General features: G+C 41.0%; 1 protein-coding gene across 2 annotated transcripts; it reads left to right on the forward strand.

The window, feature by feature from the left end:
* Positions 1-15,361: 15,361 nt before the first annotated feature.
* Positions 15,362-53,929, forward strand: CCDC81 (coiled-coil domain containing 81). 2 transcript variants are annotated; one of them, XM_061158528.1, is made up of 15 exons: positions 15,362-15,440; positions 21,214-21,275; positions 23,947-24,103; positions 25,403-25,659; positions 31,100-31,179; positions 34,289-34,410; positions 36,546-36,669; positions 39,439-39,532; positions 39,952-40,098; positions 40,760-40,864; positions 43,624-43,796; positions 45,418-45,496; positions 46,190-46,410; positions 51,251-51,376; positions 53,680-53,929. In XM_061158528.1, exons 1-15 carry the CDS (start codon positions 15,362-15,364, stop codon positions 53,819-53,821), a joined length of 1,968 nt encoding a protein of 655 aa, XP_061014511.1. In that variant the 3' UTR covers positions 53,822-53,929. The 2 variants fall into 2 exon arrangements, with proteins under 2 accessions (XP_061014511.1, XP_061014512.1); XM_061158529.1 differs by lacking the exon at positions 25,403-25,659 and having other exon boundaries at positions 23,947-24,088; positions 31,098-31,179.
* The last annotated feature ends 9,706 nt before the right edge of the window (positions 53,930-63,635 follow it).

Here is a 63,635-nt window from a genome sequence, read left to right on the forward strand (position 1 = left end):
TCCTATGTTAGTAACTATGTTACTATGTATGCTAGTACTATGTACTATAATACATAGTAACTATGTATTACAAATTAAATTATTGAAAATCTATCAAAGAGCAATCAAATTGTTATACATCTTTAGGACTTCCTATGAATGATGAAATGAGCAATAACTATTTGAATACTAGGTATGTATTGTGTTTTTAAAGGACAAATGCATAATAATAGGACTGCATCAACATGTGTTTCTTTTTGGAATTTTATTTTCTTAATTATTATTTTCTTGTGGTCTATGTACTTGCGTACTTTTTAGTGAGATTTGAGAAAAATGGAAAAGATAGTTATAGACAAAAGTCCTTCAAAGCCTGGGGACCACTAGGGAGAAATAAAAGGAGGTATATACAGTCTGAATAGGTCTACATCTACTAAAGAAATTGAATCAGTAATTAAAAGCCATCCAAAACTGAAAACACCAGGAACTAGATGAGTTCACTTGGTGAATTCTACCAAACATTTAAAGAAGAAATTACACCAATTATCTATAGTCTCTTCCAGAAGATAGAAGCAGAAGAAATACTTCCTAACCCATTCTAAAACTAGACAAAGACATTACAAGAAAAAAAACTACAGATCTCTTGTGAACACAGAAGCAAAAATCAACAAAATATTAGAAAATCAAACCCAACAATGTATAAAATGAACTGTGCGCCATGACCAAGTTTTATGCAAGGCTGTTTCAACATGTGAAAATCAATTAATATAATCTATCATGTCTATAGGCTAGAGAAGAAAAATCCAATGATATCGATAGATGTACTAAAACACTGGACAAAGTCCAATACCCATTCATGATTAAAAACTCTCAGCAATGTAAAGTAATTAGCCTCCAACTAATTAAAAAAATAAATGAAAAAAAAAAAACTCAGCAAGCAAGGAATAGAGGGCAATATCCTTAACTCGATAAAGAACATCCACAAAAAAACATACAGCTAACATCATACTTATGGGTAAGAAGTTAGAAGCTTTCTTGCAAAGATCAGAAACAGTCCAAGGATGTCCCCTCTTTCCACTCCTTTTCAGTATCATACTGGAAGTCCTGGTTGATGCAACAAGACAGGAAAAGGAAGTGAAAGACAAACTCATTGGGAAAGAAGAAATAAAACTGTCTCTGCAGATGACGTGTTTGTCTACATAGAAGATCTGAAAGAGCTGACAGAGTCCTAGAAGTACTAAGTGATGATATCACGGTTTCAGTTTACAAAGTTAGTAAATAAAACTAGTCCCTTTCCTGCATATGAGCAATGAGGTTGTGAAATTTGAAATTAGAAATATATTACCATTTACATTAGCACCCCCAAAATGAAATACCTAGATATAAATCCAGCAGAATACATACAATACCTATGTAAGAAAAACTACAAAACTCTGAGGGAAGAAATTAGAGCTAAGTAACTGGAGTGATAACTCTGTGCTCATGGGCAGAAAGGCTCTATTCTCAGCATGACAGCTCTTCCTGACTTGATCTATGTATTTAGTGCAATCCCATTAACACCCCAGCAAATTATTTTGTGGATATCAACAAACTGATTCTGAAGTTCACATGGAGAGGCAAAAGACCCAGAAAAGCCAATTTAGTACCGAAAGGAAAGAATAAAATTGGAGGAGTGACAATGCCAAACTTCAAGACTTACTGTAAAGCTACAGTCAAAAAGACAGTGTGGTATTGGCAAAAGAATAGACAAATCAGTGAAACAGAATAGGGGCCACATAAATATACTCAGCTGATCTTTGACAAGGAGAAAAGGCAATGCAATGGAGCAAAGATAATTTGTTCAAGAAATGGTTCTGGTTCGATGCTGTTCCCTCGAAACATCCCACCCTCGCCTTCTCCCACAGATTCCAAAATTCTGTTCTGTACATCTGTGTCTCTTTTTCTGTTTTGCATATAGGGTTATCATTACCATCTTTCTAAATTCCATATATATGCGTTAGTATGCTGTATTGGTCTTTATCAGGTATATTATCTAGGGTGAAACAGATCACCAGCCCAGGCTGGATGCATGAGACAAGTGCTCGGGCCTGGTGCACTGGGAAGACCCAGGGGAATCGGGTGGAGAGGGAGGTGGGAGGGGGATCGGGATGGGGAACACATGTAAATCCATGGCTGATTCATGTCAATGTATGACAAAAACCACTACAATATTGTAAAGTAAATAGCCTCCAACTAATAAAAATAAATGAAAAAAAAAAAAAAAGAGAGAAATGGTTTTGGAACAAATGGACATCCACATGCAAAAATCAGTTTCAGTCAATCAGTCTAGACACAGACCTTATACTCTTCACAAGACAAACTTAAGATGGAGCATAGACCTAAATACAAAATACAGAACTATAAAACTTCTAGAAGATAATATAAGAGAAAATCTTGATGGCCTTAGGTATGGTGATGACGTTTTATATACACCAAAGGCATGATCTAGGAAAGAAAGACCTGACAAACTCTGAGCAGCCGTGGAGCAGCGCTCTATTTCCCTTTTCCTAACAGGTTCTTTGAGTACACAGTAGACCACTATAGAATGTTAAACTGCTCTTTACTAGCAGGTCAAATGCGTCTTCCAAAATCACACGGAGTCCATAGGCAGGGAGCAGGCACCCAGCTTTTGGTCTAGCTAACTGCTTCCTGCCCTGTGTAAGACCAGAGAAGGACCTCATTGCGTAAGTCATCAGGTGACAAAATAACTCAGGAGACACTCATCATGTTTTTTGTTCTTTCTGGCAAGCCACTCTTCAGTCCACAGAATAAAGATATTTTAGCCCCTAGTTGCTTTTGCATATCATAAATTCTCTTGCATAATACACTCACTGAATGTGTACACGTGTTTTTTCCCTCCATCCATCTTTGCCGGGAGAGTGGTTCTGTTAAGAGGGGGATTATGGGGGGAGGCCACTGAGTACCTCACAGCTGCAGCTCATTTTCTCCTAAAATACCTTGCATTAGTGTGCCATTACGAGAATTAATTTTCATTTCAGGACTATCTGGTCTAATCTGCATTAGAAGCCTCTAATCTTCCTATTGACATTTGCCCCTTTCTTTTTCTGGTTTTCATTTCAAAGGACTGTCACATTACCTGCACATGGCTCAGTTTAAGCCCCTCTGACTAGTTAAAGCTAGGATTTAAGTGTTTCTCTTTAATCCTCAAGTTTCTTCTCTGAAAGTGGGATGAGAGGATGGATAGCCTGTTTTACTACACACTCCAGTCTGATATTTAGCTGTTTTACAAACTTGTAAGCAGACAGTGGGCTTCCCATGTGACTCAGTGGTAAAGAATCTGTCTGCCAGTGTAGGAGACGAGTTCAATCCTTCGGTCAGGAAGATCCCCTGGAGGAGGGCATGGTAACCCACTCCAGGATTCTTGCCTGAGAAATCCCACGGATAGAGGAGCCTGGTGGGCTACAGTCCATGGGGTTGCTATAGAATTGGACACGACTTAGCGACTAAACCGCAACAACAAGCAGACAAGACCACAGATACTAACTTGAACTAATTTAAAGAGAAGGCAGTTACTGGAAGACTATTAGGAAGCTCACAGAGTAATGGGAACTGGGAGGATCACACTGGAAATGGGCAGGAATCATGGGGACTGCAGAGGGGCTAGGAATCAGGAACCCTGGCAATCTTTGTAAAGCAAAAGAATGAGGAGAGCATGCCCCTGCTGCAGTGTGTATGTTACAGACCTTTCTGTTGCCTCTCTGTCATTGGCTCAACTGTCTAAGAAAGAGCATCTGATAACTGAGCTTGGGTCATGTGCCTGGTCTGCTGAGTCAAGCATCTGTTTCAGTAATGGAATGTGCTCACCAGGAATTACTGCCGCATCAAGATTACCCACAGTCTTGATGGATGAGTTCCAAAAGGAAATCTGATGCTCTTGAGGCAGTCAAAACAAAAACAAATGCCAACCGAAACTATGTTTCAAGGAACCAGTTGAAATGCAGGAGAAAGGGATGAGGAGTAAGGATGGGAGGAAATGGGGGAAAGGTAAAATCAGCAGGAAACATTCACTCAAGGAAAATTAATTTTTGACAGTAGGTACGTCTGTATATGAGTAATGGTGACTTTTTGTCTAACATGATGTTAAAGCTCTCTGAAAGCTCGGAGGATGGAAAGTATGTCTTGGTGACTTAGAAATATTGTCACCCTCTTTTACCACCAGATGGCACTTTACATATAAAGAGTGAAACATGGATCCTGGGGAAGTTACCAAACGCTGGCTGTTTGCAAAATGCTTTTGTGTAGCAATCATTAAAGAAATCTGCCTTGCAATGCAAGAAATTAATCCACCTGCAATGCAAGAGACCCCAGTTCGATTCCGGGGTTGGGAAGATCTGCTGGAGAAGGGATAGGCTATCCATTCCAGTACAGTATTCTTGGGCTTCCCTGATGGTTCAGTTGGTAAAGAATCTGCCTGCAATGTGGGAGACCTGGGTTTCATCCCTGGGTTGGGAAGATCCCCTGAAGAAGGGAAAGGCTACCCATTACAGTAGTCTGGCCTGGAGAATTCCATGGACTGTATAGTCCACGAGGTCGCAAAGAGTCAGACACGACTTTCACTTTACTCACTCATTCAAAAAATATTGAGCTGCTATTGGAAATGAGAAACATAAGCCCAGATGAGGGATCCTGAACCTACCTATGCAGACAGGGATGGCAAGTTTTCCGATTAACAGCTAAGACTGGGGCACCAGGACAAGATAGACATTTGGAGGGATGTCTCTCTAACATAAGTGAGAACCACCAAAGAGGTAGGCAGGCTTGAGAAAGCCTAGAGGTATGAAATATGTACACATACATTTAGATTCAACTATGGATGGCTATTTAATTGTTTAGTTTGTTGTCTGGTGGTTTAGGCACTAAGTCGTATCTGACTCTTGAGACCCCATGGACTGTAGCCCACCAGGCTCCTCTGTCCTTAGAATTCTCCAGGCAAGAATACTGTAGTGGGTTGCCATTTCCTTCTCCAGGGGGCCTTACTGACCCAGGAATCAAACATGGGTCTCCTGAGTTGCAGGCAGATTCTTTACCAACTAAGCTACGAGGGAAGCTCAAAGTGAAAGTCACTCAGTCGTGTCCAACTCTTAGAGACCCCATGGACTATACAGTCCATGGAATTCTCCAGGCCAGAATACTGGAGTGGGTAGCCTTTCCATTCTCCAGGATCGAACCCATGTCTCCCTCATTGCATGTGAATTCTTTACCAGCTGAGTCTGACTCATCTCAATTCTGTATCCTGTGATCTGAACTTGGAAAAGTGAGCTGTCTGTTTGAAATAACTATTCTACTTCTATCCCCTGCTTTCCTTAGCCATAATTGTTCTTCAGCTTCCCAATTTTTCTCATCCTCTCATTTTCTGTGCTAGAGCTGTGTTGGAACAGACACGTTGCAAAACAGGTGTTACATTAAAATACACCAGATCCCAAATGTTTATGCAACATCTACACTATATATATAGAAGACTAAGAAAAAGCCCCTGCTATATTACTGATGCATTCATTCTGTTTGTAACTTATTACCTGTTTTGTACATCATGCTCAGTCACTCAGTCCTGTCTGACTCTTTGTGAACCCCCGGACTGCAGCCTCCCAAGCTCCTCTGTGCATGGGATTCTCCAGGCAAGAATACCTAAGTGGGTTGCCATTTCCTCCTCCAGGGGATCTTCCAGACTAGGGATCAGACCTGCCTCTCTTGCATCTCCTGCATTGACAGGCAGATTCTTTACCACTGTGCCACCCGGGAAGGCCATTCCATGATTTAAGCAATTATAATTTTTTGTGTGCTTATGATAATAACTCTTTATGTTATCTCATTAAATCCTTAATACAGCTTAGAATGATTATGATCCCATTTTACTGACGATGAAGCTAAGACTCAGAGAAATTGAGTAGCATGACCAGGTTTTCCAGAACAGAAAATTAAAGGCCCAGGCTTAGTGTTCCATTAAATATTCTCATAGCTGGGGATATTTACATCTTTCAGGTCTCTGTTTAAATGTAGCAAATAATAAGAAGCTCAACAAATTTTTTATGTTTAAGGATTGACTCGCGGTCCCAAACTCTTAACTTGTGTTCCTAGGCAAAATTAAGAAGACTTAATTTTTAAATCTCCTGATACCAAAGAATATGCCGTGCAAAGGTTGTGCATGCCATGTGCTAAATAATATGTGCCTCGCTGGTCCGTACTCTTTTTAAAATAGAGTTTAATGTACATATAGTAAAATAAATATTAAGCATGTATGTGTTTTCACAGGTCTATATACTAGGTAATCACCACCCAGATCAAGATACAGAACATTTTCAGGCCCCGAGGAAACTTTCTGTGCTGTCTTCAGGCTGATACCCTATTTCTCAGAGGCAGGTTTTCTTTTTTCTTTTTAAATTATTTATTGTTTATTTGGCTGCACTGGGTCTTTGCTGTGGCACATGGGGTCTTTGATCTTTGTTGTGACATGGGAGATATAGCTTCCTGATCAGAGATAGAACCTTGTTGCCCTGCGTTGAAAGCATGGAGTCTTGGCCACCGGACCACCAAGCGAGTCCCAGGAGTAGGTTTTCTGAATTCTATCACATAAACTAGTTTGCTGATTTTTCAGGTTCAGGTACATGTAATCTATAGTTGGTACTCTTGACTTTTTCTTTTTTTGCTCATCATAATATTTTGAAGATTTACCTGTGTTCTGCATGTCAGTAGTTTCTTATTTTTTTGGTTGTCACAGTCCTTTATATGAACACACCACTGTTTATTTATTCACCCACTAAAGGGTGTTTAGGTTGTTACCAGTGTTTGGCTATTAGGAGTAAAGCTGGTGAAAATATTCTTATACAAGTTTTTATAGACATATGTTACTTGATATGTTATTTAGGGGAAGACATACTTAGGAGTGAAATTGATGCATCATGAGGTATGTCTGTTTCGCTTCCTTTTGTAAGAAGTCCATGTTCAAGTATTTTGTCAATTTTAAAAGCTTTCTTATTGATCTATGAAGTTCTTTATATAATATGGATATAATCTTTTATCAGGTATGTCAGATATATGTATTACAAATATACTCTCCCAGTTTGTAATTTGCCTATCCAGTTTCCTGCTAATGTGTTCTGAGGATAGAAGTTCTCAGTTTTAATTAAGTCACATTCAAGAATTTTGTCTTTTAAAGTCAGTGCCTTTTCTGTTATGTGTAAGAAATCTTTGCCTACTTGAAACCTGTGAAGTTCCTCTCCTACGTTTTCTTCTAGAGCTTTATTTTCTAGCTTTCATGTTTAGATCTATGATCCACCTTGAATTAGTTTTGGAGCTTGATGTGAGGTAGGGTTTATTGCTTTTCCCATATGAATATGAAGTTGTTAAAGTGCCTTTTAATGAGGAAAACTATCAGTTCCCTGCTGAATTGCAATGACACTTTTGTCATAAACCAAGTGACTATAAATATAGGGTATTTCTGATCTCTGTTTTGTTATATTGGTCTATCCTTGAACTGATGCCCCACTGTCTTAATTGTTTTTGTTGTTATTTAGTTGCTAAGTCATGTCCGACTCTTTGTGACCCCATGGACTGTAGCCCACCAGGCTCCTCCATCCATGGAATTTTCCAGACATGAATACTGGAGTGGATTGCCATTTCCTCCTCCAGTGGATCTCACTGGCCCAGAGATTGAACTCACATCTCCTCCTTGGCAGCTGGATTCTTTACCACTTCTCTCCCCAAGAAGCCTGCTGGGTCTTAATTACTGCAGCTTTATAATAAATCTTGAACTCTGATAGCATAAGTTCGGTGATTTTATTTATCTTTAAGATAGTCTTGGTATTTTATTTTAGGTTCTTTGTATTTCCAGATAAATTTAAGATTTAGCCTGTCAGGAGCCACCAGATACTCATGCTGGGCTTTTGACTGCATTTATGTCAAATCTATACATCAAGTTGGGGAAAACTGACATCAATATTCAGTCTTTTGAGTCATAAACATGATTTTGCTCTCCACTTATTTAGGTCATTTTAAATTTCTTCCTATAGTACAAGCTTGCAATATTTTGCAGTTTTCAACATTAGCTTTATGAAACTTTTCTTAAACTTGTTCCTAGATGTTTGATTTTTTCATTCTAATAAAAGTGGTATTTTTAAACATTTCATTTTCTGATCATTTTTTGATAATACATAGAAATACAGTTGTTTTTTATACGTTGGGCTTCACTTATGGCTCAACTGGTAAAGAACCTGCCTGCAATGCGGGAGACCTGGACTCGATCCCTGGGTTGGGAAGATCCCCAGGAGAACGGAATAGCTACCCACTCCAGTATTCTGACCTGGAGAATTCCATGGACTGTACAGTCCATGGGGTCGCAAAGACTTGGACACATCTGAGTGGCTTTCATTTTCATTTCTATTCCTTAAGCTTATATCTAAAAAGCTTGTTGGTAAACTTACTATTGATTTTAATAGTTGATATATTTTCAGATTTTTTTTTACAGTCATGTAAAATGTGAGTGAAAATCATTGTACTTTTTTGCCAATAGAGTATTTTTTATTTATTTCTAGTCTTATAGCACCATGTAGGGCCTCCAGCACAATGATAATAAAAGCTGTGGCGCTCATCTTGTTGGGAGAAAGCTTTGCCTGTTGCACCACTGAAAATGATGTTAAAAAAAATAAATTTCTTTTAAATTTATCTGGCTGCACTGGGTCTTAGTCACAGCACACAAGATCTTCATTGGTGCATGTGGCATCTAGTTCTCTGACCAGGGATTGAACCTGGGCCCCCTGCACTATGAACAGAGTCTTATCCAGGGGACCACCAGGTAAGTCCTTACCTATAGGGTTTTATTACTAGATAATTTTTCAAAAACCCTATTTCCTTCCATTTCTACTTTGTTGAGGATTCTTCCTTCTGAAATTGTGAATGCATGTTTAGTTTTATCAAATGTGCTTTCTCTATCTATTGACATGACTGCACTTTCTCCCTATTTTAAAAAATTCTGTTAATGTTGTGAATTACACTGATGGAATTTTAAAATGTTAAACTGTCCTTTTATTCCTGGAATAAACCCCTCTTGGCTGTGATGCGTCACATTTTTTTTTTTTTAATATCCCTGGAATCCTGTTTACTGATATTTTGTCAGGATTTTTACATCTACATTCAAAAGAGAAATTGGCCTGTAAATTTTCTTTTTTGTAATGTCTTTTTTAGGTTTGGTATGAATGTTTTATTGAACTTAAAAAACTGAGATCAGAAGTCTTCTCTCTTTTTCTATTCTTTGAGTATTTGTAAATTCAGTATTATTTTTTCCTTAAATATTTTGAAGAATTCACCATTAAAGCCATATGGGTCTGCTGTTTTTTGTGGGAAAATTTGGAAGTAATTTGTGTCAGCACATCAAATTTTAGTCATTCTCTATAGGTAATGTCCTTGTTCAATAGAAATATTATTATAGCTTGAGATGAGTTTAAAGTTTATATAAAATAATAAATTATAGGAATGTCTTTGTACTGGGCTTACCTGGTGGCTCAGATGGTAAAGAATCTGCCTACAATGTAGGAGATCCAAGTTTGATCCCTGGGTCAGGAAGATCCCCCTGGAGAAAGAAAGCAGTACTCATTATAGTATTCTTGCCTGGAGAATTCCATGGATAGAGGAGCCTGGCAGGCTACAGTCCATGGGGTCATAAAGAGACTAACAAACACAAAAATCATGTCTTTGTACTAAGAAAATAAAAAAAAACCTGCCGGGGTCCAGCCCCAGCAGGATCCAGGGGTACCCTCAGGATGAATGGCGTCAGTGAGAGAGAGAGAGAGAGAGAGAGAGAGAAAGAAAGAAAGAGAGAGACCAGACTGGGGGTGTGCAGCAGGGTCTGGCAATGCTTTATTTTTTACCATAGCTTTTATACCCTAAGTTAGTACATTTCTGAGGGGAAGATAGTTTAACATTACATCAGCTTGTCCTTCACAAAACCAGGGTGTTTTCTGCATACTTCTTTGTTTATGAGGGTCTTGTACATTATCTTCTGGCCTTGGGACCTATTGACATTTTATGCAAGTCAGGTGAATGTAAACCTATTTTTCGTTTCTGTGGTGATCTTAACAGAAAAGTCACAGTCTCATAGGGCAACAGTACAGCATGTCACAACATAGTAGAAGTATAACCTTGTTAACACAAAAGTTAGTTCTTCTGCAGAAGTTGTCAGTTGAATTTATCTAAGAGGTTTACCCCACACAGACTCTGTGGCTTCAGTGAGGCAGCCTCTGCCTAGCACTCCTGGCTGACAATTAACAACCATCTCATTGTTACCACACTAGGGCTAAGCTCTTATTTTTCTAGATCTTTAACTATATTAACAATGGTTTCCGTAACACAACCTTAGCACATTAAGAGCAAAAACACAGCAAGCAAATGTTAACCCAATAGCCACTTTTAGAATAATTTTTCTGGGGTTTTCTAATAGGGCTTCCTCACCCCCTGAAGAGCTCTATGTCTATTAGGGCCTTTATATGATCAGGTTCTTTATGCTATTTTATGATTAGGGTATTATGAGTGGTCATGCGTATTAGTACCAAGGGCATAAACGCATTTGCTAAACAAACTAGAATGCCAGCAAAGGAGTTTAAATTGAAACACTCCTTTCATCCTGGATAATCTCATAAGGTACCACCACCTGGGAGACATACTGATTAAAGTTCTAAGTTAATTCTTATTTGGAAAGAGATCGGGGAAGGCCTTCTGCCTGTGTCACAGAAATTAGGGAGTAGTCTATTAAAGCAAGCATCAGAAAGACAGATATCATCTTTAAGGTGAGTGCCGGGGGCAGCTTTTTGGAATCCCTGAAAATCTGATCCGCCTTGCCTGTCAGGTTTTCTCCCTCATGACCTTGTCATGGGTGGGATCTTGTGTGCCGGCTCCTGGCAAAAAAATAGTAACCTTCAAATTATTGGTTTTTGCTTCATATATTTTGAAGCTCTGTTATTAAGACCATAAATATAATAGGATAATTAGGATGTAAAAATTAGGATTTTTATGTCTTGTTCATAAATTGACCCCTTTATCATTATGAAATGGTACTCTATCTCTGGTAACATCCTTTGCTCTGAAATCTAACTTGTCTGATGGTAATATAACCACTCTAGTTTTTACTGATTAGTGTTAGTGTGGTATACTTTTTGCCACCCATTTATCTTTTGCCTATTTGTTTATATTCTGAATGTGTTTCTGATAGGCAACCTATAGTGGGGTCTTGCTTTTTAACTAATCTAATGTTATCTGCCTTTTAACTGTGTTTGGACCACTCAGATTATGTTTAATATGATTGTTGCTATGGTTGGATTTGAATCTGTGTGCATGCGTGCTAAGTCACTTCAGTCGTGTCTGACTGTGCGACCCTGTGGTCTGTAGCCCCCAAGCTCCTCTGTCCATGGGATTCTCCAGGCAAGACTGCTGGAGTGGGTTGCCATACTCCCCTCCAGGGGACCTTCCCGACCAGGGACTGAACCTGTGTCTCTTGCACCTTCCTGCACTGGCAGGCGGGTTCTTTACTGCTAGTGCCACCTGGGAAGCCCTGGATTTGAGGCTACCATCTTGCTATTTGTTTTCTATTTGTCTTGTCTCGCTTTTGTTCTTTTTCTGCCTTCTTTTGGATTAACTGATTTTTAAATTCCATGTTGAGGGGGCTTACTTATTACAATTCTGTTGTATTTATAGTATACATGTTTAACCTGTCCCAATCTATCTTCAAGTGATAATACTTTACATATAAGAACCCAACAAGTGTATACTTCCATTTTCTCTCTTCTTGCCTCTGTGCTATTGTTGACATACATTTTACTTTCATATATTTTATAAACCCTAAAATATATTATTATCTTTGCTGTAGACAGTCAATTTCCTTTCTAAAAAAAGTATGAGTCTCTTAAATCATGTAGAAAACTAAAAACCGAAATCACAAACCATTGTTACAATAGTAATGCATGACTGCCTGTGTGCTAAGTTGTTCAGTCCTGTCTGACTCTTTGAGACCCTATGGACTATAGCCTACAAGGCTCCTCTGTCCATAGGATTCTCCAGGCAGGAATACTGGAGTGGGTTGCCATGCCTTCCTCCAGGGGATCTTAACTCAGGAATCAAACCCACATCTCTTAAGTCTCTTTCATTGGCAGGTAAGTTCTTTACCACTAGCTCCACAAGGGAATTTCCACTCCCTCATTTTTTAAAAGCCCTTTTATTGGAGTAGAGTTGATTTACAGTGTTGGGTTGGTCTCAGGTATACAGCAGAGTGAACCAGTTATACACACTTTCTTACTTTTGTTTTTAAATTCTTTTCCATGCAGGCCTACAGAGTATAGAGTTCCCTGTGCTACCCACCAGGTTCCTGTTAGGTATCCCTTCTACATATGGTGTGTATATGTCAGTCCCCATCTCCCAGTTTATCCCTCCATCCCCTTATCTCCTGGTAACCATAGTTTATTTTCTACATCCATGTCTCCTGTTTTATAAATAAGTTCATTTGCATTCTTTTTTTTTTTTAAGATTCCACATATAAGTGATATCACATGACACTTGTCTTTCTATATCTGACTAACCTGCAGTACGAACTCCAAGTTTAGTATGTTTGGAAGCCAAAATTTTTTTTCTCATTTAACTTTTCCCATTGTTTCTTATTTATTCTTTTAATTTTTGGCTCTACTGGATCTTGCTGATCTTCATTGCATTGTGCGGTCTTCTCTCTAGTTTCAACATTCAGCCTTAACAGCCCTGAAGCATGTGGGATCTTAGTTCCTTGACCAAGGATGGAACCTATGCCCCCTGCATTGGATGGTGGATTCTTAACCACTGGATGACCAGGGAAGTCCCTCCTATTGTTTCCTTAAGCATACTGGAATTCCCTCTATTATCTTTATTCCTCTCTTATGAATGAAAAACTGAAGCTCTCGAGTAGTAACATTTTCTCAGTCACACAAATTATTTATGCTAACATCAGGTGTGAACTCAGGTCTTCAACTGCCAAAATTTTTATTTTTTCTTATTTGAAATGGGGAAAAAACATGCAAAATGTTTATAAGAATGACAGGTCAGATGAGTACGGCATAAATATTAACTTGCATCCATTAATAAATAATGTTATGTACATAGGTATCATTATCATTTTTATTATTCATTGAGGTCACATCTATTAAACATGGGAAAGTTCTATTGTATGACTTTTATCCTGCAGGTGCATCAGGTAGAATGGTGATAGTGTGCTATCTATTACTTGACATGTTCTTTTTTTTTAATCGTCTGACTTGGGTTTTCCTACATTTCTTCCTTGGGAGATAATTCCATAGCTTAGTCTCAGAGTATTCTCATTTGTAATATTATCTAATTTATCTTTCTTCAGTTGTGTTACATCTTTGCCATTTTGCCTGTCAAACGTTTATAGACAGCTGTCACTCCCAATGATATAAATCATTCTGGGGTCAATCTTCCCAAGACTTGCTCTGATGCTTTTAGTTATTGGGTGGCTTTTCCTCATCTCTCAGAAATTTCTCTGATTGCAGTTGACTCTTGAACAATGGGAGGGGGTGAGGTTTGGAGTGCCAACCCTCCCCACAGTGGAACCCCTCCAACTTTACAGTCAAGTAACCCTCATGCCCCTTTACCCCCACCCTGATATCTGCTGTTCCACATCTGTGGATTCAGCTATTCCAGGATCTGTGTTACTATAGCATATATATTTAGTGAAAAATATGTGCATGCAGTTCAGTTTTGTGCTGTTTGAGGATCAACTGAATAGTTTCCATCTGACATATAGATTCTTTATGCCACATAATGAAATACCAACTCCATTTTAATACTGAAGAATATAATAGTCTATGTGAGTGATCATGTCATCTTATCCCAAAGCCTTCAGGAGCCATCTACACCTTCCAAGTAAATCCCAAACCTCTGTGCTAAGCAGTCAGACCAGTCATCTCAGAAGTAGCCTCCCACTCCTTGTCCTGCTATTACATTCTCTTCCTATCTCAGATATGAGTTAACATGGAGAAGTCACCCAGTGCGAAGCCCCCGATCTCAGCAGCTAGAGGAAGCAGCACTTAGCAGCTGAGGCCCAGCACAGCCGAAAAGAAAAAGTTTGTTCAAGAATGTTCACAGCAACATTATTCCGAATAGCTCCAAAGGGAAACAGTTCATGTCTCCCTCAACAGTGGAATGGATAAATGAAGTGTGCAATAGTCACACAAAGGGATAACATGCAACAGGGAAAACAAACAAATCGCTACTGCAGAAATCACAGAAGAATCTCACAATGTGTAGTGACAGAGCCACACACCGAAGCATACATACTGTATGCTTCTAAAAGTTCAAATACAGGTAAAACTAATTGGTGGTATTTGTTGGAATAATGCTGGGAGGGGGAATGAGGTGCATTTCTGTGGTAATGGTGGAGTTCCATTTCTTGACCTGAATGGGGTTTACATGGGTGTGCTTGCTTTGTGATAATTCATTGTCAGCAGAGGAAAGAGTATGGAAACAGTTCTGCAGGAGGAGATTCAATAAGTGTAGAAAGAAGGAGGAGAAGTTGACTGTAATGAAAAAAAGTCGACTCCCTCCACAGTCCTCCTGCCCTCCATTTCCTAGGAGGGGAGTCTAGGAAAAACCAAACACGAGACAAACAAATTCCAGCTCGCAATCAAACCCTCAAACAGACCCAGAGACTCAAAAAGTCCATCACTCAGGACAAACGCTTATTTCCAGATTTGTCCAGGGTGATTACCAAAGCGACATGTCTCTTCGCTGCTCAGGGTAAGAAGGAAAGGAAAAAAACAACAAAAAACAAAAAACAAAGTTAAAAAACATTGTTAATTCCCAGTTTCTCTCTGCCTGGAGCTCTGATTCAACCGGGCCACCTGGGACCAGGCACACCTAGGGGGCTGGGCCGCGGCACTATTCTGACTCCCTAGCAACGGAGCGAGCCTTTGTCGCGTCCTAGCAACACGCTCCTCCCTTCCTCTCGGCGGGCCCGCCCTCCCGCGGTCCCCTTACCCCAGCTCCGCACTCTGGCTGACCCTCTCAGTGGGCCTCCTAGACGTCCCCAGAGCTTGGATTTGCGCTTTTTAATTCAAGTGCCGAACAGCTCTCTGAGTTCCTGTGGTGGGCACCTTTCAGGGAGAGCCAGAGTTGGGGGTGGGGGGTAGGGGACGGCAAGAAAAAAAACGTTTAAGAAAGAAAGAAAAAATCAAGATTTGGTAATTCTTAAGGTACATCCAAATTCCCCAGGTTAGGGGGGCTGGAGAGTGGGACAACCACGTTGGTGTAAACTCCATCTAAAGAAGAAAAGACGCAGCATCCAGCCGACAGGGGACCGGAGATGCTGGACACCATCCTCCCTTCGCTGCAGGACGTCGGCAGGCATCTGCTGCCCACGCTGCCCTCGCTGACCCAGGAGGGTAAGCGACAGGGGCCGGGGGCTGGGGACGAACCTTTACCTGACTGGGGCAAAGCTAAGGGCTTTCCCTATCCCCCGTCTCGGGAGGGCCTTGAAGGGCCCGTGCTGCCTTGTCAAGCAGCTGGTAATCACAGCCGACTCACGTGGACGTCCGAAGACTCTTTCCATTTCTTTAGCTGCGCTGGGTCTTAGTTGCCCCTTGCTAACTCACTTGCTCGGTGTGGGAGGGACTTTCTTGACCAGGGATGGAACCCAGACCGCCTGCACTTGGGAGCACTGGGTCTTAAGACACTTTTGTTTATTGACTTCTTTAATGAGCGAAAGGGGCCAGCTGAGGGCGTTTTTATTAAATGAGATTATGTACACGCAGGGACTAGCGCGGAGTAAGTCTCAATAAATGCTGGCTACAAACAACCATAGCACACGGCTCCTTCTCAGAATGCCCGCAAAGGCAAGGCTACTTTTGCTGCCCATGGTATCTCCGGGTTGTGTTAAGAAAGTGAGATCAAGCGACTGCCCTGGTGGTCCAGTGGTTAAGACTCTGGGCTTCTTCAGCGAGGGGAGTGGGTGAATGGATTCCATCCCTGGCTGGGGAAGTGAGGTACCGCCTGCTGCCTGTGGCAGCCAAGAAAGTTAAAAAAAAAACAAAAAAAGATTAAAAAAGAGAAGTGGGTGTTTGGAAGAAAACTTGACATCTTCTGTAGAAAAGTTGCCAGGCTTGGTTAGAAAGTTTCTTAGAAGAGTAACTCCAAAGTGACACTGAGGTTTTTTTTTTTATTTAAATTTTTTATTTTTGGTGGCACTGGGTCTTCATTGCTTTGCCCGGGCTTTCTCTAGCTGTGGCGAGCAGGGGTTACTCTTTGTTGCGGTTCTCGGGCTTCTCATGGCGCTTCTTCTCCCGTTGCAGAGCACAGGCTCTAGGCGAACCGACTTCAGTGGTTGCAGCCCGAGGGCTCGGTAGTTGTGATAACCCATGCCAGGCATTTCGCCTGGGAAATCCCAAGGACAGAGGAGCCTGGTGGGGTACAGTCCGTGGGGTCACAAAAGAGTTGGACACGACTGAGCAACTCAGCAACAATAATAGTACTTAGAGGGAACCGTCATCATTTTACAGATGTGAATTGGTTGAAACTATTGAAGACTACCCAGTGAGCAATCCGTGGAGGTGGGAAGGCTGTAGGTCTTCAGACACGCAGCACCGTGTGGCCTTTCCCCTGCACTGTGCTCTGGGAATATGTTTCCTTGTCTAAATCACTCTGTAATAATCTGCTCTGTTTGTATACCAGTATTTTAGTTTTATAAATTTAGGAGACTTATCTTTTCCTTTCGATATTAGTATCTATTTCAAGTATATATTATTCTGTAATATACATAATGGGCACTTGGTCTTTTTTTTAAAATAATGATTATATATAAGATAAAGTGTTCCTACCTGGAATAACATTTGGCATTGTGTTTAAAAATATGGTTTTGAATGCACAAGATGTTTAGAATCTGAAGTTAAATGAAGGTTGAATTGAATATGGAAGGTACATCCAGGGATGATTTCTTGTGGTTCTTGGTATTTCAGTGTTTGGTCAGAATTAATAATAACCTCAGCGTTCCTAAAAATATAAAAGTAGCATATTCTTTAATTTGCTTTTTAGACTGGATTAGAAGTATTTTTCTTTTGAGATTTAGTGATTCTTTTCCTGACACTTTGGAGTATGGAAAAAAAAATCAAAGTTAGAAATCACAGTCTGCAAGATTTCCAGGTCTGTTCCATTTGAATTACAGGGGCTTAAAGCTTCCTGAAGGAAATGATGTACATGTTTTCCTTTTCCTTCAGTGAAAAACATCAAATTTCAGCTTAGAATAATAAACTCTGCTTTTATAAGACTTTGCCCATTAGATTTTTAAGAAATTATTGTTTTATTTATTTATTTCTGACTGTGCCAGGTCTGCATCACTCGTGGGCTCTTCTCTAGTTGCAGCGAGTGGGGGCCGCTTCCTACGGGCAGCACGGGAGCTTCTCACTGTGGTGGCTTCTCTTGTTTCTGAGCACAGGCTCTAGGGTGTGCAGACGCCAGTGAAGGGAAGTGAAGTGAAGTGAAAGTTGCTCAGTCGTGTCCTACTCTTTGCGACCCCATGGACTATATAGTCCATGGAATTCTCCAGGCCAGAATACTGGAGTAGATAGCCTTTCCCTTGTCCAGGGGATCTTCCCAACCCAGGGATCGAACCCAGGTCTCCCTCATTGCAGGCGGATTCTTTACCAGCTGAGCCACAAGCGAAGCCCACAGACTGCAGTAGTTGCAATATATGGGCTCAGTAGTTGCAGCTCCCTAGCTCTAGAGCATTGGCTCAGTAGTTGTAGTCCATGGGCTTAGCTGTCCCATGGCATGTGGGATCTTCCCAGATCAGGGATCGAAACCGGGTCTCCTGCATTGGCAAACAGATTCTTATCCTCTGTGCCACTAGGGAGGCCCCCTACCCCCACCCCATTCAATTTTATAGGGTAAAATGACACAGTTGGACTTGAATGTATCTTTCAAATGAGGAAAGAGGATCTTCACATTTCTAATTAAGCTCAGTCAGGTCTTTTCAGTAGGGTCTGGTTGCCAGCTATACAATTTCTCCTGGCCCTAATGAAATCATTTCACTTTGGTATAGATTGTTTTCCTGAAATGTGAGCTGCATATCATGAGTCTAGGGGAAAGGCTTAACAGTTTTGACTTTGAAAAGTCTTCATGTAGGTCTGGTTACTGAGATTCTATATCATTAGTGAATTAAATATTTTTAGTCATGATGAAAATTTGAATTCAGGAAACAGTTGAGACTGTTAATTCTTAGCAGCCAGCAGCAGACAGAATTCTTTTGTCTGTAGGAGTGAGGAGGAGTGGGAAATACGGTAGAATGGGAAAAGGTAGAAGGAATACTTGAGTATATTTAACTAATTGTACATCCATGATTCAGAGTGAAGGGCAGAATTGGCATTCAGCTCGCTGTAGCATGCGGCCCTAGTTTTCTTGGTGAGTGAGTTTCCATCACCCAACTTGTTCCTCGAGGCTTATGAGAATCACTTCCATCCGTGCAGGCATGCTCTATCGTGTCCGACTCGGTACTGTAGTACGCCGGGCTCCTCTGTCTATAGGATTTTTCAGCAAGAATACTGGAGTGGGTTACCATTTCCTCCTTCAGGGGAGCTTCCCGACCCAGGGTTTGAAAGGCTGTTGCTGAGCCGTGAAAGACGCTGGGATTCTTGGCCTCTGGAGGAGAGGAGTCCAATCTGGGGCCAGTGACGAGGCTTGACCGCTCAGAGCTTTCGTGTAATAAAGTTTTATTAAGGTATACAAGAGATAGAGAAAGCTTCTGACATAGACATCAGAAGGGGCAGAAAGAGTGCCCTCCCCGCCCCCCGCTAGTCTTTAGCTGGGTGTTATATAGCTACCAGCAGGCTGCTAGTTAGAGAAAGGAATGTCTGAAAACTGGCACCAGGCCCCTCACCCACAACATGCATTTTGAGATAACATTGGCTCAAGGTGAGTCATCCCAGTCAATAAAATGATTGACATGAATCTTGAAGAAAGGCAGGTTTCCAAATAAATGTACAGTTTCATTAACATAGATCAGGAGAACAATGTATGAGTAAAACATACTGGTTTGTTGAGCCCTTATTAATTCTGAGTCTTAAGCAGAACTGACTTGGATTAAGACAGAGTCTAGAGTAAGTACATAGTTCATTAACACAGCTTGAGAAAAATATTTCCATAAGAAAAACACATTGGTTAGCTCCAGGTTTGAGAAAAGTTAAGTTCAGGTGAAACTAGGTGTCATCAGGGCAACACAGAATTTTAAGAGAAACCTCCTTTTTGTATAGGGGAGGGAAAAAACTCTGACACTTGTTTACTCCTGCTGCTTAAGAGAGAGGTAAAAACCATCTGACACTTGCAGCCTGTTTCCTCTTGCAGCCTTCCTGCCTGTCACCCTCTCAGGATCAAACTGGTGTCTCCTGTGTCTCCTGCATTGCAGGTGGATTCTTTACCTGCTGAGCATCAGGGAAGCCCTTAAGAGTCACTGCTACTTCTCGTTGCCTATCCTGTTCATGCTCTGGCATATTAATAAAAATATTTATAACCCTGATATACAGGATTAAATGAGTGCAATTTTCCGCTTTAGGTAGTTGTTTAAACCATTAGGGAAAACAATTACAAGAGTAAATCAAGCAGTTTCTAAAATAGGGAAAGAATGGGTTTTTGTGCCCAACTGCATCTATGCCATGAAGTGACAAGCTGGTATTTGCCACTGTTCTTGATCCTTTCTTTTGAGAATTAAAACACAGCACTCTTTTGATTTGCAGAGAGAGTTCACTAGTGGAAAATATCTGTAATAAACTCATGACTAAGTTTGGAATGGAAATGTCAACACAGACATGGTTTTCTATATTTATGAGTATTAGTCTTATCCAGAGTATTCCTTCATATCATACATTAACACTTTAGTAATTGACAACTACTTACTTTTCTACCATGGCTTTTCTGAATCATAGCTCAGAATAAGAAAATAAGCATAGAAGGCCTCCCTCTGATCAAAGTAGAGAGTGTGAAGTCTATTTCCCAATTCAAAGTAAAGCCTGTTGGGCCCTTACCCAAAAGTCTGTTTTTAAAAGTCATTGTTTTAGACATACCGTTAGTATATTTGTTGAAATCAGGAGCACAGCTGGTCAGAAGCAGTGAATTAAGACTGGGTGGGGAGCCTGCAGACTGTTCGAAGCAGAGAGGAGTGACAGCCAGAGTCCAGTGGTGACTACGGAGAGTGAAAAGCAGTCAAGAATGAAGCAAAAATAGAAGTGCAGAGACAGTAATGTACAGACAATGGTCTTTCATGCCTTAGTGGCCCCTGGCCTCCTTCCTGTATTATGGAATGGTGTGAGAATGAAGGTTCATGTTAATCAAATGGCACGGTGTAGACTCTTAGAAGCTCATTGAATGGGTCATTAAGAAAAGCCTAGATTAGGGACTTCCCTGGTGGTCCAGTGGCTAAGACTCCATGTTCACACTGCAGGGGGCCCTCGTTCGATCCCTGGTCGGGAACTAGATCCCACATACTGCAACTAAGAGTTCACAAGCCACAACTAAAAAAAGATCGTGCGTGCCACAGCTAAAGGTTCCACACTCCTCGATGAAGATTCAAGATCCCTTGTGCTGCAACTGAGATTCAGCACACCCACATAAATACATATATATATATATATATATAAAGAAAAGGCTAGATAACACTAGGTTAACTCAGATGGTTAAGAATCTGCCTGTAATGCAGGAGACCTGGGTTTGATCCCTGGGTAAGGAAGATCCCCTGGAGAAGGGAATGGCTACCCACTCCAGTATTCTTGTCTGGAGAATTCCAGAGACAGAGAGGTCTAGCAGGCTACAGTCCATGGGATCACACAACTAACAACTATATTTATAGAATAAAGGGCAAGGTGTGACATTTCCCTTTATTCTAGAAAGATTTTCTCCCCCTTCCCTCCTCCTTTTCTTTCTCTTTCGCCTCCTCTTTCACATTTTTGGAATTTAAAGGGAGTAAACTTTGCTTATTAGGAAAACTAACTTTGGGGAGTGAGTTTATTTTCTGTTGATTTTAATTAATTAGTAATTATTATTTATTAATTAAATAATACAAATTATTTATTCTGTATTTCATATCACATTTTTGTTTACCAGCACAAAGATACTATCACAGGTGTGCTTTCATGAATTATTCATACATTATATTTTATTCACCTTGGATTTCAGAAGTTTCTACTATTTGGGGAAATGTGTCAGAATTTGTGGAACGGCAGCTATCCTTACACAAGGTAAGATTTATACTTTAATTTTAATATAGGACATCAAAGAATGTTTCCTCTTTAGTCTCCAGTAGTTTTGCTGGGAGCAAGATAGCAGATTTTAGAGCCATCCAGTGTAACCTGCAGTCTTGGGATTTTATGATGCTCACACTTGGGACTTGTGGTTGGTAGATTTAGCAGACATGGATTTCACCCTTAGCTAACACATGTGAAAGTTCTGCTGTTCCAGTGATAGGAATTGTATTGCTGATCAGTCCAGGTGTGTCTAGAGGAAGCAGATGAGTTCTGTTCATCTGTGACCTGGTGGTTCTGGTGTGGCTATAGAAGGATATGATGCTTCTTGTCTTGCCTCCTTGCAGGGATTTTAATTGAAATGTAAGAAGGCAGTCAGGGGCTGAACTCTACTTGCCAAAAATGAGAACCTTTGTCCAGGGCTGGGCTATTTCTTCCCATCAAGTCTTGAGTTTGGATGCCATAGAGCTGAACAGAGATGTTGGGAGTTTGAAGGGTGCTGGGATATTGTGAAACATTTATATCCTACTCAGAGGTCCCGATATGACAGCCTTTGATCTGAATTCATCCTTGAAATCTATTTTGTTTGATCTGATAATTTGAATTAGTCATCAGAACTTAAAATTGGGAGAGCTTGTACAAATTTTTTATTTTTTTTTCTTGAAAAATCAGCCGATTAACAAAATCAGTTTTTGTTCAGTACATGTGACACTTGGCTGAAGCTGACAAGGGTCTCTCCCCTTTAGATGGGGCATGCACTCCTTAGCCATCACATTCTTTGGCTCAGTACCTTCACTCCCTTGCATCCTTTCTTGGCTTCTGTAGCATTTGACTTTGTAACCTTTGACGTATGTTTCCAGGAAGACAGAGACCTAGAGTGAGAGCCAAAATCTTTTGCTTCTGTGCATCAACCAAGATCACCACACTGCAGCACGTATCTTGGATGTTTTGGGTTGTCTGATTTTAAGTGAGGGACATTAAACCTACCATAAAGAATGAGGGGGACTTCCCTGGTGGTCCAGTGGTTAATCCTCCATGCTCCCAATGCCAGGGGCTTGGGTTTGATTCCTGTTTAGGGTTCTAGATCCCACATGTGATAACTAAAAGATCACATATGCTGCAGCAAAGATCAAGACCCTGTGTGCCACAACTAAAGATCTGGTGCAGACAAGTAAATAAATAGATAAACATTTTTTAACAAAGAGAAAGAAAATGAGGAAGCAGAAATTCTCTCCCCCTGATGGCAAGGGATTAAAATTGAAAATGTCACACAATTTCAGTCAGTTCAGTTCAGTCGCTCAGTCGTGTCTGACTCTTTGAGACACCATGGGCTGCAGCACGCCAGGCTTCCCTGTGCATCACCACCTCCCAGAGCCTGCTCAGACTCATGCCCATTGAGTTGGTGATGTGGCCAAAGTACTGGAGTTTCAGCTTCAGCATCAGTCTTCCAATGAACACCCAGGACTGATCTCCTTTAGGATGGACTGGTTGGATCTCCTTGCAGTCCGAGGGACTCTCAAGGGTCTTTTCCAACATCACAGTTCAAAAGCATCAATTCTTCAGCACTCAGCTTTTTTTATATTCCAACTCTCATATCCATACATGATTACTGGAAAAACTATAGCTTTAACTAGATGGACGTTTGTTGTCTCTGCTTTTTAATATGCTGTCTAGGTTGGTCATAGCTTTTCTTCCAAGGAGCAAGTGTCTTTTAATTTCATGGCTGCAGTTACCATCTGCAGTGATGTTGAAGCCCCCAAAATAAAGTCTGTCACTGTAACCCCATCTATTTGCCATGAAGTCATGGGACCAGATGCCATGATCTTAAGTCTTCTGAATGTTGAGTTTTAAGCCAACTTTTTCACTCTCTTCTTTCACTTTCATCAAGAGGCAGCTTTTTCACTCTCTTCTTTCACTTTCATCAAGAGGCTCTTTAGTTCTTCTTCGCTTTTTGCCATGAAGATGGTATCATCTGTGTATCTGAGGTTATTGATATTTCTCCCAGTAATCTTGATTCCAGCTTGTGCTTCATCCAGCCCAGCATTTCGCATGATGTACTCTGCATATAAGTTAAATAAACAGGATGACAGTATACAGCCTTGATGTACTCCTTTCCCGATTTGGAACCAATCTATTGTTTCATGTCTGGTTCTAACTATTGCTTCTTGACCTGCATATAGATTTCTCAGGAGGCAGGTAAGGTGGTCTGGTATTTCCATCTCTTTTTAGGACAAGAGTAATCTTAGATAAAGATTAAAAGCAGCTATGGCATCCATACATTTTAAAAACATATATATTTGTTTATTTGACTATGCCAGGTCTTAGTAGTGACATGTGGGATACAGCCCCTCCACTGGGACCACAGGGTCTCACCCACTGGACCACCAGGGAAATCCCCATACATGTCTTCTTAGTCCTCACAGCCTCTGAATGATATGGAGATGACGGGTCAGAAAAACACTATGGATTGAGATATTATATTTTATACGTCTTTGAAAACTTACAGTCATGAAGTACTAATCTGTAATGGGTCATAAAGAGCATTGAATTTTAAGGCACACGCTTAATTGCTTAATGTGCTTTGGGATAACAGTGCTAAGGATTATTTTTCTTTACATTTCAGTGAATTCTCTTTGTTGCTTTTTTTTTTTTCCCTTTGTCTTTTCAGGGAGTTCAGATTCCAGGACTTGGAACTTTCACTTTCATGAGACAAAAGCTTGAGGTGGGAAACAAGAAGTTTTTCCTAATTCAGAGGCCCGTGTTTATCATGGCAGAGAAGTTAGTACAGATCCATGGACTCAAACAAAACAGAATATATACTCCTGGTAAATAGATTTTATTTTAAAGACTTTCCCAGAATGTGACTAGCCTGGGGATGAAAATGAAAGGGCAATGCTTGGCCAGTTGTTGCTTTACTGGTTTCTGCTTTGAGAAGCTCTCTCTTCATGTGGTACCTTTGTCAGAAGGAGGGTCTGAAGTAGGGAATAATATACAAGCTTCTTGCAGGTCATTTTCAACCTCAGTAGCTCAAAGCTGGATGTGACATCAAGGCAAATTTATATAAAAGCCACAGCATTGAGTCATACAGATTTTTATTCATATTTCAGATCTAAGAAATTAAAAGTGGTTATAAAGAAGAGAAAGTTAATTAGGGTCACTGGTTGGAAGAATCACAGTTAATATCAACTGGGAAAAGATCAACGGTGTTTCTATTGCATATCATCTAAATCATTGAAATTTAAAAGTTGATAGAAGGTTAATAATTCTGTAAAGACTTAATACCTTATACACCTCTCACATCCTAAAATCTTCCTTCTTTCCTTTGCTTCCTTATTCCCTCCCTCCCTCCTTCTTTTCCCTCCTTCCTTCTTCCCTTCCATGAATATTAACTGAGGGCCAAGGACATGGCAGGCCTTGTCCCAGGTGCTAGAGACATGAGGGGAGACATGACACCTTCCCCAGGATACTTGGATTCCAGTTTCAGAGTGTGGCTTTGTGTGATACCTGCTCTGGTTACTTGGGATGGGGCGGGGTTCCCTCCTAATTTTTGGTTGTGTTCCTTTTGACCTTTCTTATCATGCCCTCCTGCATCAGGCTTATATCTGGGTTAAGAGAGTTCGTCTACCCCCAATACTGACAAGGTGAAAAGGCTGGAACTTGCCTTTATGTTAACATCTCTGAAAGTTAATTTGCAGAGTAACTTTCTACTGAAAAATGATGTATCGGAAAAACAAATACCAACAAGCTATACTTAGAATTTTATGCCTGTATTCTATATGGTAAATTTGATGAATTTTTCAACCATTGAAAAATTTATTTATTTATTTTTGACTGCACTGGGTCTTCATTGCTTTGTGTGGGCTTTCTCTTTCAACAAAAGAAAATGAAAAGCTTGTCTGGAGCACTGTTTAGAAAGCTAATTGTTCTTATTCTGAGCAAAAATATTCTACTTTTAGGGAAAATTTAATTGAGCATTATCTATGAATAGAGTACAACTACAGGTTTCACAGGTACAGTTCTAAGTATTAAGTGAGAATCAAGTGATTATTTGTGAGTGTGTATGATATGTCTTTGTTATAATCTCTAATTCTTTCCTCTCACCCCAACTGTCTTTTCTCGTCTAGGTGATATCCCAATAGTTCCACTTAATTTTGTCATGATATCCTTGGAGGGTCCATTTAGCAGAGATATAGTGGAAGGATGTGTGAAGGAGACGCTGCTTTTTTTATCACGATCCATTTCCATCAAACAAAATGTGGAATTTACATTCAAAGGAATCGGGGTCCTCGTGATCAAAGACAGTAAAGTCAAGATGAGATTCTATAAGGACTTCCTTTGTACAATGGATGGAAGCGGGGCTTTGGCAAAAGCCCTAGCAAATGTAAATTAATGTTTTCCTTCTCCTAACCCCTTTCTGAATCTGTAAATGTGTGATCTTTAAGACTGACAAGGGCTTCCCTGGTGGCTCAGTGGTAAAGAATCTGCCCGCCAAAGCAGGAGAGGCGGGTTCAATCCCTGGGTCGGGAAGATCCCCTGGAGGCGGAGATGGCAACCCACTCCAGTATTCTTACCTGGAAAATCCCATGGACAGAGGGACCTGGTGGGCTACAATCCAGGGGGTCGTAAAGAGTCAGACAGGACTTAGCGACTAAAGCAACAACAGTAACGAGGTTGACATATTTTAAATGGCCGTTCTCCAAGTCAAAGAAGGGCTTGTTTATGGATGTTTATCTTTGACAAAAATGTTAGAAGGGTTAAGGAGCTGAGTTTTGTGTCAGTGCCAGCTGAAAAATTATAAACAGTAGTAGAAACTCGTAATTATGATCCTTTTATAAGATAGTACCTTATAGTTTAAAAAGTTTTTTTCTACATATATTATTTCACTTGAGTCCCAAGACATTATAAAACCAGAATTATTATCCTGATTTTACCAGTGAGAAAAATGGGGTTCAGAGAGGTTGTGTGGGAACCTGAAGTCTGGGAGTTCAGCAGTGGAACTGAAATTTAAGCCAAGACTTCCTAATTACTCTTTTTGTGCTGATTACACTATTTTATTTTAATGAAAGTCTACAGAAAAATCTAATTCAAGTCATAGAAGTGTATACTCGGCTTTTAATTTGCATCGTTTAGAAGACGTTTCATAGTTGGCCCCTCACCATTAACTGTTATAGCTAGTGTGACCTTTGTGCTCAGTTGGACACTGCAGACTTTCAGGAGGCAGTGAAACAGTCATTCAGCAGGGCTAGCTGAAACTTGTTTTTAAACCTTTTATTTTGTATTGGGGTATATCTGATTGACAATGTTGTGATAGTTTCAGGGGAACAGCAAAGGGACTCAGCCACACATACACATGTATCCATTCTCCTCCAAACTCCCCTCCCATCCAGGCTGCCGCAGAGCATTGAGCAGAGTTCTAGGTGCTATATATACAAGTAGGTCCTTGATGAGAACTAATTGAATCTGAATGTACTAACTTGGTATGGATGAATTGGATTATCATGAATGTGATATCATCTTGTGACCCATAAGAACAAAAGCCTGACTTTCTTTTTTTTTCTTTTTTTTTTTTTATTAGTTGGAGGCCAATCACTTCACAACATTTCAGTGGGTTTTGTCATACATTTATATGAATCAGCCATGGATTTACACGTATTCCCCATCCCGATCCCCGCTCCCACCTCCCTCTCCACCTGATTCCCCTGGGTCCTCCCAGTGCACCAGGCTGGAGCACTTGTCTCATGCATCCCACCTGGGCTGGTGATCTGTTTCACCATAGATAGCTGACATGCTGTTCTTTTGAAATGTCCCACCTTCACCTTCTCCCACAGAGTTCAAAAGTCTGTTCTGTACTTCTGTGTCTCTTTTTCTGTTTTGCATATAGGGTTATTGTTACCATCTTTCTAAATTCCATATATATGTGTTAGTATGCTGTAATGTTCTTTATCTTTCTGGCTTACTTCACTCTGTATAATGGGCTCCAGTTTCATCCATCTCATTAGGACTGGTTCAAATGAATTCTTTTTAACGCCTAGTAATATTCCATGGTGTATATGTACCACAGCTTCCTTATCCATTCATCTGCTGATGGGCATCTAGGTTGCTTCCATGTCCTAACTATTACAAACAGTGCTGCGATGAACATTGGGGTGCACGTGTCTCTTTCAGATCTGGTTTCCTCAGTGTGTATGCCCAGAAGTGGGATTGCTGGGTCATATGGCAGTTCTATTTCCAGTTTTTTAAGAAATCTCCACACTGTTTTCCATAGCGGCTGTACTAGTTTGCATTCCCACCAACAGTGTAAGAGGGTTCCCTTTTCTCCACACCCTCTCCAGCATTTATTGCTTGTAGACTTTTGGATAGCAGCCATCCTGACTGGCGTGTAATGGTACCTCATTGTGGTTTTGATTTGCATTTCTCTAATAATGAGTGATGTTGAGCATCTTTTCATGTGTTTGTTAGCCATCTGTATGTCTTCTTTGGAGAAATGTCTGTTTAGTTCTTTGGCCCATTTTTTGATTGGGTCATTTATTTTTCTGGAATTGAGCTTCAGGAGTTGCTTGTATATTTTTGAGATTAATCCTTTGTCTGTTTCTTCATTTGCTATTATTTTCTCCCAATCTGAGGCCTGTCTTTTCACCTTACTTATAGTTTCCTTTGTAGTGCAAAAGCTTTTAAGTTTCATTAGGTCCCATTTGTTTAGTTTTGCTTTTATTTCCAATATTCTGGGAGGTGGGTCATAGAGGATCTTGCTGTGATTTATGTCGGAGAGTGTTTTGCCTATGTTCTCTAGGAGTTTTATAGTTTCTGGTCTTACATTTAGATCTTTAATCCATTTTGAGTTTATTTTTGTGTATGGTGTTAGAAAGTGTTCTAGTTTCATTCTTTTACAAGTGGTTGACCAGTTTTCCCAGCACCACTTGTTAAAGAGGTTGTCTTTTTTCCATTGTATATTCTTGCCTCCTTTGTCAAAGATAAGGTGTCCATAGGTTCGTGGATTTATCTCTGGGCTTTCTATTCTGTTCCATTGATCTATATTTCTGTCTTTGTGCCAGTACCATACTGTCTTGATGACTGTGGCTTTGTAGTAGAGTCTGAAGTCAGGCAGGTTGATTCCTCCAGTTCCATTCTTCTTTCTCAAGATTACTTTGGCTATTCGAGGTTTTTTGTATTTCCATACAAATTGTGAAATTCTTTGGTCTAGTTCTGTGAAAAATACCGTTGGTAGCTTGATAGGGATTGCATTGAATCTATGGACTGCTTTGGGTAGAATAGCCATTTTGACAATATTGATTCTTCCAATCCATGAACACGGTATGTTTCTCCATCTGTTTGTGTCCTCTTTGATTTCTTTCATCAGTGTTTTATAGTTTTCTATGTATAGGTCTTTTGTTTCTTTAGGTAGATATACTCCTAAGTATTTTATTCTTTTTGTTGCAATGGTGAATGGTATTGTTTCCTTAATTTCTCTTTCTGTTTTTTCAATGTTAGTATATAGGAATGCAAGGGGTCTCTGTGTGTTAATTTTATATCCTGCAACTTTACTATATTCATTGATTAGCTCTAGTAATTTTCTGGTAGAGTCTTTAGGGTTTTCTATGTAGAGGATCATGTCATCTGCAAACAGTGAGAGTTTCACTTCTTCTTTTCCTATCTGGATTCCTTTTGCTTCTTTTTCTGCTCTGATTGCTGTGGCCAGAACTTCCAACACTATGTTGAATAGTAGTGGTGAGAGTGGGCACCCTTGTCTTGTTCCTGATTTCAGGGGAAATGCTTTCAATTTTTCACCATTGAGGGTGATGCTTGCTGTGGGTTTGTCATATATAGCTTTTATTATGTTGAGGTATGTTCCTTCTATTCCTGCTTTTTGGAGAGTTTTAATCATAAATGAGTGTTGAATTTTGTCAAAGGCTTTCTCTGCATCTATTGAGATAATCATATGGTTTTTATCTTTCAATTTGTTAATGTGGTGTATTACATTGATTGATTTGCGGATATTAAAGAATCCTTGCATTCCTGGGATAAAGCCCACTTGGTCATGGTGCTGACTTTCTTTTTTAAATGAAAAAGCTATGAAAGGAAATGTTGTAAATACGGTTTAATTCTCCCTTCTAATTTCTCCTTTTGTGGTGCTCTGGGTTGGGGGTTTAGGAGATGGAGTCATGCATACTTAGGCCCATGGTGTTTTCTCCACATCCTGGCTTCATACAGGATGGCTCAGAGGGATGCCAACCCTGTGTGTGCAGAGTGGAGACGCACACACATGAGTATCACCCTTTCGTTTTCATTAAAACACAGGCAGGATTTGCAAAATCAGAAACAAGGCCAAAGTACTGTTCTCTCACCCTCAGGGATGCTGCAGAACTTTGCAAGCTTCGATACATGTTTAAAAGACAGGATAATGCTTTAACTGGCCCGCTGTACTCTAAGATGTACCTTTTAAGGAAAGTTTTCCATAAGAACTGCTCTTGATGGATATCCTATAAAAAAAGCTCTGTAGGCCAAAGCACATAGGTATGTTAAAGGACCTGAGAAGTCTGGCTGGAAAGAAGTGGCTTTAACTGCCTGAAAGTATTTAATCATGGAACTTTAGGTCGAGTCATTATTCATTAATGCCTGTAAAACACATTTCGGGAAACTGCTGTAAAGTTGTGAGAGTGACTGATTTTCCCCTAAATGATCCATAACATAAACCTGAGTGCTGTCTTGTAGAAGAGTTCTCTTAGGAGGTTGTGTGATAGTTTCAGTGATGCTGCTTTAGCTCAAAATATTTTTAAAACTTCGATCTTTAGAATCTCCTTCAAAGCCTTTTGTCAACCAGATCATTAATCCAAAAAGAATAATTTTATATGTTATTCTATACTAGTATAATTTAATAATGTGATTATTATACATAATATACAATTATTAAATATTTTATAAATTACATTACAGATACAATTTATAGATTATAATAAATATATATTATATATAATAATTGTAATGGTCACTATTTGTGGAGTGCTTTTATGTGCTCACCACTTATATATAGTACCTCCTAAAAGTCCTGTGAATTTGATCCCACATATCTAGGGTCTAAAGCTTTACAGCTGCTGTTGTTCATTCCCTCAATCATGTCTGACTCTTTGCGACCCCACGGACTGCAGCACGCCAGGCTTCCCTGTCCTTCACTATCTTCCGGAGCTTGCTCAAACTCATGCCCCTTGAGTCGGTGATGCCATCCAACCATCTCATCCTCTGTCACTCCTTTCTCCCTCAGTCTTTACCCAGCATCAGAGCTTTTCCAGTGAGTAAGCTCTTTGCATCAGCTGGCTAAAGTATTGGAGGTTCAGCATCAGTCCTTCCAAAGAATATTCAGGGTTGGTTTCCTTTAGGATTGACTGGTTTGATCTTCTTGCTGTTAGCAGTGTGGGGATTTAAACATGAGGATGGCTGACTCCAAAGTCCTTCTCTCAACTACCCAGTTTTAGAGTTATTTGGGTCAAGAGTGGAACTAGCCAGCTTGCTCATATTCCTGAGAGTTTCAAGAAGTTGGCTATCCTCTTAAAGATGAGGATACCGTCAACCCTGAGGGAAGTTTCCAAGGAGGAAATGGTTTGAGAAAAAAGGCAGCATCAATGAAATTGGAATGGGACCAAGCAAGGTGACTTCTTTGATAAATGAGGTCATTCCTCATTGGATGTTAAGCTCTAGACTTTAAGCCCTAAGCAGAAATTACAGTGGAGAGTATCATGGTCGCCTGAGGCCTTCAAGCAGCCTGTGGCTCTGATTGCCTGTGTCCTGGACCACAGCCCAGTATCACCTGTCTTTCTCTCTGTCCCCAGAGGCCTGACACGGTGGATTCGGTGTTGTCCAGCAGAGAGAACGTGGGGAAGCGACCCAACAGCGTGCTTGCATTTCCAAGGTCAGTGCTTTCCTCCATAGGTTCCTCCGGGCATGGCCATCCTTGCCGACCTGTTGATGGAATTGGACAGTGTTTCGCACCTGAGTTTTCTAGTTCATGCTCCATCTAGTGCAGCTCTCTCTTGCTCTCTCTCTCTCAGTGTTCCAGCAAATGAGTTTATTGTGTGCACTTTCTGCAGTTAAGTTAAAAAACAGCAGACACTTAGAATACTCTTTAAAAAAAAAAAAAAAAAACTACTCTTGGTTACCTGGGAATTCTCTTACTGTCTCCCACCAACCTTAGTCCTTGCATGTATCAGTAAAATTTTTCTCATCCACTAGGCTTTCTTCTACCTTTCAACCCTTCCTCTGACCTAGTCCCTTCCTCATCAGGCACTCTAGACTAACAGCTGCCTAAGATTTGATTTTTACCATGGAAGGGGCTAGAAAGACAAGGTACAGCTTCACCCCAACAGCATAGTGAGCATCTCCAATGGCTGCAAATGCTGCTGATTATAATAATGATAATGAAAACAATGATAATAATACAATAATAATAGCAATCATCTATGGAGCACTTAGGAGAAGGCAATGGCACCCCACTCCAGTACTCTTGCCTGGGAAACCCCATGGATGGAGGAGCCTGGTGGGCTGCTGTTTGTGGGGTCGCACAGAGTCAGACACAATTGAAGTGACTTAGCAGCAGCAGCAGCAGCATGGAGCACTTAGGAGATCCAACCAGTCCATCCTAAAGGAGATCTGTCCTGGGTGTTCATTGGAAGGACTGATGCTGAAGCTGAAACTCCAGTACTTTGGCCACCTCACGCGAAGAGTTGACTCATTGGAAAAGACCCTGATGCTGGGAGGGATTGGGGGCAGGAGGAGAAGGGGACAACAGAGAATGAGATGGCTGGATGGCATCACTGACTCGATGGACATGAGTTTGAGTAAACTCCGGGAGTTGGTGATGGACAGGGAGGCCTGGCGTGTTGCGATTCATGGGGTTGCAAAGAGTCGGACACAACTGAGCGACTGAACTGAACTGATGGAGCACTTACTAGTTGCCAGATATTGTTAAGCACTTTCTTAATAGTCTTGCATTTAATCTTTACTACAACCATTTGAGATATGTATTATAATTTTATAAAGGAGCAAAATTAATTGTAATTTTAATTCTACTTTTAATTAAAAATTTTTTTGAAGTATAGTTCATTTGCAATGTTATGTTAGTTTTAGGTGTTCAGCATGTAGTTTTAATTCTTTTTTTTTTTTTAACAAGTAAAGTATCACTTCAGTTAGTTCAATTGCTCAGTCATGTCCAACTCTTTGAGACCCCATGGACTGTAGCACGCCAGGCCTCCCTGTCCATCACCAACTCTCAGAGTTCACTCAAACTCATGTCCATTGAGCCAGTGATGGCATCCAACCATCTCATCCTCTGTCATCCCCTTCTCCTCCTGCCTTCAATCTTTCTCAGCATCAGAGTTTTTTCAAATGAGTCATTTCTTTGCATCAGGTGGCCAAAGTATTGGAGCTTCAGCTTTAGCATCAGTCCTTCCAATCAATATTCAGGACTGATTTCCTTTAGGATGAACTGGTTGGATCTCCTTGCAGTCCAAGGGACTCTCAAGAGTCTTCTCCAACACCATAGTTCAAAAGCATCAATTCTTCATCTCTCAGCTTTCTTTATGGTCCAACTCTCACACCAATACATGACTACTAGAAAAACCATAGCTTTGACAGATGGACCTTTGTTGGCAAAGCAATGTCTCTGCTTTTTAATATGCTGTCTAGGTTGGTCATAACTTTTCTTCCAAGGAGCAAGCGTCTTTTAATTTCATGGCTGCAGTCACATCTGCAGTTTCAGGATGCAGTATTAAAAGCACTGCAATAGGAGTCAGGAGACTTGGGTTTTATTTCCAGTTTGGTTTTATTTCCATTATGAGCTCTTCATCATATTTTTAATCTTAATTGCCGTGCCACTAACTATTATGCATTTTGGGTAAAGGAAGTTTGGGAAATAGTAACCAGTGTCTCAGAGCATTTTCTCATTTTTCGGGGGGGATGTCTGTGACATCCTCTTCCATTTGTTGGTTTGGAACCAGTCCTTCCTGGAAAAGCTATATGATACAGACCTCAGCATAATCAGCGTGAGTGAGAGAATAAGCCTTAAAGACTAATTAGTCCAGCCTCTTCATCTTCCAGATGAAATGATTACACAGCAGGGGGGCCAAGTCAGAAATAAAACCGTGGCCCCAGACTATCTCAGTACTGTTTCCACTGCAGCATGTTGCCTTACCCATTAAAAATAAATCCATGGATTCAAAATAATTTTATTTTGATTGTATTTTGGGAGGCAAATTTGGCTGTCCGCTTGGACATAGTTTGGCTTAAGCACTCCAGGAGGGAAATAATTGCAGTTGGTTGAGGGACAGATGGATGGTTCTGTCCATTGGAGAGCCTGGCAATGGACCGGAGGACTTGAATCGTCAACGCAACTGTAGGCGTTTCCTTTATGTGAAGCTTGGCCTCTGAATTCACTGCAAGCACCATGCCCACCTCACCTTTCCTTCCCACCGCTAACCCAGCACCCCATTCCTGGGACAGGAGAAAAGCTGCGCTTACTCACATCAACTGAACAAACCCTTCCCCCTCGCCTTTGTAAGCCCCCCACTTTTGCCTGGGGAGAGGATGGAGCAGTGAGGAGGAGAAAGAGGGAGGAGAGGCGTGCTCACTTCTGGGCATACCCTGCCTACCAGGCCCTGAATCCATGCCTCCAAGTTATCCGGTGGCCACCATCCACTATTTCAGGACCGTGGCATCTGCTTAGAGAGCTGGAAAAGACAAATTCAAGCTGAAATAAAACCCAGAAACTTTAATCCAGGCCTTCAGAGCAGTTTAAATAAGAGCTTCTTTGGGGTCCTCAGTATAGTGGGGGAGTGTCTTGGTTGGCTCCCAGGCTTAACCCCAAAAAGAATGAGTCCGTGATTCATACTCAGAGAATAAAAGCACTTCCCCCCTCTTGAGACACGTAAGCTTATTTCATTCAGAATCCATCAGCTCACTTGGCTGCTTCTCAGAATTAAGAGATTTACACATTCGCCTATGGACACATCTTGGCTCATTCCCAGGATTGAGATCAAGGAGGTGGAGAACAAACCACCTATGGAGACCATTGCAGAAGAAGATGGACAGAATGGACAGAGGAAGGACAAATTAAAAGACCAGTCAGACAAAGAAGAAGGTGTCCCAGGTAGGTCATTGATTTCTGGGTATAATCTGTGACTCTTTACTACTTGTGAGCCAAGCCATGTTGCTTAGCAACTCTGATGGCCAAAATAAAGTTCATTTCGTGAATAATCACTGTATTCTTCTCTCTAATAAACATCTCCTATTCCCGGAATCCTGTATCTCACCCTAACCACTTTATGACACTCAGACTTAAAGACTGTGATCTCTTTGCTGACTCCCCACTACTCAAAACTCAGCTGCCTGCAAGATCCAGGCAGGTAACATAAATTCATGAACTGGGCTGGATGTCACATGGTAGGGAGACATGTTAGCATCAATATTTTTTATGAAAAATGAAGAGTGGTAGTTTTACATCTTTGACACCTGGATTTATAGAAGAGAGCAGATTCTCATATCTGTCTCATCATATAATCTGTTGTAATATATTGTTTTGGTTGAGGCATGTGAGGAAAATCCTAGGACTTCAAAGACTTTTTGAAAGACTCCTAGGGATTCCCAGGGGTTGCCAGACTATATACTTGGAGACTTATTCCTCTAGCAGATTATTGATTTGTGGAAATGTAAGCCAAGTGGTAGCAAATTGCCTAATTTTTCAAGAGAAGCAGAGATCCTGTCTTGTGAAATCTATTAATTGTTTTTATTTAATCTATTTTAATTGGAGGATAATTATTTTACAATATTGTGATGGTTTTGCCATACATCAATATGAACAGGCCACAGGTATACATGTGTCCTCCCATCCTGAACCCGCCTCCCACCTCCCTCCCCACCCCACCCCTCTGGGTTGTCACAGAACACCGGCTTTGAGTACCCTGCTTCATGCATCGAACTTGCACTGGTCATCTCTTTCACATGTGGTAATGTATTTGTCTCAATGCTATTCTCTCAAATCATCCCACCCTCGCCTTCTCCCACTGAGTCCAGTGTTCACTACTAATTGACATTCAAAAAAAAAAAAATACTAACTAGGCCAAACAGAACATTTATCAATGGGTAAATGTTGGCTTGTGAATGTTGGTTTTGTGACATGCGGCCTACAGGATTACGCATCAGCTTTTAGCCTGATACACGCTTTCACTCTTTAGCTTCACTTGTCAGTTTCCTATGGACTCTTTCTAGAGTTAAACTGTCTGTTCATATTCTCCTAACATGCCCTGCTCTTCCTTGACTTCCAGCTTTTGTTCACTCTTCTCCTGCCTGGAATTCCCTTCCTTTTCTTACAGTCTATCCCAATCCTACTCTCCTCTTATCAGCCTTTTTTCTTTTTCTTTTTGAATTAGTTCTCACTGGAGTGCAGTTCCCTTACAGTGTGGTGTTAGTTTCTGCCCAAGAGCACAGTGCCTTCGCTGTATCTGTGCATATGTCCCCTCTTGCTTGGACTTCTTTCCGTTCAGGTCTCTGCGGTGATTGCATCACGTAGAGTTCCCAGTTCTATTCAGTCTGTCCTCATTCGGGATCTATTTTATACATAGTGTCAGTAGTATGTAGTACATAGTATAGTATCATGGTGTAGTAGTATTGGGGTATGTCAGCCCCAGTCTTCCAGCGCCTTCCACCCCTCACCCTTTCCCCCTTGGTGTCTGGATGTTTGTTCTTTATGTCCGTGTCTCTATTTCTCTTAGTAGCCCTTTCACATCTCACTTTCTCCATGGATACTTCTCTCATCAGTGGGTTCTGAGCTGGCTCCCTTCATCTCCTCTGTCAGACTGTTAAAGATGGCACCATTTATCCAAGATCCAGATATTCTGCATCCTTGTCCTGAGTTGCTACTTATATATAATGTGTGTAAAAAACTTCGTATTTTTGGCAGGTGGAAAGACCCCCCCAAATGTGAGCTCTCGTGTTTTCTGTTAGTATCTTATTTTTCCTCTCCAATGATATTTATTGAAAGATCTTCAAGGGCAGAGGCTTGCCTCTTGTATTTTTTAAAGTGCCCAACCAGAGCCTTTACATGCAATAAGTATACAGCAAAATAGATATTTTAACCACACTAGGGCAAGGGACAATCATTTAAAATGAGAAAGTGTATTTTATGTGAAAAATTTCCCAAGTAAAATGATGAGTTTTTAAAATCTGTGTTACGTACAAACCACTGATTTAGTGTTGAAAGGAAACTCACTTTCATTCATTCTACAGAGGTTTTATCACCCAAGACAGCTCAAGATAGACCAGCTGTCTCTCCTGCCAAAGGGACAAATGTCAGTATGCCAAATAAACTGGAGCAGAATGGGAGTGGTGGGAAGAATATGAACCCTGAAAGGTAATGCACTGGGTATTTTTTTCTGTTGCATTTTACTAAATATATTTTCACACCCTGTCTTGATGTAGGGAATTTTAAATAAGCATTCACTTTTTCATTCATTCCTTCATCCACTATTCCTGATGCTACATTCTAGCATCTAGCATACACCTGCATGCCAGGTGTATGAAGGTGATCAAGTGATGAAGGTGGTAACGATGACCAGCACTCACAACCTGTGGGAAAACCAGAATAATAAATTATGATTCAGTAGGATAAATGCTACCATGGAGGTGGAAACAAAACAGCACAGAGGAGAAAACATCTAACTTCCCTCATGAATTTGGGAAAACCTCTCTTGTTTTCTGTGTGTGGATATTATAATATGACACAGGTTCATGTTTAGATCAAATTGGAAAGCATTTTTGCCAAACTTGGCTTTGTTGTTGTTCAGTCACTAAGTTTGTGTGACTCTTTGTGACCCCGTGGGCTGCAGCACACCAGGCTTCCCTGTCCTTCACCAACTCCCAGAGCTTGCTCAAACTCATGTCCATTGAGTCAGTGATGCCATCCAACCATCTCATCCTTTGTCGTTCCCTTCTCCTCCTACCTTCAATTTTTCCCAGCATCAGGCTCTTTTCTAATGAGTCAATTCTTCGCATCAGATGGCCAAACTGTTGGAGCTTCAGCTTCAGCATCAGTCCTTCCAGTGAATATTCAGGGTTGATTTCCTTTGGGATTCTGATTACTAATTATTAGTGATTCCTAGTAAAGTTTTCCTATAGAAGTTGACCAAACAACCAATGTTTCTTTTCTTGTTTGTTTTTGTTTTCTGTGCTGATTAATAAAGTAATATGCATTTGTCAAAGAAATTTTGGAAGAAATGAGGAAAGCAAGAGAGACAAAAACAATCACCCATAACCCCACCAAACAGAAGAAGTTTTCTGTAATGTTATGGGTGTATATCCTTCATTTCAATGCATATATATTATAACATGGACATGTATTTATACTTGAAACATGTACATACATTTTAAAGAAAACTGAGATTATATCATATGAACCTTTGCTATACTTAACAATTTAAGTGGTGAAAATTTCCCTATGGCTATAAATTTTCTAAAACATGAACAAATGATTGCTCATCTCATTTATTAAACCTTTTGTTTAACAAATCTCCTATATACATAGATGATTTTTAGTTTTTTATAAATGTTGAAACAAATATAATCACATAATTCTTTGCATACACCTGCATATCCTATAGGAAAGAAGCTTTAAAGTGAAATTTCAGAGATAAGTGATGAGTCCATTTTTCATGTTTTTGATATGCATTACCAATCATCTTCAGGGCTTCCAGAGTGTTGCTAGTTTTAAAGGACCCACCAGCCAAAGCAGGAGACATAAGAGATGTGGGTTGGATCCCTGGGTCGGGAAGATCCTCTGGAGGAGCCCATGGCAACCTGCTCCAATATTCTTGCCTGGAGAATCCCATGGACAGAGGAGCCTGGTGGAGTATAGTTCATGGGGCCGCAAAGAGTCGGACACAGCTGAAGTGACTTAGCATGCATGCACTATGCACCAGTTACCCTCAGGTAGATGATACCAAAAATTATCTTCCTAGTAACAGAAATAAGAAGAACTGCTGTGTTCTCTGTAGCTTTGCTAATACTGGATATGGCTCCCATTCAATGGCTGCATTCTCAGTGGCTCCCTCTTCATTCTTCAATGGCTCCCATTCTCACCTAGGGTGAAAGCTAAAGTCATTACCATGGCCTTCAATGTCTTGCCTGATCTCTGATCTCTCTCTCTTACTTCCTTCAGCCACACTGAACACAGACATGCTCCCACTTCAAGTCCTTAGCACTCATTTGCTCAACTAGATTCTTTTCCATCAGATATCTGATTATTATTATTCTTTTACTGCCTTCAAGTTGCTCAAATGTCACCTTTCTGGTGAGAACTTCCCTGGCCATTGTATTCATGATTCCTTTCCTCCAGCATTGCAAGGTATTTATCACCATCTGGTGAGAACGTCCCTGGCCGTTGTATTTATGACTCCATTCCTCCAGCATTGCATGGTATTTATCACCATCAAACAGACTATATAATTCATTCATCTTGTTTATTGACTGTCTACTCCCATCAGCATGTTAATTCCGTGAGGACAGAGCTTTTTTTGTGTGTGTATTTTGTTCTTCATTGCCTCTCCCATGCTGAGAGCAGTACACCTAGTAAACACTCAGTAAATTTTTGAAGAATGAGTAAGTTTTATCCCAATTTCACTGAACTGGTAACTGAGACTTTGTACAATTATCCAGTTTGTCTAATGCCAGTCAACTTCTAATAAAGAAAGCTGAGTTTTGAACCCGAATTTATCTGATGTAAAGGTTAGGTTTTTAGTCTCTATACATGTAGATACTCTAAAGAAAACTGCTGAGATATTTTTTATTTTCTTATATTTATGTGTGCATGCATGCTTAGTCACTTCAGTCACGTCTGACTCTTTGCAACCCTAGGGACTGTAGACCACCAGACTCCTCTGTCCATGGGATTCTCCAGGCAAGGTCACTGGAATGGGTTGCCATGCCTACTCCAGGAGATCTTCCCATCCCAGGGATTGAAGCTGCATCTCTCATGTCTCCTGTATTGGTAGGCGAGTTCTTTACCACTAGTGCCACTTCAGAAGCCCTCTTATATTTATACTTGTTTCTAAAATTATCATTCATCATTGATTATAATTGATGTCAGGCTATATTAATGTTAATTAATGTTGCATTGTTTTTATAGTGTATTGTCTCCAGGTGGACTGAAAAATGATCATGAAATGAAGCCTAAAATTTCTCCAGGCACTTCTTGCAAGGACCATCATAGGGCAGGACAGGTACAGTGTCTTCAAAGAAACAGCCCAGACAGAATCTCCTTCTGACTTCTGCTTCTCAAAGAGAATTCGAGGAGTTGCTCTTTCTTTAATACATGGGTGTAGCTCAAGTACACAGGACCTATAATGGGACTGTGATAAACCTATCTACTAGTCAAAATCTACTAGTTAACAGAAATAGGTCTGGGAAATCTCTAATTTTCAGTTGCTTTAAACACATCTGTTCAAGTAAGAGTTGAATAAATCGTCTGGAATATTTGCAGGGCCCTCTCTGAAAAATCCCATTTGGATAATATCATGAATACATCCTTTTATGAAGACTACTTCTTGATACCCTTAGCCTTTGGAGAGCTTGGGAAGGAAATGCAAAGCAAAATAAGTAAAAGGTAAAAATCAATTTGCCCTAAAACTCAATGTTATAGGAAATGTGTTATATATGCTTGCAACGAGCACAGCGAAATTTCCCACTGTACTATACCGAGGAGAGGAGGAGGAGAGAGATGGAAGATGAGCGACTCATCCAGGAGTATCTAGTGTTGAAAGACCAAGAGACTATCTTCAAAGAGCAGGTACTTCTGCACCTGGGTTAAGGAGTGTTTAACATGGGGCAGGGGAACACGATTATCAAACGCCATTTAAAAAGCTCCAACGTGTAGCTTGACGGTAGTGTATTTAATCATTTACCTACTGCTGAATTCGAACTTAGGTTATGTCCAAGTTTTCACTAATAGTAAACAACCCCGGGATGAATATCCATGTAGTTGGTGTTTGCACGTGCTACTGATTTTTTCCCTCCCCCTAAGGACTGAGTTTTAAAGGTGGAATTCCTGGATGTATATGGCTTTATTTTTGATTTATCATAAAATATAACCCCAGGCAAGTCTTTTCCCTTCAGATTCGTGGCCTATCTTGAGTTAAGATGGAATGGCATCTTCACCTGTGCTCTATCCTGATTTCTCAACTTTTCAATAACCGGCCCTGCTGCCTTCTTGTGCTATCATAGGGAACCATTCCTGAAGTCTTCCTTCCTCCTCACGAGCCCTGTAGAAGTGGTGCCTCGAGTCCAAGAATGGGAAACAAAAGCCCACTTAAAAAAAAAAAGTAAACACATCAGAAAGTACCATTACCTCCCAAAGGCAGGTTTCTACCTTAGTTGGGTTATTTTAATGTAGTAGAATTAAATTTTTAAAGACTCTATTTCAACATGTAATGATTTTTTTTTTTTCAAAGATGAGAAGTCTGGCTAGTAGAGAACAGAATCAAAAGAATGCCGCCTATAATCTTGGAGTTGCTGAAGCTATAAGAATCCACAAGAATGAGAAACCTGAATTTTATGTAAGAATCTTTTCAAAGCTTCTGTTGTTGACACCTGCCCTAGTTGTGAGCATTTGGGTCTACTCACATTGCATGTTGTGCCATTTTTAAAAGGTGGTAAGGCTGAGCGAGGTTGAAGTGTCCTTCTAAGGCAGGAGTGGTCCAGAGTCTGTCTCCACACGTTCACGTTCACAATACAGCTCCTGTTGTTGGTCACTGTGGTGCTTGTCAAGAATGGTAGTTCTCAGCTGGGACCTGGGAGAGGTGGGGTTAGGAGACAGTGTATTAAATTCCTGCCCCAGGATCAGATGATCTAAACAGAGAACAAATATCTCCTGGGAGCCTGCTGGAAATACAGAATCTAGGGTGCCACCTCACACCTCACAGAATGAGAATCTACATTTCAATAAGATATTTAGGTGATTTGTAGCTTCCTTAAGTTTGAGAGGGGCTTTGCAGGTGGCTCAGTGGTAAAGAGTCTGCCTGCCCAATGTAAGAGATGCAGGTTCAACCTGTGGGTTTGGAAGATCCCCTGGAGGAGGGCATGGCAACCCACTCCAGTATTCTTGCCTGGAGAATTCTATGGACAGAGGAGCCTGGTGGGCTACAGTCCATGGGTTCGCAAAAGAGTTGGACATGGCTGAAAGACTAAACAATAAGTTTGAGAAGTCCAGCTTCAGATGGAGGTGAGCCACCTGCCTTGCCATTAATTGTTTTCAATCATGATGTACCTACCTTTATTTCTGCTTGTTCTTGCTTCTTTTTACCTCACTATCTAGGTAATGTGACGTTCTGGATATACACCTAATAAAATAGATTTTATTTAACATCAAATGTTTCATTGAATTATTTTGTGCTGGCCACTGTACTAGTAGCTAAGAATACAAAGATGAAGAATAAGACAAAGTCCCTCTCTAAAGACGTTTCAGGATAATGGGGGAAACATTTAAAGAGACAAGAGTGTGATAAACTAAATGCTATGATAAATCTTTGAACAGGGCAGAGAGGGGAGTCACTTAACTCAGACCAGAGATCTGGGAAGACTTCCTGGCATACAGGAGTTAGGTCAAGGAGTGAATGGAGGCAAAACCTTCTGGTCAGGAGCAGCAGAGAGTGAGGAAGAGAGAGCATCATGCTTTTGAGCTGTAGGCCCGATCTCTCTCTCCTCTTAGGTAGATTTAAGGTTCAGATTATATGTTTATCACTGCCCAATTTGAATCTCCTCTTTGTTATAACTGTAGATACTTAAAGTGAAAAAGATCAAAACAGAAGTTTCGATTCCCCTTCTCAACCTGTTCTTCTCCCAGGCTTCCCATTTTAGCAAGTGGCATCACCAGCCAGACAGTTGCACGAACCCTTACCTAAAGTGATCCCAGATCCCTTCTCCTCCGTTGCCCCTCATCCAGCCATCTTCAAGCCCACTTGCCTTCACCTCCAAAATGTATACAGCATCTCTTCACCTTCAACGGTACCCGACCCTAGCCCAAGCCACATTTCTAGAAGGCCCAACTTTTGGGATGCTTTCCTAGTTAGGCTCGCTGCCTGCCTTCCTACAATCTAGTCTCCACATAGAAGCCAAAGTGATCTTTTAAAACTGGTCACCAGAACAGATCATTCTCCAAATAGAGCCTCTAATGGCCTTCCGCTGAATTAAAATAAGTCTAAACACCTGACCTTGACCTCTCACATCCCCCTGGTTTGGCCCACCTCTCTCTCTGAGCCCAGCTGCCGTGTTCTCCCCCTGCTCACTATGCCTCAGCCACATAGATCTTCTTTCTGCTTGTTTTCATCTACTGTCTTTGCACTTTCTGTTCCTTCTGTATGGGTCCCTGATGTTTGCAGTGGAGGTGACCCAGTCCCACCTTAATAAAAGCCTTCCCTAATAACGTTAACCCCGTTCCCATCCAGTTACTTGCTATGATAAAGAAGACCTCATAGCACCTTGTTGCTGTTCAGTCACTAAGTCATGTCCAACTCTTTTACAGCCCCAAGGACTGTAAGCCCACCAGGCTCCTCCGTCCATGGGATTCCCCAGGCAAGAAGACTGGAGTGGAATGCCATTTCCTTCTCCAGGAGAATCTTCCTGACCCAGGGATGGAACCTGTGTCTTATGCATTGGCAGGTGGATTCTTTCCCATCGAGCCACAAGGAAGCCCTCATAGCACACATTAATATCTTAAATTCCCTGTGTGTTGTTGCTTGTTGACTGGCTGTCTCCTGCACCAGCATGTGGGATCAGTGAGAGTGAGGCTCTCTGTTGGTCTCTGTTCTTGGCCATAGCTGGGTTCCCCGTGTTGAGAGCAGCCAGGCCCAAGTAGGTGCTATATTCTTCTTCTTCCACCCCCTTGCATTCCTGCTGATGCTTCTGCACTCACTCAGAATTCCTCCTTCTTTCAGTACGAATGTGTAAGTACTAGTGGAGGACCTACTCCTTGAAGTCCTTTTTCATCTCCCTCTCAGTTATGAGGCTGTGGTCAGTACTATTTAGATGCATCCTTAAGTGTGCTCGTATTAATTTGTGGATCACTAGCTATTTGCCATGTTGAAGACTGGGCAAATATGATAACTTAATGTTTTCTGGTTGACTTTAGTCTTCCAAATGATTACCTTTGTTCTTTGATGCTTTTTGGAGAAGGAAATGGCAGCCCACTCCAGTACTCTTGCCTGGAAATTCCCATGAATGGAGGAGCCTGGTAGGCTACAGTCCATGCGGCTTCACTTTCACTTTCTTTGATGCTTTTTGATTCTAGAACAAACGACTTGCTTCTCTTTCATTCTAGAAATCCTTCCTGTTTGATAAACGGCCACTCAGTCCTGAGATTAATGCTTTTAAGCAAGAGGAGTATTCCCAAAGTCTCCTGAGACAAATGGATCAGAGACGGGAAAAGGACATAAAGCAAAGGCAAAACAGAGAGCTGATGGACCGCCTGGAACAAGTGCAGCTCACAGAGGAGTGAGTCTCTGAAAAGACGGGTTTGGAATGTTCATGGGACACTTCTTCCCCTGTAGGACCGAATCATTGCTGGTGGTCCTGTTAGTACAGCTGTGCACGTTAACCCAGCCAGCAGCTGGGACCATGGTGTAACCCTTCACTAGAAATGTGAAAAAGCCAGCATTATGATAACTATCATTATAGTAATGATGACTGCTTATAATCATTTTGATCACAGAGTATCATTTTGTATTTTAAGCGAGATATTATTTTTAAATTTTATTAATTTGGCTGCATCAGGTCTTTGTTGTGGTTTGTGGGCTTCTCTCTAGCTGTGGCGTGCAGGCTCTAGGGCCTGTAGACTCAGTAGCTGCAGCCTTAGCTGCCCCATGGCATTTGAGGATCTTACTTCCCTGACCAGGGATCCAACCTGCGTCCTCTGCGTTGGAAGGCAGGTTCTTAATCACTAGACCATCAGGGAAGTCCCCATTTTGAACTGTTTTATGGTTACTAATCCTTGTGGATGGTGGAAAGGACTTGTCTTGAGCAGGCTTTGTTCCGTTATTCCCAGATGACCTCAAGGCAAAGCTGAATTTTATTATAACTAAGAAGGGGGGTCCTGTGGAACCCAATGGCTGAAATGTATGGGACACCCAGGAGGGCTGAAACCAGGGTCTAAAATCCTTATAAAAAATGCTTCCATCTGCTAATATCCACAGCTCCTTAGTTGACAGTGTCTGTATTCCAGTTGACACTTGGATGAATTTCAATCTCAATTCCAAATTTTTAGGAAAGAATCTCGTTGGTCCTGCATGGGCTATCAGAGACCTAGGTTAGGGCCAGGGCCATAGAGTTCAAACATGCTAGAGGGGATACACTTCTGCTACTGGAGAGAAATTAAGGAGGCTGCTGGGGTCAGAGAGAGACCTCCAAAACAAATAAGCAGCTAGATTCTGTGGCCAAAAAGCTGTTTTCTATAAAATGCATATGTTTTGTTATATTCACTTTACAGATCCTGTGGAGGGAGCATAAAACAGATGTGTGTTACAATAGGAATATCACTCTGAAAAAGGAATCCTGTGATTTTATTGTGTTACAGACATTTTCTGCTTTCCTATCTAGATTTTTTTAAGCATGGGGGGAGAAGGGGTGCTTGACTTGCTGGCAGTGCATTTGGAAAATATGGTTGGTCAGCTGCTTGTTCCCTACCTGTCTGTCCTTGTCTGCGGGCTTTCCCAGTGGCTCCGTGATGAGGAATCCGCCTGCGATGCAGGAGACCTGGGTTTGATCCCTGGGTTGGAAAGATCCCCTGGAGGAGGAAATGGCAACTCACTCCAGTGTTCTTGCCTGGAGAATCCCATGGTCAGAGGAACCTTGTGGGCTACAGTCCATGGGGTCGCAAAGAGTCGGACACGACTGAAGTGACTTAGCAACAGCAGCAGCTGTCCTAGTCTACTAGCCTGTGGATTTGGATTACTCTTTTCTTTCTTAAAGTTCCTGGAAGGAAAAATATATCACTTTTTGTTTACCAGGTTCTTATTCCTATTAATATTTATTAAACACGTGTTGCTGATGTTAATCTGTGTTACAAAAGACTCTGTAACAAACTGTGCCCTCATCTTCCTTTATTTGTAACTGCCAGACTTGCTGCGCAAAGAGCCAAATATATAAAAGATAAGATGGAAGAAACACAGTGTTACAAGAGAGCTCTGGATGCGCAGGTAAGGGGACAATTATTACTTTAAAGTTGTGTGGTGTTTCTGGCTGCTTTTGGTCCCCACAAATGGAGTAGTTGAAATCTGTAGGAATGAACCGCCAGGCTGGAAACGTGACATATTTGGGGAACAATTCTTAAACTGATTAACTAGCTGTAATGCAGTTTTGTGCATTTATTGTACTGATGCTATAAAACCTGGACCTTGTGGGTATATCTGTCTCCAAATAAGTGTTCTCTCCCCTTTAATATTGCTGTAAAAAAAGTGATGTCCATGTAGCACGTTTAACTTTTTTAATGTTTCCCATATACACTGCAAACTACTGTAATTTACATGTGTTTCCTTGTTGTAAATAAGCTTCTCCTCCTATCCAGATGTGTGTGTGTGTTCTACCAATTAACTACTTTTGCAGTTTTCTTCCTTTATTATCCTTCCTACTTTGTTTTGTGTAATAGGGAAAAAATAGAAAAGCTGGAATCCCCACCCTCCCCTAAAAAGGCGTGCAGTGTTTCAATAGCATTCTAAAAATACGTGTGAATCCTGTAATGTTATGAATGCCCTTCTGTGTTATCCATTTGGTGTTTTTTGAGGCCCTTGTTCCTCCCGCCCAGGTGCTGGTTTTTGCTATGCCAAGGCCTTGTGCCTGACGTCTAGTCGCTGGTTTAACTATAATCTGCATTCTGTGTGTCCCTGCCTCAGATAAAGAATAGATGCCCTCAGCTGCCCGTGTTTGAGCCAGACTCTTCTAAGCCCATCTTTGGTAAGAATGAGAGTGAGATGATGGTGGAAAAGCGAAAGAGAGACCAGAATTACATGAAGCATCAGATGGAGGCAGCTGCTAACCACAAGAGGAGGGCCATCCTGCATCAGCTGGTGGACCAAAAGCGGGATTTGCTAATGCTTCAGAGGACACACACAGAGTGAGACCCCGGCCCTTTCCTCCTCCTCCTCCTCTCCTGCCCCCCAGAGAAGCCATCATGACACTGAACACACTGAAGAGTTACCATGCGCAAAATACTGTTCTACGCTTACTATATGCTTTGTCTTCTTTCGTCCCTACAATTCAACCTATGGACAGAAGCTTTTAAATTAATAACAGACCCATTTAAAAGGAATATTATGTATACATGTTTCTATAAGCATATATACATATATATAAAATGATGTAAGATAACCAATAATGAATTCCAAATGCATTATCTTTTTCATACTCTTCTCCATTATGGCTTATTGTCAGATGCTGACTATAGTTCTCTTCCTGCTTTTCTATTTTATATGTAGTAGTTTGTACCTGTTAATCCCAAACTCCTAATTTATCCGTCTCCTACTCCATTTCCCTTTTGGTAACTGGAAGTTTGGAGAAGTATCTGTTCGAATCTCATACCCGTTCTTATCACATTATTTATTTGCTGTATTTACTATTTTGTGTTGTTTGCTTTCTTACTGTAGAGTTTTAAAAACACTCTTTAATCTCCAAAATTTTTTTTTAATTGAAGTACTTAGCATTCCATAGTTTTAAAAGCTTTCTGGTGATTCCATTGGGCAGCTAAGTTCACAGGTGACATCCAGGTCCTGCAGGTTTGGTTAAGAAGGATGTCCATTTAGAACTATGTATTACTTGGTTGAGGTTTCCCAGGAGGCTCAGTGGTGCAGAATCCACCAGCCAATGCAGGAGACACGGGTTCGATCCCTGGGTCAGAAAGATCCCCTGGAGAAGGCAATGGGCTACCCACTCCAGTATTTTGGCCTGGGAAATCCCATGGACAGAGGAGCTTGGTGGGCTACAGTCCCAGGGAGTCACAAAGAATCAGGCACAACTTAGAGACTAAACAATAGCAACAAAGTCACAAACAAACTTTCTTGATCCTACTTCTCCCTCAAGTTAACTTTCCATAGTTTTCTTTCCCGGTACAGGACAATGTCTGAAAAGAGTTGTCCACCCCAGCAATGTCCGTATGTGAGTAAAAAATGTGCTGTCCTGCTTAAGAGGACACAAAGATATGAAACTCAGATCCTTTCTCAACCTCCACTAAACCCCTTCTGCAGAGAACTGTGCTTATAGTAAGCTGTGCTGATGTTTGCTGGTGCAGGGTGCTGAAGGTGAGAACATTCTGGCAATCAGAGCTCTGAGCAAACATGAACTGTGGTCTTTACTTGGTCATCTCTTTTGTTAGAGCTCTGATCATAAACTTCCTTTTCTGTATGGGCCAGGTCCTTGTCTTCTGTTTCTGTATCTTTTACTGCTTATTCCAGTCTCTCTTACTTCTCTTTTCTTTTCCAACTGGCCCACCTTCAGTCCATCTCAAGATGTGAATTTAGGTCTTCCTGTGGCAAATAGAAGGCCACTTTCTTTCAGAGAGAAATGATTTAGTCCGTGTGATCCAAAGATGTCTGCTGATGTAATTTTACTTGCTTTACATTTTTTTATTTAAACTTTCCTGTTTTTGTTTTTAAAAATATAACAATTTATGCTCACTAAAATTATCAATGAGTGCAGAGATTTTTTTAAAAGGTTAATAATCTCTCCTACCAAGTAGTCTGTGTTAAGATTAGCCTTCTACACTTTTTCCTATTTCTTTTACAAACATATTAAAAATGTACACATATATATTTGTCCTTCCGTTTTGCAAATGAAAATGAGGTGTGTGAGATCTTATATATTACTCTACAACCCAAACTTTCTTTAACCTAATAATATGCCATTAATTTGTATTTAGGTCAGTATATATATATAAAATTCATTTTACTTTAATAACAGCATACTATCTATAATATATAATATGCCTTATATAGTTTAACTTTGCACCATTGATGAACATTCACTTTATTTCCAGGTATTTTGCTATTACACCAATTCCTCATTAAACACTTTTCTTATATATCTTTATACTGGTGGTTTTGTTTCTATTGGATAAATTCCTAAAAGTGGTGTTGCTGTTAGGGGGAATATAAATTGGTACAACCACTATGGCAAACAGTGGTGGTTTCTCAAAAACAATTAGAATCATTGTTCAGTTCAGTTCAGTTTAGTGGCTCAGTCGTGTCTGACTCTTTGCCACCCCATGGAGTGAAGCATGCCAGGCCTCCCTGTCCATCACCAACTCCCGGAGTTTATTCAAACTCATGTCCATTGAGTCGGTGATGCCATCCAGCCATCTCATCCTCTGTCATCCCCTTCTCCTCCTGCCCTCAACCTTTACCAGCATCAGGGTCTTTTCAAATGAGTCATCTCTTTGTATCAGGTGGTCAAAGTATTGGAGTTTCAGCTTTAGCATCAGTCCTTCCAATGAATATTCAGGACTGATTTCCTGTAGGATGGACTGGCTGGATCTCCTTGCAGTCCAAGGGACTCTCAAGAGTCTTCTCCAACACCACAGTTCAAAAGCATCAGTTCTTCGGTGCTCAGCTTTCTTTATAGTCCAGCTCTCAGATCCATACATGACTACTGGAAAAACCATAGCCTTGACTAGACGGACCTTTGTTGGCAAAGTAATGTCTCTGCTTTTTAACATGCTGTCTAGGTTGGTCATAACTTGTATTCCAAGGAGTAAGCGTCTTTTAATTTCATGGCTGCAGTCACCATCTGCAGTGATTTTGGAGCCCCCAAAAATAAAGTCTGCCACTGTTTCCACTGTTTCTCCATCTATTTGCCATGAAGTGATGGGACCAGATGCTATGATCTTTGTTTTCTGAATATTTAGCTTTAAACGAACTTTTTCACTCTCCTCTTTCACTTTCATCAAGAGGCTCTTTAGTTCTTCTTCCCTTTCTGCCATAAGGGTGGTGTCATCTGCATATCTGAGGTTATTGATATTTCTCCCAGCAATCTTAATTCCAGCTTGTGCTTCATCCAGCCCAGTGTTTCTCATGATGTACTCTGCTTATAAGTTAAATAAGTAGGGTGACAATATACAGCCTTGACCTACTCCTTTTCCTACTTGGAAGCAGTCTGTTGTTCCATGTCCAGTTCTAACTGTTGCTTCCTGACCTGCATACAGATCTCTCAAGAGGCAGGTCAAGTGGTCTGGTATTCCCATCTCTTTCAGAATTTTCCACAGTTTATTGTGATCCACACAGTCAAAGGCTTTTGTTGGCACAGTCACTAAAGCAGAAATAGATGTTTTTCTGGAACTGTATGATTCCATAATCCTACTTCTGTGTATATAACCAAAAGATTTGAAAGCACACACTTTCAGAGATATTTGCACACTTATGTTCATAGCAGCATTATTTATGACAGCCAAGAAATAGCAACCCAAATATCCAATCACAGATGAATGGATAAATAAGGTGTGGCATACACATACATGGAATATTATGCAACCTTAAAAAGAAAGTTCTGACACATGCAACAATGTGGATGAACCTTGAGGACATTATGTTAAGTGAAATAAACCAGCCACACACACACACAAAAAAAGGACACTGTATGACTCCATTTACATAAGGTAATTAGAGTAGTAATTAGAGTAGTCTAATTCATGGAAACAAAGTAGAAGGATAGTTGACAGGGGTTGGGGGAGGGAAAAATAGGGAGTTGTTTAATGGGTTTAGAATTTCAATTTTGCAAGGTGAAAAAAGGTATTTTATATATGTTAGATATATTCCCACTGATTGCAGAACAGTGAGAATACACTTAACACCATATATCTGTATGTTTAGAAATGGTTAAGAAAGTCAATTTTATGTGGTTTATTTTTTTACTGCAATTTAAAAAACTGAAAAGATAAAAAAAGTTATGAAAAAATGTATATAATAGGTACCATTCAGTCATTGAACTCCCATTGTGTGATAGGAATTGGCACTTTCTGTACATTATCCTACTTAATCTCCATAATGACCACACAATAGCTATTGAATCAATGCTTGTTAGAGGATTATGTGGCCGTGCTATTTTAGAATAAGTGAACCAGCACAAAGCATGTGACAGGTTTTTATCAGTGGGTCCTGACACCTAGTGGTGGTTGCTACCTGTAACACAAGAGTCTTCAGAGCAGCAGGCTAAATCGATGGTCACATTCAGAGAAGTCCCTTCCAGAATTTAATGAGCGCTGACTGTAAGAGTTTTAGCTTGGCAAGAAAGAGACACATTTATATAGAGGCCAGTTTAGGGCTACTCACAACAGCCGTGAGTATGTGTTTGGAGATCAGTGGTAGAAATAACATTGGGAATGCTGAAACACTCTACTTGAAGGGAGATATTATACTACAGTCATTTCTTTGATGACGTGACCCTCATCAAACAGTTTTTTTTAAAACCTTCTTCACAATGTTGGATATGTTCTCCATTCACTTTCTCTTGCCTAGTCATTTGTTTCCCTCCCTTTCTAACCATTCATTTGTATGCCTGTCTACATTGTCTTGTAAAAGTTATGGGAAGAACTGGTGGGCCGGCTACTGACAGCTGAGTCTAGACTGAAAGGAAACAAAGTATGGGAAACCATGTGAGATGAATCTTCAGATCAGCAAAATCAGCCTCAAAGGAAGTAGATGGCTTTAAAAGCTGAATTTAATTGGAAAGAGGTTTTAATACTACTAATTTAAACCCAGATTGACGGTGAAAGGCCTTAGATCCATAAATTATTTGCAGGAGTCTCACCATGTTTTTACAGTGTTCATGTCTCTTATTACTCTGTTTCAAAGGGTGGGGAACAAAACCAGGACGTTTTCTGTTTAACTTGGAATAAAAGGAAAGGGGATCCTAAGGCTGGTGCCTTTCCCAGTATTACGAATGGAATCAGACTGTTGTGTTCTCTCTAGGCACTTGGCAGACAGAAATGCTGAGCTTGAGCGAGCGAACAGAATCAACCAAAGCTTACAGGACCATTGGGAAAGGAGTGCTGTCATGAAGAAGCAGCGAGACTCGGAGGAGAAGGCTTTTGAGAGGTAATACCTGATTGCACCTGAAGTTTTATTTGCAAAGCCAATCCCCTCTGCATCTTGTTTACTTCCTGCTAATCCTGGGATGACAGATAGGTTTTAAGTGTCAACTTCAGTTTACTAGCGTTGACTGCCTAGAGAGCTTAGTGAGGAGGAAAGAATTCTGGGTTCAGTGGGAAATATTGCTGTGGCCTGGGATGGAGACTGCTATGTTGTATGCTATATGTTTGCCATCTCTGTCCTGATCTTTGCCTCTGTGTAACAGGTTTGTTTTCTTTTTGTGGAGGCTAGGGAGGCCTGGGGAGAGGGGAGGAGGGTGGAAATTCTCTTTGGAAATATTTAGCTGGAAATAAGAACACAGTGTTTCTGCCTGAACATATGTTAGGCTTATGGAATGGTTTCATAAGAACAGAGTCAAGGAGTTGTGGTACACTGGCAATCAGAAAAGTGAGATGCCCAGCCAAGAACACCTTCCTGAAATGTATTATATTCCTGCTCACTCTCCCCTGCTATCTATCTACAATCTAGAGTCAGGGAATCTAGATGTTTTTAAGAATTAACACTAACTTTGGAGAGGCAGCTAATACTTTTTGCCTTATTTTTTCTTATTTCTAAGGTGGGGAAATTAAACATTTGCCTGGCTTGGCTAATACAGGAATTTGGGGGATCAAATAAAGAGATTGAAAATCATTATACTTTAAAAAATGAAAATGCTTTACACATGTAAGGTACGATTTCATAGAATGTTAAAAACTTGAAGAAACAGAGTCTATACAATCAAACATTACAAAAACCTGAAAATACCGAAGTAACATTCAATTGCTAATTATCAACAAAGTTTTATCATAAAAAATTGTTACAGTGGATCTTGATCTGTAACTTTTTAGATTTTAAGGCATTCCTCACCTATCTTTCTAATGGGCAGAACCCATATTTTGTGACAATGAAAGTATGAGGGATGATGTGGAAAACAGATTTCAAAGAAGTGGAGTTGTTTGGCCTAGAGAAGAGGAAGAGAAAGGGAAATTGGATATTTTAAACCATTTTCTTAATGTTGTGAAAAAGCAGGTAAAAGGCAATGAGATTAGCGTCAGGGAGATTTTAGTTTGATTTTGGGAGAAGGCTTGGCTAATGTTGCGATAAAGGATAGCGACATAACATATACTTGAGTCAGGATGGCCTGACTTCTCCACGGACACAGCAAAATGGAACTTTCACCTGAAGACGCAGGCCAAACTGTGGGCAGGGACTCAAGTGGACGGCAGACAGGGAGGAGGAATTGGTTGTTGTTAAAAAGAAAACAAAGTAAAAACAAAATTAAGGTTCACGTGTATGCAGTTGGCTTCCCTGATAGCTCAGTTGGTACTACCTGCAATGCAAAAGACTCCGGTTCGATTCCTGGATCGGGAAGATCCCCTGGAGAAGGGAACCACTGCAGTATTATGGCCTGAAAAATTCCAGGGACTGTATGATCCATGGGGTCGCAAAGAGTTGGACACTACTGAGAGACTTTCACTTTCACTTTGTATGCAGTTAGCTTGTGATACTCCTTCCTATCCCCAAAGGAAGCCAGGTAGGTTTCCCCTGCTCATTGACAAGGCCGTCTTTTTTCTCCTTTGAGGATTATCATTGATTTTTTTTTTTTTTTTTTTTTACAGAATCCCACCTGTACAGGAATTTTGATAGGGTAGGGGGGGAACACCATGGGGACTGTCCTACATCATGGAGGAAAATGGCTTAAGTGGAAAAGCAGCCACTGCCATCCCTTCATCTCTGCTTCCAACTGCTTTTGTCCTCTTTGTCTCCACGTCCTCTCAGAGGCTCCTGGCCCTCTGGGTCTTTTCCCTGAAATCTAGTCTTCCCCGTCTTCACTGTTCGCTGATAACCAGCAACTCAATGACTTGATCTCTCAAAAGCTGTCTCCTGGAAGCTCGACAGGTTAAGGCCCCACACAGAGCCAAGCAGCAAATACCAAAGCTCTGGAGTTTTCCCATTGGCGCTGACTGTGTGACTCTGGGCGGGTCTTGTGTCCTCTGAGGGTTTAGATTGGGTGAGGGGCGAGGACTTGGGGTCAGACAGGAAGGTACCGCTCAGAGCCTGTTACTGACCCGGAAGGAGACACGGGAGATGCCCTTCCTGGGGTGACCAGCAGGTGGCAGCGCGGGGGACCACAGATGGACCGGAAGTTCCTGGAGGGCAGGGACCCGGCGCTGCTCTTGCACGCAGTCCTGGGTCCAGCTTTCAGGCGAGGTACGCAGCAAGGACTCAGGGGGCGCTGGCTGACGACCGCTCTTCCTCCGTCTCTGCAGGGCCTCCGACAAGCTCTTCCTGCTGGACCAGTGTGAGAAGTACCGGCGCTGCAAGCAGTGCCAGAGGCGCACCTCCAACAGGGGCGAGAGCAACCTGTGGTCCCTGAACAAGTACATGCACGGCTCCCGGCTGTTTGTATAAAACCCAGGGTCTCGGCCTGCTGGGGAAAGTCCTTTTTTTTTTTTTTTAAGGGTGATGGTGAAACTTCATATTTTTACTTTAGAGGGAAAAAAAAAGAATTACTGTGCCATTCTGGTGCTTTTTGGAGTAGATCAGATTCCTATAGACGGCTTCTCCCTGCCTGTCTCCCTGCCAACCCGCCCCAGACCACCAAGGAGCCTGGACTGGGAAATGGAACCCCGCTTCACTGTGGTTAAGAGGGGGGTGCTGACCGAACCCACCACCCCCTCTGTGACTTTGTCTAGGAACCTTTATTTTTCTTCACCTATAACGAAGAGTGTCATAATAAATACTTTCTATGAGTCTTGACTCTGCAGAACAATTCGTGATGGTGAATCATAGCCCGCCTCCCCCAGCCCTAGATTTTCCCAAGGCTGGAAATGTGTGAACCTCCCAAACGTAGGCCAGGCTGTTTGCCTCAGGTGGTCATAGCAATGTTTCTGGAGTTTTCTAGTTGAGGACACATCTGGGACTTGTTGGGATCTCAGGGATATTTTTCCCTTGGTGAGCTTCTGGACAACCATTCCACCATTCTGCCCATTTCTGCTCCACTACTGACTGTAGGTTTATTGTTTGGATAAGTGAATACTGTGAGGGGAGCCTGGCTGGCTTGCTAGGGTCCACTTTCTTCTCTCATTGCATCCAATCTTTTTTTTTTTTCCTTTTTTTTATTGGAGTATAATTGCAACAGTGTTGTGTTAGTTTCTATTAACACAAAGTGTTATCAGACACACATATATGTATATGTCCCCTTCTCTCTTGAGCCTCCCTCCCTCCCACACCCCCATCCCACCCTTCTAGGTCATCACAGAGCCCTGAGCTGAGCTCCCTGTGCTATACAGTAGCTTCCTGCTAGCTGTCTATTTTACACATAGTAGTATATATTTGTCAGTGCTACTCTCTCAATTCATCCCACTCTCTCTTACCCTCCCTGTATTCATGAATCTGTTCTCTATATCTGCATCTCTATCCCTGCCCTGCAAATAGGTTCATCAGTACCATTTTTCTAGATTCCGTGTATACCTGGCATCCATTCTTAAGCTGTACGTGCTATGGGTGAGGAAGAGCTTCATGCTGAGGGACTGATTTTCAGTTAAGGTATATGTGCTCTTTTTAAAAAATATTTTCTTTTTTAAAAAATTAAAATTTACTTGCTTTTAATTGGAGGGTAATTGCTTTACAATATTGTGTTGGTTTCTGCCAAATATCAACAAGAATCAGCTATAGGTATACATATGTCCCCTCCTTCTTGAACCTCCCTTTCACCTCCTATGGTTTATGTGTTCTTAACCAAAACTTTTTTCACTTATCTTTACCCTTTGGCTTTCCTCTCCCTGCCCTGTCCTACCACTTCAGGTGAAACAATGAACAAAGCAGAGCAATGTCTGGATTTCTGATATGTTAAAGCTAGGCCTAAAGTCCCTTAGACACTCTGCTTTCTGCCTGCAATGTTTTTCTTAGAAAGAAACATGGGGAGACATTAAGAACATTGTGCTTCCCTGGTGGCTCAGTGGTAAAGAATCCGCCTGCCAACGCAGGAGACATGGGTTTGATCCCTGGGTCAGGAAGATCCCCTGGAGGAGGAAATGGCAACCCACTCCAGTGTTCTTGCCTGAGAAATCCCATGGACAGAAGAGCCTGGCGGGATACAGTCCATGGGGTCACAAAGAGTCAGACATAACTAAGTGACTAAACAACAACAATCTAGAACATTGTTTGCCCTACTCCAAATACAAAATAGGAACGTTTTGAGCCTTGAATAATTAAGGGGAAAGTATTTACTTAAATTGATATTGGGCAAATTTTGTTGATGTTATCTTTTTCTACCAAAACAAGTATGTTCTCTGGTGATTGGAACTGTCTGAAGCTGTCTCCTCCCACATAACCTCTTATTCCATTTCCCCAGAACACCCCTCCATGGGGGTTCCATTATCCCCAATATTTGAAACAATAGCCTGTCCCCAGGACTGCTTGACTTGCTTGAAAAACCCATCCCTGCCACACCATTGGAGTACTCTCTCTAATAAATAATAAATTCCTATAGTAGTGTTGTATGAATATATATACACATATAGCCTTGTTAAAGACAAAAAGACATTAGGCAATTTTGATATGTTTGGGTGAAAAGATTTAAATTCATAGATATTTTTACTATAGGATCTGAACTTTTATTTTTTTTAAAGTATTTATTTATTTTGACTGCATCAGGTCTTAGTTGCAGTATATAGGATCTTCTAGTTGTGAACCCTGGGATCTAGTTCCCTGGCCAGGGACTGAACCTGGACTCCCTGCATTGGGAATGTGTGTCTTAGCCACTGGACCACCAGGGAAATCCCTGAACTTATAATGTGTTACCCTGGGTAGCAGTACTGATTCTCAGTCTGTGTCAAGCACCAAGCTAGTGATCTGGAGATTAAGACCTCTTCAGTCCTTGCCTGCCTTGGGAGCACTCACGGTGTAGTGCAGAGATGTGACTTGGAAAATCTCCCTGTAACAAAGCAGATACCTAATAGTGTTGTGCATTGCTTGTTTTGGAAAAGCAAGGTAGAGCCCTTGAGTCATGTTAGCTTGACAGGAAAAGCTTTTGAGAGAGATGAGGCCTGAGCTGAGTTTTAAAGGAGAAATAGGAAATAGCTAGGTAAAGATTGACAAGGAGTCATGGCAACAGATGTCAAGGCCCTGTGCTCCTGTCTGTTGAGACCAAGATGGAGAAGTGGTTATGTGAGCTAGGTTATAAAAGCTAATTTTTAAAAATCACTCAGTCATTTTAAGAATCAAATTTTTTTGATGTTCATGAACTTTAAAAAAATTTTATTTGGAGGATAATTGCTTTACAAGGTTGTATTGGTTTCTGCCACACAATAACATGAATCAGCCATAAGTATATTATACATACATACATAGTATACAGCCATAGGTATACCATATCCGCCCCCTCTCGGGCCTCCCTCCTCCATGTCACCCTCTAGGTCATCACAGAGCATTAGGCTGGGCTCCCTAATGTTATACAGCAGCTTCCCAAGAGCTGTTTTACACAAGGTTGTGTATATATTTCAATATTACTCTCTCAATTCTTCCTTCCCTCCCCTTCCCTTACTGTGTCCACAAGTCCATTCTCTGTATCTGTGTCTCTAAGAATCAGATTTTATTATAGTCCTGAATTAAACAGCTGATTTCATACAACAAAAGAATGCAGTCTTTTTTTTGGCGGGGGGGGAGCAAGTTTTCCTAATTTGGTCCCTTGTTCACTGATCTTAACTGCTAATACTGTTTTAGTTCAATCCTGCTGTTAGGCCAGACTCAAACAGAATGTCTTTTCTATATCAATTTGAATTAATAGCTTCAAGTTTTGTCATTTCTGGAACTATGGTACTGCCAGACCAGCTTAATGTATCAAAGGAGTTCCAATTTCAGTGGTTTTTAATGTTTTGGACAGTGGGGAATCTTTTGAGAGTCTGATGGAAAATATGGACTCTTTCCTAAAAATATGCACATTTTCATATGCAACATGTTGCATGCGATTAGGGGTATCCTAGAACACCTGGACCACAGGTTAAGAACTCTTACTCTAAACAGCTTTCCTTCAATGTTATTACAAGCTCAAGCTATCAAAAGTGAGCAAAGTGAAGGACTTTGCTTTTGAAAATGCCCTGTCAGTTCTAGGGAACTATGCCCATTGTTGTCTTCCTCTTTGACCCTATGTAAAAACAGTGCGATGAAATTGGAATGACTGTTAGAAAACACATACTCCAGTAGTTTTCAAAATGTTTTGAGTAAGATTCAGTAAAAGAAATACATTTCATATTGAGACACAGAACTTGTGCACACACATAATGAGACAAAAGTTTTACCGGGCTATACTTACCCCACCCATCCGCAATGGATTCTGATGATTTCTATTTTATTTCATTAAACATTTATGATTAGATTGAACAGAGCTGATTTGACAGTCTCCTAGTGTAAATACATAATTTTCAGTTTGATAAACATAGTTTTAATTGAATTCTTCCCTCTCATAGTACTTCGTAAGAAAGTGAAGTTGCTCAGTCATGTCCAGCTCTTTGCGACCCCATGGACTGTAGCCTACCAGGCTCCTCAGTCCATGGAATTTTCTAGGCAAGAGTACTGGAGTGGGTTGCCATTTCTTTCTCCAGGGGATCTTCCCAACCCAGGGATCGAACCTGGGTCTCCCGCATTGTAGGCAGATGCTTTACCGTTGGCTGGAATTCATTAGTGGTCGAGATTGTATTATACTGGTATTCAACCAGGAGACTGAGGAATGTTTAGGTCCGGTCTGGTAACCAGACTGCCTTCTCCTGAGGAACTTTAAGAAACTCAGGTAACAGTTTTTTAAGAAATCTCCACACTGTTCTTCATAGCAGCTGTACTAGTTTGCATTCCCACCAACAGTGTAAGAGGGTTCCCTTTTCTCCACACCCTCTCCAGCATTTATTGCTTGTAGACTTTTGGATAGCAGCCATCCTGACTGGCGTGTAATGGTACTTCATTGTGGTTTTGATTTGCATTTCTCTAATAATGAGTGATGTTGAGCATCTTTTCATGTGTTTGTTAGCCATCTGTATGTCTTCTTTGGAGAAATGTCTGTTTAGTTCTTTGGCCCATTTTTTGATTGGGTCATTTATTTTTCTGGAGTTGAGCTGCAGGAATTGCTTGTATATTTTTGAGATTAATCCTTTGTCTGTTGCTTTGTTTGCTATTATTTTCTCCCAATCTGAGTGCTGTCTTTTCACCTTGTTATAGTTTCCTTTGTAGTGCAAAAGCTTTTAAGTTTCATTAGGTCCCATTTGTTTATTTTTGCTTTTATTTCCATATTCTGGGAGGTGGGTCATAGAGGATCCTGCTGTGATTTATGTCAGAGAGTGTTTTGCCTATGTTCTCCTCTAGGAGTTTTATAGTTTCTGGTCTTACATTTAGATCTTTAATCCATTTGAGTTTATTTTTGTGTATGGTATTAGAAGGTGTTCTAGTTTCATTCTTTTACAAGTGGTTGACCAGTTTTCCCAGCACCACTTGTTAAAGAGGCTGTCTTTTTTCCATTGTATATCCTTGCCTCCCTTGTCGAAGATAAGGTGTCCATAGGTTCGTGGATTTATCTCTGGGCTTTTCTATTCTGTTCCATTGATCTATATTTCTGTCAAACTGGAAATAGAACTGCCATATGACCCAGCAATCCCACTTCTGGGCATACACACCGAGGAAACCAGATCTGAGAGAGACACGTGCACCCCAATGTTCATTGCAGCACTGTTTATAATAGCCAGGACATGGAAGCAACCTAGATGCCCATCAGCAGACGAATGGATAAGGAAGCTGTGGTACATATACACCATGGAATATTACTCAGCCATTAAAAAGAATTCATTTGAATCAGTTCTAATGAGATGGATGAAACTGGAGCCCATTATACAGAGTGAAGTAAGCCAGAAAGATAAAGACCATTACAGTATACTAACACATATATATGGAATTTAGAAAGATGGTAATGATAACCCTATATGCAAAACAGAAAAAGAGACACAGATGTACAGAACAGACTTTTGGACTCTGTGGGAGAAGGCGAGGGTGGGATATTTCGAGAGAACAGCATCGAAACATGTATACTATCAAGGGTGAAACAGATCACCAGCCCAGGTTGGATCCATGAGACAAGTGCTTGGGGCTGGTGCACTAGGAAGACCCAGAGGGATCGGGTGGAGAGGGAGGTGGGAGGGGGGATCGGGATGGGGAATACATGTAAATCCTTGGCTGACTCATGTCAATGTATGGCAAAAACCACTACAATATTGTAAAGTAATTAGCCTCCAACTAATAAAAATAAATGAAAAAAAAAAAAAAAAAAAACCTCAGGTAACTATTTCTCCCACCTTGTTAAGATCCATTGTAGGATGTTGACTTTTTTTTTGAGCAAGCAAAATCTTGACGTTCAGAGTGCAAGTTTTATCTTATCTGTGGGTAGAAGAGTCGGCCTCTTCTCTTCCAAAAGCTTGCTCCGTCAGACCTGACTGCAAGGGCTCTGCCTGGCTCTTCTGTAATTCTCAAAGTCTGTGTTTCTTTGGGTCTGTTTTTCACGTGCGGCTTGGGAGTAAACCTGAGACTTGTGTCGATTCACACACAGAATTAAGGGATTTCTTTCTCCAGCTTTCTCCTCTCTGGAATTTCTTTAACGTTCTCCAGTGTCTTATTTCTAGTCCTCTGTCTATAAAGCCCGAGTTTTTCTTGGAGCTTCAGCAAACCAGGGCAAACCAGAAGAGGAGCAGTAAGTGACAAGACAGAAGCAAACAACAGGGATTCCTCCCACACTCTTCTGACCGTGGGGTGCCTTCTCCTGCTTCCCCCGGCCAGGGAGACAGGCTGTCTCAGCGTCTCGGGTCCTTGGCGCGCCACCGCCATCACTGCGGTCACTGCAGTTCATGGCTGCAGCTCCCGACTTGGAGCACGCCAGGGAGGGGGAGGACAAGAAGGGTTTTCCCCTTACTCTCTAGTTCACAGGGGACCCTTTTCCTGGTTCTCTGGCCAGAAGAGGGGATTTCTCTTGAGTTTATGCTCTGTGTGTCATCCTGGGTCTTAGATTGTCCTCAGGGCAAACCAGAAGAGGAATAAAGTCACCAGTAAGTTCATCACTATGCTAATCATTCTTTGGGTTTTGACTTGCTTACATAATCCCCCTGCTACTGTTTGCTTTTCAGAGTCCTACTTGCTTTCTATATTCTGTTCAGTTACAATCAGTTGAAGAGAAACGCTGTGGTGTGCTTACTCCATCTTGGTCAGCACCAGAAGTGTTTCATTTTGGTTTTGAGTCTCTATTCTTCTTCCTTTCACCTTTCCCCCAAATCAGGTGGTACGTCAGTCCTTTCATTTAAATTTTATTAGTTAGGATAGCACCTTAACAAAGATTAAATACTAGCAGCAGCAGCAGCAATCACCACAATAAGAAGCTTAACCATTTTTTCAAGAAACAGTCTAGGAGTACATAGTCCAAGACGGTAAGGTGGTTCTACCAGATTCTCCTGTGGTTTCCACCACTGGGTCAAGGCAACTGTTCCTGATATCATCTCCTAACTAGCAAGTCAGAAGAAAAGGGCAGGGTAGCCAGTGTGCTTTTTTTTTTTCTTAAGGAGTATAACCTGGAAGTGGTACCGTTATTTCTGTCCATGTCCCATTGGCCAAAATTTAATCACATGGCTGCACCATGCTGCAATGAAGTCTCCAGCTTGGTGGCCATGTGTGTAGTGAAATACTCAGGGAATGCTAGTACTAAATATGGGGGAAATACATCCTATTGGACAACTACCAATCTGCCATATCCTAAAATTATGGCCGGAAGAAGCTACGAAATACCTAACAATGCCAGCTATGATATTTTAATTTTTGGAATATAATTGCTGTACAATGTGTTAATTTCTGTTGTACAACAAAGTGAATCAGCTGTATTTATACATATACCCCTCCCTCCCCCAGCCCACCCCTCTAGGTCATCACAGAGCAGAGTTGAACTCCTGTGCTATACCACAGGTTTCCACTAGCTATTTTACATATGGTAGTGTGTATGTCAATCCTAATCTCCCAATTGATTCCACCCTCCCCCAATATTTTAAAAATCTTAAAAAAATATAAAGCTGCAAAAAATATCTCTAGAGGCAGACACAAAGTGGGAGCAAGAATTCAGAAAAGCAAGCATCAGCTGGTGAGTTACCTATGACTTGGACCTTTTAAATTAATGCTAGCGATACATTTAAAATTTTTCAAATAATTTCAAGCTTACAAGGATCCAAGAATGGTAAAAATATCCTCCCCCCACCCCCAGAAACTAAATAAGGGTAAGTTGATGACATATCCCTTATCATTTCTACTTTAGAGCATAATGCCTTAAAAATAAGGATCGTCTCCCATAAAACCACAATATAGCCACAAAAATCAGAAAATCAACATCTATCATTACTATATAACCCAACAACTCAATTAAAATTTTGCCAGTTATTCCAGTTCAGTTCAGTTCAGTTGCTCAGTCGTGTCCGACTCTTTGCGACCCCATGAATTGCAGCATGCCAGGCCTCCCTGTCCATCACCAACTCCCGGAGTCTACCCAAACCCATGTCCATTGAGTTGGTGATGCCATCCAGCCATCTCATCCTCTGTTGTCCCCTTCTCCTCCTGCCCCCATTCCTTCCCAGCATTAAGGTCTTTTCCAGAGTCAACTCTTCGCATGAGGTGGTCAAAGTACTGGAGTTTCAGCTTCAACATCAGTCTTTCCAATGAATACCCAGGACTGATCTCCTTTAGAATGGACTGGTTGGATCTCCTTGCAGTCCAAGGGACTCTCAAGAGTCTTCTCTAACACCACAGTTCAAAAGCATCAGTTCTTTGGCGCTCAGCTTTCTTCATCATCTATACATGACTTTCTCTCACATCCATACATGACTACTGGAAAAACCATAGCATTGACTAGATGGACCTTTGTTGGCAAAGTAATGTCTCTGCTTTTAAATATGCTATCTAGGTTGGTCATAACTTTCCTTCCAAGGAGTAAGCTCTTTTAATTTCATGGCTGCAGTCACCATCTGCAGTGATTTTGGACCCCCCCAAAATAAAGTCTGACACTGTTTCCTCATCTATTTTCCCATGAAGTGATTGGACCAGATGCCATGATCTTAGTTTTCTGAATGTTGAGCTTTAAGCTAACTTTTTCACTCTCCTCCTTCACTTTCATCAAGAGGCTTTTTAGTTCCTCTTCACTTTCTGCCATAAGGGTGGTGTCGTCTTCATATCTGAAGATACTGATATTTCTCCCGGCAATCTTAATTCCAGCTTGTGCTTCTTCCAGCCCAGCGTTTCTCATGATATACTCTGCATATAAATTATTTTACTTTTGGCTGCACTGGGTCTTCATTGCTGTGCAAAGGTATTCCTTGTTGCTGTATGCAGGCTTCTCATTGTGGTGGCAGGTGGCATCACTTGTTGTGGAGCATGGGATCTAGGCATGTGGGCTTCAGGAGTTGTGACATGCAGGCTCAGTAGTTGTGGCTCACAGGCTTAGTTGCCCCAAGGCATGTGGGATCTTCCTGAACCTGGGATTGAACCCATGTCCCCTGCATTGGCAGACAGTAATGTCTTTTTAAGTGAAAGAGTGCAATCTATGATCATGTTGACATATTTAGTTGACGTTATTTTCCTAATCTCCTACGTGAACAGTCCTCAGCCTTTACTTGACTTTCATGGCTGACACTTTTGAAGATCTCAGTCCTTCCGCCTGGGTGTATGATTTTTCCTCATGATAAAATTCAAGTAAGGTATTTCAATAATAACTGCTGGGCTTCCCAGGTGGTGCAATGGTAAAGAATCCGCCTGCCAATGCAGGAGACACAAGAGAGGCTGGTTCCATCGCTTTCATCCCTGGAAGATTCGCTGGAGTAGAAAATGGCAGCCCAATCCAGTATTCTTGCCTGGGAAATATCAGGGACAGAGGAGGCTGGTGGGCTACAGTCGGGTGACAAAGATTCGGACAGGACTGACAGAGTATGTCTGTATGACTCAAGAGTAGTAACTGCTAAGAACTTTAAACCACAATTATACATTTTCAAATCAGTGGAAATAAAATATGAACTTAGGCGAGGAAAAAATCTTACTCCAAAAAAAATCAAAAGATAAAAAAAGAAATACAGAAATATGTCTATTAGCACAAAAATATGAGAAAAACAGGTGCAGAGACAGCAATAACAACACTGTAACGTAAAACAAAATAATGTATAAAAATAAT

Source organism: Dama dama, chromosome 2 (genome assembly GCF_033118175.1).
Source record: "Dama dama isolate Ldn47 chromosome 2, ASM3311817v1, whole genome shotgun sequence".
Taxonomy (NCBI): Eukaryota; Metazoa; Chordata; class Mammalia; order Artiodactyla; family Cervidae; genus Dama; species Dama dama.

Bases quoted from the DNA above. Each gene is read 5' to 3' on its own strand.
- CCDC81 (XM_061158528.1), top strand. From the start codon at position 15,362: ATGCTGGACACCATCCTCCCTTCGCTGCAGGACGTCGGCAGGCATCTG. The intron at 39,533-39,951 runs GTACAGTGTCTT...TCAATGTTATAG, and splicing joins ACCATCATAGGGCAGGACAG to GAAATGTGTTATATATGCTT. The intron at 40,865-43,623 runs GTAAGAATCTTT...CTTTCATTCTAG, and splicing joins ATGAGAAACCTGAATTTTAT to AAATCCTTCCTGTTTGATAA.